The 53144-nt window shown below is 47.6% G+C and overlaps 2 protein-coding genes and 1 long non-coding RNA gene across 5 annotated transcripts; 1 reads left to right on the top strand and 2 right to left on the bottom strand.

Moving 5' to 3' along the window:
* Positions 1-20765: 20765 nt before the first annotated feature.
* Positions 20766-32063, bottom strand: pax1b (paired box 1b). Its single transcript, XM_040125930.1, has 6 exons — positions 31919-32063; positions 31547-31663; positions 28155-28754; positions 25501-25640; positions 23810-24068; positions 20766-21327 (listed from the first exon to the last, which is right to left on the bottom strand). Exons 1-6 carry the CDS (start codon positions 32061-32063, stop codon positions 21161-21163), a joined length of 1428 nt encoding a protein of 475 aa, XP_039981864.1. The 3' UTR covers positions 20766-21160.
* A 4577-nt stretch (positions 32064-36640) lies between these two features.
* Positions 36641-39381, top strand: nkx2.2b (NK2 homeobox 2b). The gene is made up of 3 exons (XM_040125929.1): positions 36641-36649; positions 37650-38052; positions 38834-39381. Exons 1-3 carry the CDS (start codon positions 36641-36643, stop codon positions 39379-39381), a joined length of 960 nt encoding a protein of 319 aa, XP_039981863.1.
* A 7047-nt stretch (positions 39382-46428) lies between these two features.
* Positions 46429-51105, bottom strand: LOC120789134. 3 transcript variants are annotated; one of them, XR_005707338.1, is made up of 5 exons: positions 51062-51105; positions 50804-50936; positions 49756-50031; positions 46816-46903; positions 46429-46699 (listed from the first exon to the last, which is right to left on the bottom strand). It is a non-coding gene; the product is annotated as an uncharacterized LOC120789134 (long non-coding RNA). The 3 variants fall into 3 exon arrangements; XR_005707337.1 differs by lacking the exon at positions 51062-51105 and having other exon boundaries at positions 50804-51016; XR_005707339.1 differs by lacking the exon at positions 51062-51105 and having other exon boundaries at positions 49756-49832; positions 50804-51016.
* Between the last annotated feature and the right edge of the window lie 2039 nt (positions 51106-53144).

Genomic DNA, 53144 nt, shown 5'->3' with positions numbered 1-53144 from the left:
ACTGCCTCCATTCGACTCCCAGTTGCATCGTTTTGGCCGAATGTGAAGAAAGACCGGCGCTTGGCCCTCACAAGATGTTTTGGCAGCTTCTTACGCAGGTGCTTTTGCAAAATGTGGTGCGAGCGTGAAGGTCGTGGAGCAGAGTTACATGATTTGTATCAATGTGTTTTTTTTTTTTTTAATTGCTGTAAATTATGCGTCTGAGAGAGAGAATCTGTCGTTGGATGAGTTTAAATTGTAGTTCCAGACTAAAGGCTCCTTCTTCATGTATTTTAAATTTGATCTCAGAAGAATATTCGGTGTCGGAACTAACAGGGTTCATATGGGGATCGCTGGAATACTTGCTGGGAAGGTGAGGAGGAGGTTACGAGAGCACACGGCTTTTCACACGGTTCGTTTTCCGCTGTGATTCCCTCAAACACCGTTTAAAGTCCCGTCTCTGTGGCTCGGCAAAGACGGATTCCCCTCACCACCACTACGTGGAGGTGAGGGTTTTTCGCACTAGATGGCAGCACTCTGCAGGTAATCCTCACACTGTGGGACTGGACAGACACTGAACGCCTCCCACTTCTGCCCCTGAAATAAAACTGAACGTCCATCGTGTTGTTTACACAAACTGTCGCCTCACCGTTTCCCCCCTGATGTGTCTGTTCCTGCAGACTAATGTTTCCACGTCCAGTACTTTCAATTACTGTGTATTTCTGTGTATAAATATACCCTTTACCACTTTCTCCCAGAGACTGTTAGAAAATACTGTAAGCAAATAGCCAGATGGGCCATCGGGCCAAAAACCTCAACTCTGTCCACAAAAAAAATCCCATAATTTTAGGAGGAAGTTGTCGTGAAATTATGGCCCCGCTACCTTTTCCTCTAGCGCCACCCCCCAGATAAACTTGACACCTTCAGCCCCACCACTGATGTAAACAGCTGAAGCGTCGCTGCGTTGCTTGTTTTGTCCAACAGTTTGCAGTGCTGGCTGAAAGGACCGCGTACGTATACAGCACGCTGTAAGATTGGACCCGTCCTGTGGGATTATTTCAGCCCTGTATTGTTTCTGCAGCGGAGGAGAAGAAAAAGAGGCCGATCCACGTCTCCATTATTCCACCATGATATCACGAAGTCAGTTCCACCCATGTGTGTTATTGCTTCTGCCTGTTGTGTATACTGAAGCAGCCCAACCAGCGACTGGCCATCTTTGAACTCGCCGACAGCCTCTGAGGCCTGTAGCCGCACGCCCGCCCTCCGACGTCAAACGCTGGCCAACCGGGCCGCGGTGACTGTACAGGGAGAGGACCGCAGACAAAACAGACGGGTGAGGACTCCCACCCCTTCAGATCTGTTACTGTCTGTTTCTGACCCCCCCCACCCTCCCCTCTCTGGATCTGGACCCAGCACACCCAGAGGACTGCAACTGCTAATGCAACCAGCTCAGGGCGAGTTTGGCAGCTTTCTTATTTTCACAGCCTCTCCATCTGCTCTGGCTGCTGGGAACACTGTCACCATCAGCCTCAGACCTTAGACCGGCATGTTCAGAACACAATGCAGGGGCTCAATGTACAGCAGGGCGGGTTTAAACCGTCAACACCAACGCCAGGCAGCAGAAAAAGCCGTGGATGGGAACAGATGGGAAGGAGAGAAATGTACGAGCAACAACATCTGTAATGTTTCTCTGTTGATCTCATGTAGTTGAGGGTACAAACGACAGTTATTTTCTCATCAATCCATCTGCGCAGGATCTGAGATGAATCCATTAATCTTTTCTTATATAAAATGTCAGACGAGATTCAAACAGCTCATCGGAATTTTCCAAGAGCTCACGGTGGCATCATCTAACTAGTGCTGTGTCGTTTGCGAACAAATCTTTTGGTTTGAACGAACTGAACCGAATCACCTCCTGAAACCACCCGTGCTCAGTCGGTACCGTTGAGCTCTCAAGTCAGTTGCCGGCGAACGTGCAGGGATACACCCACTGAGCGGGGGATTCGAGTCCTTCGTTCACAGGAGGAATGGGGTGTGTTCAAGACGGCAAATACACAGCTGATTTGGGTCGCTAGCATTTAGCTGCAATGACTCAATAGCATTGGTTATGGACTACAATCCTGATCTATGAGATTATCTAGACACACACACACACACACACACACACAGCTAAAATATACGTGGTGTACATACAGTAGTAGGGTGGGGCTTCGTTTTATCAGCTTTCAGTTTGCAAACGGTGACTTCATCCAGCTAAATCCTCTGCTTCACCGGCGACTGTTATCAGTCCAGCAGCGAACGAGCTGAACTGACTGTTCGGCCACGTTTCAGCTCAGTGAGTGGGACTGCGCAGTGGGAGGCTCTGGTCAGGCTCTGAACGAATCTTTTTAGTGAACCGATTCTAATGGGTCAGTTCACTGAAAAGAACGGTTTTGCCCATCACTACATCTAATGTCTCTTTTTTTGTGCAGAAAGTAAATAATTTCATCTGTGTTTCTGTATACAGTTAATATTCGCAGAAAAAAAGACGCCAAGATTGAATATAAATCAAAGATCAGGCATGTTAAGGACGAATTTTTGTTGAACTGCCATTATTATGGAAGGAAAACATAACCAATTATATCAAGTGTTATTTGATACACACTTCTGAAACCAGTATTATGCTTTTGTGCATTTTAGAACATTTTACTGATTAAAGACAAACTGTTTTCATGTCATATTTGTGAATCGAATCTTTGCTGTCTGGTCAAAAAGTGCAGGAGCGTTGACTGCGTGCAGCTTCCGCGCGTTCACACTGATCAGAAAGCATCAGATCTGAGTCACTCAGGAGGGGAATGAAATCTAAATTTGGGCGCTTTTAGCTGCAGGATGCAGCTTTTCGTCCTGAGCACGGAAACCGTTTTCTTCCCTCGTGAATTCGGGCTCACGTCACGAGGTTGAGAATGTCAGAAAATCCTCGGTGGGACTATTTCTTCGCGTGGTTGGATATTTTCCATGAGCGATGGCGTGATTATCTTGGCTATTTTCACATGCCAGCCCCCCGTCCAACACACCAGAGCATCCCTGAGCTGCAGTAACTCATCTGGGGGGAGATTTATGACTCTCTGCTGTCGGTCCGCAAGGCAGAGTTTTTTGGGATTTGACCAATTTGCTGTAACTTCAGTTGTTTATAAGAAGAAAGTCCTTGTTTGATTCAGGCTTTGAATTTTAACCCCGTTTTCACCTCTTTCCAGCAAATATTTGTCAAGCTGCTGTAGTTGGAGCGCGCTTGCATTCGTACACACACACACACACACACACACACACTGTCCTACTCCTGCTTCGCAAATGTAACACGTCAGATATGAGTGACCTGTGGAAACAGTGTTAACTGGCCTCCGCGGACCCTTTTGGCACCGGCACGGTGGGTGGTCCAGCCACGATTTTCCATTACACGTCTCTTCACGACGACCCGCAACGTCTTTGACGAATGAAGAAAGATACCTGCAGATTAATTTGACTCGGGGGCTGATGGAAAAGTTTAATCCGAAGCTGCGGTTGTTTTTCACACACACTCACCGTCGCAAAACACAACTTTTGTAACTGAATGTAAATCAAAAGCCAAGCTGTGGCAAAGGTTTTTCACTTTTTAGGGAAAATGTAACTGTGATCGTACCAATCGGAACTAAACATATTTCGATGTGTTTGCGAGTGTCACAGATATTTGGGTTTTGAAAACACTGCTTGATCCCTCAGAATATTTCCGTTTTTTCCACGGTGATCAGGTTTCAGAGTGGTTGGTCGTTCCGGGCCTTAGGTCGTCTTAGTTTGACAGTGAACACAACCATTCTTAGAAAAACCTAAGGGTCTATTCATCTTTCTTGATTTGGTGGGCACCTTCAGACGTCTGCCTCGGACAAAACTTGAGTAAATGATGAGCAAATAGATGGAGTTTTGTTTTTGAAACAGCAATGTCATCCTGTCCGTAGTGGAGTCGGATCAGACGGCGCTTGTGTGTGTGTTTGATTTAAATCGATTCATTTATTCGTCGTTATTTGGTCATTTAAACCGAAGGACTTGTTGTAGCTGATGAGAGACATGAGAGCTACGACAGAAACCTTACATTGGACCCCGAGGAGCACGTGCAGATGTTTCTCTGCCGGGCTGTAGCCTCACATTGATGGTCGTCCAACAGGACCTGAAAACAGCATTAGTTTTTTCTTAACCTCTTGTTTTGTTGGAAGACCTGCAGATGTTTGGCTCTTGATGCTACGGGCAAAGACGTTGAAGTTGGTTGACTACGCTGCGACTTTTAGCTCTTTACAGCTCTCGTTCCAAGCGAGTTTTTCTCACCCTTGACTCTCGCTGTACGTTTGATTCCTGGTTACAGTACATACGTTAGACAGCCACGACATCCAGACCCCGGGTCCGGTGTCTAGGTACAGTCCTGCTGATTTGTGAGATCAACGGCGCCGTATTTCTGGGCTTCACTTGCCTTTTTAAAACCAGTGACATGAAACCGCGTATCAGAGCGTCACCGTCCTCATCTGCTGTTGATCAGCCGTCTCTTTTTATGTCCAACTGGAGGTTTTACTGCTGCTCTCCACCCTGCAGAGCCTTGAGGATTCAGGTTCACCCGGACGCGGGTCATAAACAGGTTCCAACTGTATTTACGAAGATGTAATGTGGGCGAAATGATCAAATGCAGACATATTTAAAAGAACAGAGGAGAATTAAAAAATGTAAATCAAAAAAAAAAAAAAATTTTACCAGAGCTGTCTTTCGTAATACCAAACATTTGAAACTGAGATGACTTTCAATGACTAAGATGTATCATTAGTGCAAGATTGTACAGTTCTCTTTAGTAGCATTCGTGGTCATGTTTAGATTAAATGTGGATTACGTCATAAAAACATAAAAAACGTCGAAGGTTATTGCATTTTTTGAGCAATTCAATCATTTATTGTATAAAATTGGTCGATTCTATTGTGGTTGTTTGTAAACGGTCAGTTAATCTTCGGTAGATTACAGTTCTACGTAGCAGTTGAAGAGTGGGCCATGCTTCTGAGGAGTAATTTAATAATGGAAAATACTGTATTCTATGAAATTACACAAGTTAGTTCGTCCATTCGCAGACTGTTAAGCCCCGTGAAGCCATAAAGACACCTCTTCAATTAGGATATTCTTTGAATTGCATTTGCAAATTGAATTTGCACTTGCTAACTGTCGATGGAAGGCAGTTTTCTATCAGCAGGCATCACCAACGTTAGTGCCGGTGGAGAAGAAAGAGTGAAATAGGCGACGCGCACTGCAGCCGGTCTCGCATGAATCTGTTTTATATCTGCTAATGACTGCCACTGTGCTGCTTAGCTGCAGGTGAGGAATTTTTATTGTTTTTCCAGACTTTAGATCAAGGTGACAATACATTACCGGCCAAGGAAAAGCCGGAGAGGTTCTCCCAGTGTGGTTACAAAATAACAGTGATTACCTGAGATTTACTGTACTATCAACAGCACAGAGGGAGTACCAATAAGCTGTATTATTGTTTATGGACTTTCAGCTGAATCATATTATGGTAGGAGATTTTTACAAATTTCCGTCGTGATAATTTAATGATTCCAAACCAGCTGAAATTATAAAGAGAACCAGAGACCATCTCGTGATGAGATCATCAGCGGCCGCGCTGACGTTCCGAGGCCATGAATATTCAGCACCCGTGGGTCGGACCGCACCCGTTTCGATCCCCACTACGCACCGTTAAAGTTTTTAGGACTGCGGGTTGCGCGGTCGTGACGCTATCGCGGTGAAAAAAATCTGTTCACGGACAGACGGACGTATGAACACCTGCGAAAGTTCCTTTTACACCAGGACCGCGTTTTGCCACGATGACCCAGACGCGCGCAGACTCACAAGGTGAAAACAACAGCAGCCACCCTGTAGCGGCTGGTAATCAGCAACAGTTGTTAGATAATATAGTGGAACAGTGGAAAACAAAGAACTGCTTCGAACATTGGTCATTTTGTTTGTGACTTTACACACGCGCCGTATTGTGATGTTTCAAAGTTATGAAATACCCCTCATTAATATCAGGGCTGCAACTACTGATTATATTCTCGATCGATCGATTATTTATTGTGTTTATGAAACATCAGAAAATAACGAAAAACGCCTGGAATTTTCTCACAGCCCAAGGTCGTCTTCGGATGTCTCGTCTTGTTCCGACCACCAGACCAAAACCCTTGATTTGTACCAAACCTGCAAAAACACCAGCAGAAAAGATTCATTTGTTCATCTTTGACCAGCACCGGTTGCAAAGCAGCGCGGGGTCATGGGGCAGGGCGCAGCTTTGGCCTGTCAGCGCATTCAAGGACAGATTCCCGGCAGATTACTTTGTTACTCGAATGGCATGTTTCTTCCCCAAAGTTTGACAAAAAAAAAAATTCTCTGAACAGGGTCCACTTACAGGAAATGTTCTGGAGCTTCTCGGCCACATCTCCTGGCCTTCTGGGGGATGGAGTGCGTTCAGTTGTCAGCGGGATGGCTCAGGCGTCATCTCACGACCTTTACATGAGATTCTGGTCAAGATTTCAGTCACAGTTGTGCTGAACAGATGGTCGTATATGAACTAAACAACGGATCCACCTGCTGAGCAAATTCAGCAAAGAAGGCCGCATGACACCAGGAAAATTTCCAGTGAGTGGATGTGTTTTTTTTTGTCGCACTACTATTTCCAGTGAAACCAGTGAAACCAGTGAAAGCTCCTCCATCCTAAAGGTCAATTTTGTAATTTCCATGCCTGCAAGGACCTGCTTTGAGACGCATGACATAGCTGTCGTCATCCGCCCTGGTCCTCGAGGGTTCGCGTGGACCCCTTAAATCCGTGTGCAGCCTGAAATTTTTTGACCGTGCGAACCGTACGCATAAGCAAGTGCGCCAGACACCAAAACGGATTTTCCTTGTTTTGAAGAGCGGTTGTGCGAGGAGATCTGGCATCATCCGCGTTTGCGATTCTTCTTTTGAACGATACAAAGACGGCAAAATGGCGTCGAACTCGCGCAAATGCTCGGGAGAGATGAAAATGCTTCTTCTTCTTCTTCTTCTTCTTCTTCTACTTCTTTATTTTTAAAGCGGTTGGCAAACAACGTTGTGGTGCATTACCACCACCCACTGGAACGGAGTGTGGATCGGGAAATGCGAACGGCGGATCCTCAGTTGTAGCGTGAATGGAACCGTGCGCGCGGAAAAGTACGTCCAAGTCTCTGTAGCATTTTAACCTCTGCCCAGTGTTTTGTCATTTGGTAAAGCTTTCAGTCTGGCTGAGCTCAGTTTATTCCTGCCTGACATCATTTCATCTAGAACCAGGCCTGAAGACGACAATGTTAACGTGGAGACGATATTCTCATAGTAATGGGGGCTGTATATTCAGTAGGGAGCGTGTGAATGTGTCCAAAAACATTCAGACAGTCACTATTCAGCGCTTACGACGAGGGGAAATACCTTTACACTACTCAGCTCACTCCACTCGTCCAGCAGCTGTGTAGATTTACCTGTTTTTCCCGTCCATGCGGCCCACGATGGAAGATAAATCTCAGTTGTGGGACATCGACTGAAGAGTCATTTTTATGTGGCACTGTGGGATAATTTCCAAACACAACAGTCAAACGCCGCATGGTGAATTTTCAACTCTTTCAGACACAGACTCCGTCTATTCCGTTGCCATCCCATCCATCACGATGAAGTAGCGTTAAGTTATAGTGAGACTGTGACTATTAGGACAGATGTAGGACATACGCAGTGGTAATGTACTCAGCTAACATCTACGCTCAACTAAAGCTCCGAGTGTAGTATCTGCCAAAACATCACCACTTTTTTGTCCCTGTCTTGCTTGATTTAAAGCCTCCACTCAGCCACGCAGGTGCCTTCCCTTCTTGCCCGATTCGAGCTCCTCACAGGACAAAGGAGTGTGGACAGACTGTAAATAACTGAAACCTGCACCGCTCTCCCGTTGTTGACGTTGGCGCACCTGTTAAACTTTTGGTCATCTCAGGGATTTTCCTGAGATACTGGACACACATCAACTCTCAAGGCCTCCAAAGATGGGAGAAAAAACACGTTTCTGGTTTACACCGATCACAGCCCATGTCCAACATTAAGACCGTAACCTGTGAGGAGGAGGGGGAAAAAAATTTTGCTCCACCACACCTGGTCACAAGCCAGAAAGGTTGGGAACCGCCGCTGGTCCCAGGTGAACTCAGCTCAGGTTGAATTAGTGAATGAAACACCTTGAGCCAATACACACGTTGCCATCGAGGTAACGATGGAGGCCAAGAAAGAAAAGGTAAAAGGATTTGACCTTTCAATAACTTGGAGTTATTTGGATGCTGTTGCCGCTCTGATGACAAATTGTAATTAATTGTGATTATTGATGAATAATGGGACTTTTGACCTAATTTTTTGTAATTTTCTAATCCTTTTATAAACCTTTGATATCTTCTTTTCCTAAAGGCGTGTGTGTGCGCGTTGAGGGTGTTCATGTAACAGTTGAGCTAATGGTCTGTTGTCCTCTGCTACGCTTGCCCTTATACCCGATGCACGGAGTTTTCCTGTTTTTAGTCAAGATATTGAAAGACTCAAAAATGCTTTTTGACGTATCTTTAACATCTTGAACGCCATGCACATTCACGTAGTGGTTCTTTAGACCTCGACCGAAAAAATGCCCCGTTACCGTCTTCTAACGCCCATCGTGCCTCAGCGGCAGCGAGCTAAATCGATCCAACATCACGCAATCATTGCTGCTCACCCATTTTACCTTTTGCTCCGTCTCCTTTACTCAGCTCCAGTCTTCATGTTAACCCCTCGCAAACCCACCGAGTGAAACAGCTACTTCACTTTGCCGTTGTTCCCAAACAAACTTTGGGAGAAGGCTTTGATTTTTTTTACTGCAGCAGACAAATCAAGCGTTTGTCTCTGTGGTAAGTTATTCAGAAAAACTAGTGACCCGCTGCTCCGTGACCCCGTCTTCCTCTGCTGGGAGCTTTCAAATGACTGACACGCAGTGGAGAAGACACCGAGCTTTGACCTGTGTGGTCCACAGACGAGACGTGCGAGCGTGGATGTGGGTGAAAGGTTGGGTTGGGTTGGGTCAGCCCCCCCCCGGCACTTTCACATTTTGAATTTCGAACAGCTTCCTTCAGAAAAAAACCTCACAGTTAGCGGGCAGGTTTGTGCTCTGTAATTGTTAGTGTAATGTTGACATACGATATAAAGCCTCGAACGAGATGAGCTCATAGCAATTATTCAGCAGTTGGATATTAACCAAGCCCTATTATCATACGTCTACATCCTCTCTGTGTAGGGCTGCTGATTTGGAAGCTCTGGTACCTCAGGTTATTCACTTATATCACTAGTTCAACATTTTAAAAGTCAAGATGGGTTAAAGAAAATTTAAATATTATATATATATATATATATATATATATATATATATATATATATATATATATATATATATATATATATATATATATATATATATATGTAAAAAATATGTATTAAAAAAAATGTTAAAATCGCAAGTAAACCCTGAAATATCATGGAAATATTGAGCTTGAAGGTTCGATCTTGACCTAGACCTTGAGTTGACCTTGTCTTAACTCAAGGTCCACTTTCTGAATATCTCCCAGAGCTTTCAGCCATAAGTTGTTCATCATCTGTTGTCACGGACATCATGTGACCCTAGTACGGTACTTCTGATGCACGATTACAGGTGGTCGTATATCGACGGGGGGGGGTACACAACTCTCTGTGCAGTCTGTCTCATCCATCCACTGATGAAGGCCACAAAATGTGGTTGAAAGCAGGGGACCTTGAGTGAAGAATCTTTTGTGAAATCATGCAGGACATATATCCGTGTCTCCAAACCCCCCCAAGAGTTACTCACACCACCTTTAAACTCAGCAGTCACTTGGCTGTTCCTTCCTCCGCAAGCGTCGAGTCGCTGCAGCTCTTCACCGGACCCGCACTGGGATAGGCGTTGTTTCATCTCATAGGCTATACGTACAGACCTTTCAGTCCCGTCGAGGCGGCAGGAAGTGCCACATCCGTAATCCGCCTCCCTGAGGCCGCACAACTTTCGCTGACCGGAGCGGCAGCTCAAGCCTCGTTCGCTGTGGCCAGTTTCATTGTGAACTGTCGTCTGGGACCAGCATTAAATAAAACACATTTGCCGTCAGCACCAGCAGCCACGGGTTTGGCCAAATTGAATGTGGACCGGGGAATAAAATGTTGAGGATTTTAGAACTCAAAGAACAACAAAGCACTGATATCTCCACATCGAATGTACCGGTAAGCTGTGCATGTAAAGAAGACGTCAGACTTTAAAGTGTAACCACGGGAAATTACAGGATACGCTCTGCTGCACACTTTTCTTTGCCGTTCAACCGTTGACTGTGAACATGCTCTCGGTGACGAGGATTTCTTACGCCTATGGAAAAGCTGGCAACACCTGAACTTCAAAATGTTTTTGATTTCAACTGAATTAAAGCGCAGAGTTTCAGAAACACTAAAAGTGAACTAATAGGTAAATGTGTAAAAGTAAACCCACAGACTTTAAGTAATACTTCAACAAAAAAAAGTCATAGTCATCGCAAAGCTAGGAGTATAAGTAGTAAGTTACTTCCAGGCCTTTACACGGTGTCCTGACCAGCTGCAACATGCCTGGTGAGAACCGGAGCACGGCGGCAGCTCAGCACGCTTCACTGGGCCTTTAAAGAGGAAACCTGTGCAGGTGAAAACAGTGTCAAGCCTCTATTTTTGTTGAAACTACTGAAAATCTGGGATAAAAAACAAAACCACTGCGCTGCCAATTCTGTGGGGGGTTTTCTTTGTTTTGTTTTTTTTTTAAATATAATTTTCTATTTATTTCTAAATTTGACTACAGGTGAGATGATGAAGGCTTTAAGGACCACAGGTAACAGTCTAACATGTCAGCAGGGCGATGCCTTCAGGTACCAGGGTAAAGGTCCGTAAGCTCTACTTTACTGTGAAACCCGAGACCTTCACTTGGCCAGAAGAGCCGCCCGCTCAACTATTTTAAAAGCCTGTCGATGTTAATCCTCGGGCCGAATATTGTGGGAGTTTCTCTTAATGTGTCTAGGCCCAGGTCATCCCTTTAGATCGGAAGGGAGGATTAACAGATCAGCAGCACAGGTAAAAGATCTGGGGATAAGCAGAGACGGCCAACAACCAGCAGCCAAGGGTCGTCTGTAGGCTTTTACAGCCTCGGGCTTATGTTCTTAGTTCTGGGTATCCTAAGAGTTATGAGAGTATTTTACTCACCGATTGCTCTGGCTGAGATCTGTGGATGGTCTTTGGTTTCCTCCCCGTTGGACGCCTGCAACACAAGGGGTACCAGAACGAACAGCCAGACAGGTCGTAAAACAACCAGTCTTACGCTGAAGAGAAAACAAAAGGCAAGCATGAACATTTTCCTCTGCATCATGTAGCCCACAACAGGTCTGCCACAGTAAGCAAATTTCCATCCCAATGCAACGAAAGCGTCGCAGAGGGAAATGTGAAATTTCGGTTTGTGTTGGGCAACAGTCTCCCCGTCGCTCCACACTAATCCGATCACATCGGGTTCAAGTCGCGTGCTCCGTGTACGTCATCGTTCGTTCACTGGTCCGTCGCACTTTGTGGAATTTTGTTTCCGTCAGTACACCGTTTCCACTCATGACGTCAAATACATGAACATGTTTTTTCTAACCTCTAGGAGAGTTTTATTAATTTTTAACCTTTGCAGTTTAAAAATTCACAATGCAACGAGTACTGAGTGACCTTGTTTGCAGTTTGAGGTGTCACTTTTACAGACGTCTCGTTAGTGTTAATTTTGTCGGCTATTTTTTTTAACTTAGTCTTAGTCCTGTGTCCAATGTCCTTGCTAGTTTTTATGATGTACAGTCAATCTCTTCCTGTTTTTTTTTTTTTTTTCAGTACTGTGATTGACCACAAATGTGGCTGATGCCTGGGGCTTGAGACGAACTTCTTCATACAAAGAGTGGTGTGGAGTCATGGTGAAAAGCCTGCTAACGTAGAGAGGGGAGAGACGCGGTGAATCACACAAACGAGGACAACGGTGCACACTTTTAGACGGCCCCCCCTCTCGGACGTTCAGGGTGTACAGAAAATGCGACAGAGGTAGCTGTGTGAAGCATAACAACACTGAGCTTCAGAGAGGAAGTTTCTGCGTGAAGTGGGTGTGCTCATCGGATTGTTAGTTTTGGACAAAGCCCCTCCAAGTTTTGAGGTCAGAATCCCTCGTCCCTTAATACGTCCTTGTTGCGCAGTGTTTCCATGTTTTCAAAGCCTCACGGGAGCTGTAGCCGTTGAACGCTAACAAAGCTATGATTGTTTTGTCTTTGCTAACGCAACAATTACAGCAGTAGATAAGGCCCATTTTGCTTCGACAGAAACAAGAGCAGAAAATACAAGTATCGCGTTTTATTACTTCATAAAGTCTGACAAAAGAAAACCCACCATGAGAAAACACGCAGTCGTGACGGTCGTGGCTTTTGCCGCCTGCCGCAGAAACACATTTTTCTCACTTTGAGTGAGTGGATCTTATTTGCATTTTAAAAACGTCACGCTCAATTTACCAAAATTCCCTGACACCGGGCAGACTGGCCAGCCTGATGGGAGATCTGCATCAAGCTACTCAGGTGGCACTATTAGCAGCCGGCATCGGACGCAACACAAAACGTTCACAGCGACGCGAGGACGAGCCGACAGGCGGAAAGTGTTTGACAGAAAAACCTGGGTGGCACCGGCTAAAGATTTTACGGGAGCGACTATAGTCAAAGGCGAAGTAGCGGCAGGGTGCTTGGCAACATGGAAGACAGTCAAATAGTTGAGATGGCATCTGCGTTTGCCTGCACAACATAGACCTGCTCCCTCCTCCCTCCCAGCTTTGGTACGTCCGCCTGTCAGCGCCCCGGCACTACGAGCGGCTGTTCACCAGAGATGCTATCTGACGGATCTGTGGGAACCATCTCCGATCCGACACAGAGCAAGACGTATTTGTCTCATTGTCTTTGATGTACAGAGCAGCTAAACCGCGGTTATCAGACGATCATTGTGTGTCTGTTTACGCGTCTGCATGAACACCGAAGGAAGGAATGCTTAGTGGGTTTCTCTACCTTGTCACGTTATCTGCATTCTGCGGCTCTTTACTTGGACGGTCCCACAACAGAAATGCAATAGAAATGATCTTCAAAACGATACCTAGTGGTTTTTGAAGGGGATTTGCATTTGTCATGACAAAGAAGCTAAATGTCATTCAAAATCGCTGATTGATCGGAGGAACCAGTGTGACGTGTTGGGTCTTTGTTGCTATGTCCATTTCGTCTTTCATCTTCTCCACAGGTGGCGAGGGAGATGGCCTCATCAGTTTTACTTCCACAGAGATGCCGTCCAGATTACGTCTTTTAATCAACATAACGAACAAAGACTTTTAGGGAACTGCAGAGTCTCAAAAATACTGAATGTAGAGAATCTGCAAACGGCTTGTGTTTCATTTGTTTTTCCTACAATATCCACTTGTGTCATCTAAGGCGTGATAAAATATTTATGCTTCTGTTTAAGCAATAGAAGGCACTTGGTTAGGGAAAGACTGTGGTCTTGGTTAAAGGATAAAAAAGACTTGTTATTTTTTGGAATATTTAACCAAAACCGCAAATCTTTTCCTATAACCGAAGCGTTAAAGTAGCCCAATCCTAACCGCACGCAGGACGCACAACACAAACCCCAGGCTCCGGTGTCCAAGTCCCAGACTTTGGGAGACCACCTCCCGCCCTGACCACCTCTGTGCGATTTCTGTATGCCACAAAAAGCGTGTTCTTCTGGGACTGGAAAAATCCTTTCCAGTGAAAATAGTGTAGAAAGAAAACAAGACCGGGTCAGAAGCTAGTATGTGGCTGGACCAGCCCCTTTATCTGTTCGCGTCTCTCCTGCTCTCTGTGCTCACATACGCAGCAATCGAACAGGATGAAGCCGTTCTCATTTACATGTTTTTCCGCTTCTGTTGTCAGACAATGGAACAAGTATGAAGTAGTGACTGACACGCGGCCCATCAAGACTTCACGGTGTAACTTCAGCAAAGCAGTCACGCGGCATTCGACTTCGTCAGTCATTCACTCAGTCATGGACATTTGCGTTGCATCCAGCAAAAAAGTATTTGGCAACACATTTTGGTCGGTGGTGGAAGAAGCGTTCAAAATTCCCTTATTAAGTAAAAGCACCAACACTGTAAAAAATACTACTTTATAAGTAAAAGTCCTGCATTCGAAATCCTAGTAAAAGTACAGAAATATTGCCGGACAAATGTAGTTAAAGTATCAAAAGTAAAAGCTTTCGATATGACCTCTGTGACATATATGTTGTTAGAAATGGCATTATTAGACTGTTGATGCCTCAAGATACGGTTGTAGCTGCTCCAGGTGTACAGAGTCCTACCTACTTTGTATACAGGTAGTTTAGTCCAATGTAGTCCCCAGCCCAGGGCTCAGGCCCCTCCAAAGGGTCACCAGATAAATCTGAGGGGTCGTGAGGTGATTAATACCGGAGGAAAGAAAGAAAAAACAAAGTTCTGATACACAAATTTATACCATATCTTTTTTTTTTTTTAACTTTTCTCTAATATTTGCTTTCTTGTGAAATACCGTATCATTTTACCTTTCAGGGCTTCAAACTGTTATTTAAATGAAACCATGTGAGAAGTTCGAGGGGAGCAGAGGGGAAATGCCTCTTTGGCGGAACCGCTAACAACTCATAGACATCCGATACATGACGAGGAGCCCTAGCGAGACACTTCTTTTTTTCTAAGGGCTCAAAAAGCAAAAAAAAGATTCGGCACCACTGGTTTTAATCTTTACCAGGGCATTGTATTTGATACGGTTCTGTGTGAAATCTTAATCTGAGAAGTAACTAGTAACCGCCAGCTGTCAAATTAATGAGGTGTGTAAGTATAAAGTGACATAAAATACTCAAGTAAGCTACAGATACCTCAAAATTACAATCAGTATTTAAGTAAATGTGCTCAGGTACTTTCCACTGCTGCATTTCATAGTATATAAACAGCATTTATGAATGGATGGATTATCTTCTCACATCACTTACAGAAAAATAAGAAAACAAAAAAAACAAAAAACAAATCAAGGAAAATCGTGTTTTAAAAGTGCAACTCACACCAGAGTAAAAGCTGTTCTGCGAATGAGAAAACTGCCATTACCTCACAGGAAAAAAAAGAGGATTCTCCGACAAGCTAGGTCATCGAGATTTCCAACTGATGTTGACAGGGTTGCAACACAAAGCAGAATTGTTATTTTGCAGTAATTAGCCAGGGACGCGCTTGGTGCGCGGCTACGGTACACTGGCAAAGGCAGCAGCCAAGTTTTCAGACAAAACCACACAGTGTTCAGTCACGAATCTCAGTGAGGTGTTAAGAACACAAGATTCAACCGTAATTAATGGCTTTGGAGATAACATCAGCGATCGTGAGCGATAGGCCGCACTCAGGCACGCACCGACGCCATCGCTCCGAAGTGACAGGGCGCCTGAAGTCTCTCTTCTGGGCGTGAAACTTTGGATTTTTGTCCCCCCTCGGAGAACAGAGGACGTGTTGAGCTTGACTTCACGTCAACTACAGCTGATTCCAACGGAGACTAATTTTCACAGTGGAGAAAAAAAACTAAAAGGTCCATTAAAACTTAACAAACCGCTGCTGCAGCACGATACACTTCACTCAGCTGTTTCATCTGTAAGCTCAAGGAAGTTCCAAACACTCGTATTTTTTTACCGAAGTACGGCTGGACACACTGTTTCTGTCTCAGTCTTCTGTACTGCTAAATAAACAGACTAAATTTTGGCCTTTTTGGTTTATTGAACGGGGACAGTGCACATTAATGAACATAGATGTAAATATGCCAGACTCAGCAAAAAGACTTTTTTTTTATCTATAGTCCCCAGACAGGTTGCAGGTAGCAGGTAGCCAAGTCACCCTAACTAACAACAGATGCAAACAGTGTATCGCTGCCTCAAAATGAGCTGAATCATCGATAGCATCGGTATTAATAATGGAGTTTATTTTGGTGTAACTGCCAGCGACGGTGCATCTGCAGCCGCCACTTTGTTGACAGGTCTGCAGTTCTCGTCACCCAGATTGAGATTGCTGTGGAAATCGGCCGTCGCCCCTCTCACACTCGGCAGGCGTTAGGACGAGGCTAAGTTTGAACTTAAAAACCCGGCCTCTTAGCTGATAATGGACAGAAGGCGGTTCAGCCCTGCCGGTGTCAGCCGGCAGTGTTAGCCTGGTCGGCTCAGGCCGGATCACGGATGTTAGCTTTGTGGTGCGTTAGCGGCTATTCCTTTAGACTGGCCCAACTTTGGCTTTCGCCTTGTTCAGCAGACGCTGAACTTTTGGTGGCCTCTGTCGTGCTGATCTTCCGTTAGCTTCACGCCGCATTGGCCTAGCTGCGACTGGCTGGTTCGCCGACATCGCTGCTTATGATGCAGCGTAACGGGCAAGAACGAGAATATTTCTTCATTACAACTCGCCGGTGTTCACGCACAGCAGGTCCTCCAACCTGAGCGGCCGCGTTGATCGTTTGTCCCGACCCTCGGATACGACCCGTAGGGAGCGTACCAGCGGCAGGCCCGACACACCGCCATCGTCACGGCAACAACAATAAACCTGCGGCTAGGGTTATGCAAAGGCCGGGGTTTGGTTAGGTTTGGGCACAAAAGCTACTTGGGTAAGTGCAGGAAGGGACCTTGGTTTGGGTTAAAATGTACAGTCATGATAAAAGACACGACGACGACTACGGGTTTGAAACGGGGAAACAAAAAGCTGTCGGCACGGTGTGCACATGTACAGTTTCTATATAATGTCTGCAGTAATACTGATAATGTATGCACTACCTCTAAGAAAAAAACCCATTTTTCCACTTTTTATTGAAATTTAAGCAGTTCAAGTTAAGGTGAATAACCATAAATAGCATAAAGGGGAAAAGAATGGTGTAAACTTCATATAAAACAGGGCTTTTTCAGGGATCATGTGGACCGAGGTTAGCGCTAACTTTCCTCCAGCGGTTGAAGTAAACGAAGCCTTGAAAACCGAAGCAACCGGTCCCTGCAGGTGCCCCGACGTTTTTGCCGAGGACTTAACAAACCCTCCGTCTGCACAGGCTGTGCCACCACACCCAGTGAAGCAATACTTGGACGACATTGCACTGCAGGAAGCAGTGCGGCATATTTCTATCAGAATCTGTGAGCAAAGAGGCGAGTAACAGAGGAAGACCGGCGCAGTCTCCAGACCTGGACCCCATGGAGCCGGTTTTGATGAACTGGCACGAGGGGTTCGAACCAAACCGACCTGCAAGTGCGACACATCCGTGGGAATTTCTGCAACAGTGTTGGGAAGAACCCCCCTTGAGCAATATTTGATTTCCCCCGTAGAAAGAACGTCACACGTGTGTCTGGCGGCTGGATGAATCGAAATGCAGATTTAATTCAGTCCCATGATTAGTTTTTTTTTTTTAAATCTCCAGTTGTTTATTCGTTTATTCGAGTACACTGAGACTTTAAACCACGTAAATTACAATCAAAAATTGAAAAATGGAGGCGTTCTAAGAATAGTTCATCTTCCCAGTTGTTTTTTTTTAAGGTACTGTCATAAATTTATTGCTGCTGAATTCCCATTTAAGGGACTATTTAGGGACTTTCTTCAAAGCTGCGTGATCAAAACTTTGTCTCAAATGTTGACAAGAAAGTTGAAGAAGTTTGTTATATAAAGTAGTAAGTGGAACCGCGAGTGCATGAACCACCTCTGCTGTAATTACAGCTGATTCAGGGCGCCGGTTCTGGGATTTCGGCAGCTCCCCTGTGGTTTCACGCTCAGTCGACTTTCTTCTCCGCGGCGCCGCCTGGTCGGTGTGTGGGAGCGATGAGGTAACACGAAGCGCAACACGTTTAACCTGGCAGCGATAAACCGGAGTGTGAGAAAAACAACCCGGCGGGAGGGGCGAGGCACTCCATACTACGGAACGCCGTCGCCAACCAGCAGCCACCAAAACCCATAAGCCCAGGAAAGGTTTGGTACGTTTCACGGTGGCGGTGGTCAGAGCTGTCATAGACCCATTTTATCAGCCCTGATCACAAGCAAGGTGCTTATTTTATCCTGGTGTTCGTTGCTCTGTCGGCCAGTTTGTCAATCAGACAGATGATCTTATCTGCTTTCACTGTGGGAAGCAGAACTCGGAGTTAAGTCCGCGAGCCTTAATATGAAGCCAGAGAGGCTCACGCGTGCCTGCTCTTAAAGAGAGTTTCCGAACACTGTTTCGATCACTCGGGTCCCGTGGCTGTGTCACGGATACGGCAAAACGCGAGCCCTAGTCCCGCTGTTCCAGTGCCACCGCGATGCAGGAATATCCTGTGCGACATCTGCCCGAAAACTAAACTACAAGTAACTACAGCAGTGGAAGACCAGGCGTCAGTTTTTTCAGATGCGGCCTTCCTTGTTACCTTTTCTAACCAAGCGGCACTGAGGTTCTTTTTCGGACTTTCCGTTTGATCAGGTTTGAATTCGTGAAGGCGGAGAGCTTCTCCTTTCGTCTGCTCAGCCACAATGGCTGCTGCTCCCCAGGCTGAACACCCAGTTCTTCCATTATTTGTTTGTTTTTTTTTTCTTCCTCCAAACAAACAGGAAACATTAAATGCGGTAAAAAGCCACCGTGCAGCGAGTAGAAAAGTTTTTATGATTCGGAAAGACGTCAAGCCGCTGCTCCATTATTACAGTCCGATAATGAGGAAAAGAACAGGCATTCAATTATATGAAAATGCTGTGAGTTGCCTCTTTAATGGATAGTTTTATTGCAGCTTTCTCATTTTTGTAGTTTTGGCCACCTTCATTAGCAGCTATAACATCTTACACACTCCTGTTAATTGTTTCTTGCCCCTGTCAAACTTCTTTCTTTTAGCAAAGTCGTCGTTTTCCCAGATCTCAGGAATTTACCCTGGCGACTACACGTTCATCATCACGGATAGGAACGAGGGCAGAGCCTACGGACATTTTGATCCAGAGATCAAGGCAGTGACTCCGGGCTGGTGTTTGTCCGACAGAAAGCCGCCGACTCACTGAGCAGCGCGAGGCCGATGACAGAAATAGAGAGCGAGGACTTAACTCGCCTCCCGAACGACTCAGATGCTTCCTAAAGGGGCGGTTTTTAAACAATGGCCCGGTGTTTGCTCCGTCAGTCAGCGTCCCGGCGGGACTCGGACGGTCCGGGTATTAATGGACGGCGTCTGTTTACTTTGAGCTGTTTGCCGAGGGCTCATCTTATGCCTTTTTAACCCGCGGGGAAGCCGCAGCTCACCTACAGGGGCGACAGCTAATGAGTCTGAAACTGGAGACGGTTTTCTTCGGGTTCGGTCGGTTTCTGCTGAATCTCCCGCTGTAGTGCAAACATCCTCTACGGGCAACCGGATCGCGGATGTTCCTCACTGTCGCGTTGTGGGTCGCCCCCGGGAATTAACTGAAAATGTTACGCTCGGGAAGAAGCGCAGGCGAATGTGTCACGTCAAACACATTTCACTCTTATCACACGCAACATTTCAGAAATTGTGAATTCACACACGGGAGCATGTGGTTTTTCCTACGCTGCATTCAGGAAGGATTTAGACTCCTTCGCTTTTTTCACATTTCGTCATCGATCTTCACTCAGTAAACCCATGGCGACTGAATTTGAGAGATTACTGCAAATTTTTTTAAAAAGGAAAAACTGAAATATCCCGTTGACATAAGTACCCGGGGCCTTTGCTCAGTATTTAGTTGACGCCCCTTTGGCGGCGATTCCAGCCTCGAGTCTTCTCGGGTGTGACCCGACGAGCTCTGCGCTCCCGGACTTGGGGATTTATCTGCCATTCCTCTCCGCAGATCCTCTCAAGCTCTGTCAGGTTGGATGGGGGCCGTCGGTGGACGGCCATTTTCGGGTCTCCATACCCGTTTCTCGAACCTCGCGTTGGCGAAAAGACTCCGAGAAATCGCTTTAGAGGCGCCGGTGGTGCTCGTTTTTTCCCCCCCTTATCTGTGAGCTTAGCCTCTATGCTAAGCTAACAGCTGTGAGCGGGCTATCAATCTTCTCACGTCGCTCTCGGCGGGACTGAGCACAGGCTACTTCCCAGAACGTTGAACTGTTAGTTTAAGATTAGGGAAAGTTGTTGTGGTCTCAGTTTGAAGGTCATTACCATGGACACGGAGCTGTTTTAAATCTACATAAAATATACTTTAAAGTATCAAACACCTTGTTATATCATCGTCTACGTCGCTGTAAAATGTATTGCATGTCGTTTTAATTGGGGATTTTTCGAACCTTTATTTATCCGCGGAAGTTTCGAGTTTCCGATGTGTTTGCGCTGAGCAGCTCCACTAGGAAGGTTGTTTTTTTTGGGGGGCGGGGGCCTTGCTCAGGAGCACCTCAGCTGCGGCAGTGAGGGCAGGGCAGGCACTGCTCTCTCACTCTTCCACACTCAGATTCATCCTGCTGGGTCCAGGGATCGAACCGGCGGCAGCCTTCTAGTCACAGTCCGGTTAAGTTCAAGGAGCCTCTTGTTGCACCTCGTCATATTGTATTAAATACTGTAGATCTATAAAAAAAAGTGTGTGTAAATGTGTATGACGTCATGGACACACACAGGATCCCCTAAAAATATATTTTTATTATTACCGTTATTATTATATATTAACATCTGTTGCCCTTCTCTGCTCCGCTCTGACATCTGGAAAACTTTTCCTCCCAATTTTCTTTCATCGTCACCGAGATATATTTTCTGTTTCGTTATTAAGTCTTTATTAAAGCACATTTATAGAAAAATATACGTAGAGCTCTGCCAATATATTTTACAAGACGGTACACTTCCAATGCAATTTAAACTTTCCTCTTCGTGGCACAAATATGGAAACAGATGGAGCTCCAGAGTGGGTTCGCTGAAACAACCGAGACGGCTTGAAACAAATGATTTCAGTTCAGGGGAGAAAAAAAAAAAAAAAAACAGACTTTGTTATTTTAAGTCTTCCTTAAGGGAAAAAAATGACTGGTGATGTACATTTCTGGGTTCATTTTGTGTGTTTTTCTGTCACCTCCTCTTCGCTAAATCAATTCCTGGAATGAGTCCAGTTCAGAGAGGGGGGTTTTTTTTCTTCAGGTGCACGGTTCCAGTAGAGGCAGAAGCGGAGGTTAGTTTGCCGCGAGTCTTCTAAAACCAGACAGACCGACGTCGTCCGAGTTTCCCCCTCGGCGTCGTCACGAGGCCGAAGATAGTCTGTGAGCAGCGTGAGGATGTTTGCTCGGAGGAGTCTGAGGCTTCCGGTCCTCTGCAGAAAAAAAACAAAAACAAACAGGAAAGAATAAATGATCCGCCATCGCCATCAGGATTATCAGCATCATCAAAACGAACCTCGTCACACAACATGTGTCCGACGCAACATCCACCGAACGTTTTCAGCTCACCTGCCTTCATCAGGGCGGCACTCTCCGGTTGTCTCCCGCTTCTTTACACACAAACCCCCAGTTATTCATCTGACTTATAAACTACTGCAAGCACCAAAAATACCAGCGTCCTTCCGGAAAAGGTTCGAGCGGAATTCAGTATTTCCTCCGACGGACAAAAAATACACACAAGAAAAAACTGTAATATGTATTAAAATATACATTTAGATAATAAATATCACTAAAAACAAGATGCACAACGTTTCAGCAAATGTTTCGAAAAAAAATCTTTGGTCAAATCTTTTCCAGCTCTTAGGCACTTTTTCCATTCTCTCTAATTCTAATTCTTTTTAGATCAGTATACACTCAGTTGTCAGTTTATTAGGAACACCTCGCTAAAACTAAGGCAGTCTAATACGACAGTCCTGCAATAAATCCTCCTTCATGAAGGTTATGACTTTTAAGTTTTGGTCGAAACTGTTCGAGAGGTTTTGATTGAACTTTTTCTGATCATTCTGGAGGCTGCAGTTTGTGCTGCTGTTGAACTGTGTTGCATTACACAAAGAGGTGTGTCTGTGGCTTGGCCTACCCCTCTTTGATTTGAATGCAGTGGACAACAACAATAAGGGCACCTGTCAACATAACGCAGGGCAGTTCAACAGCACCACAGACCACTTCCTCCAAAATGTCCACGCAGTTGAGTCGACGCCTGTTGAACAGAGCTCCGACCAAAGCTTGAACGTTATCACCTTCATGAAGGAGGATGTGTTGCGGGACTGTCGTATTAGACTCTGTCCAGGTGTACCTAATAAACTGACAACTGAGCTTTTCTAGTCTGCGTCTCTCTTCTAAAGCAACAAAGTCCCTCTACATTTCTACTTGTGGCTCAAAGGCAATCGAGACGAGCGACGGCGACAACTGTAAGTAGGCCACCAAAGTGACGATCCCTCCGTCTCCCCACATGTCCTGCTGCTGCGCGCGCTAAGCGACAGTCCAACCCGCCCCCTCGGTCGGAAAAAGGACTGAGCACAGCAAGTCTAAGTTTACAAAAGAAAAAAAACCTGTTGCGCCAACCCCCGCCCTCAGGAATCTGATCCAGGACCAGTGCCGGACAGGTCATCGTTACGAGGCACAAATACAAACATAAATAAAGTAGGCCAGTCATTTTTACGGTTTTCATAGAATATGAAAGAGCAGCAAAAACACAAGGTCGCAACCGAAACATCCGTCGTCGTTTTGCTTTATTACCGTTCACATTTTTGAATTTTTACACTTTTTGTTGCCTATTTTGCCGTTATTTTATCTCAGGGGAGACCGTTACTTGTCTTTTAGCTGAAGCAGACCGGCGACCACTGGTCGCAGGCTGCGCAACCTCTGCGAGTGATGAGCGGGTCGAACAGCGATGTTGTCTTCCCGGACAAATATCGTCGGAACATTTTTCTGGAAAGAAACCGGGAAGAACGAAAAACCGTCAAGTGTATGGAAATTTAGAAAAAGCAAAGATGGAGAAACGTCGGAAACGAGTAGACGTCACGTGTCTCTTTTTACTTAGTTCCCGTCTCGTTGATAAACCCGTGACCCTGCGGGGAACCACTGACGTAGGGATGTTATAGGGAATAAGTCGCATCCCTCTATAATTTCTGGCGTTTATGTCATGGTTGATGTCCAGTTTACGCTTGAATCACTAAAGTCACTGCTCGCAGGCTTCTAATCCTCCTCGTCGGCAGCCGGATCACCCGGACATTCATCCGGTTTGTCTGCTATTATTACCCCTCACACCAGGTAGACACATGCTTGTGCAAAGTACCAACTAGAGACAAAATTTGATTGTTTTTTCTTTCTTTTCTTTTCTTTCTCCTGTGTAATTTGGGACCATTTTAATCTCAACACGACCAACCCTGTCTCCGAAAAACACACACTTTAGTGGTTGTTGAGTAGAGGAACGCTGCATTTAGCAGAAAGTAAAGCCCCCTCAGATGTGTTTTTATAGTTTAAAAACACAGGATAGAGGCAGTGCAGCTTTTCAGGGGACAGTTTCCCACAAAGTCAACTTCCTCTTCAGTCTCCGTCCCCCAAAAAGACTAAAATACAAGTGGGAATGTCAGCAGTGGGCCGGGAGACACATTTGCAGGCCGGAGGGTGAAGGAATACCAGTTTCTGTATACGCTGAGTCAGAGAGATGGCGCTGACTTTCACGGACACGGTTAGGGTCTATGAGGTCTTTATCGTTACGTAAACAGAATATCTGGATCAGATCTTCCAACCCTGGTGGCACACAGACCCAGGCTCACGGCTCGCGTTGGAATCGGTCTTACCTTCCCTTTGAGAAAGCTTGAAAGATGTCATGATGTGAAAATCCGCAGCCTCCAGTGGTGCCGCAGAGCCGGGATGAGACAGGCCGGGAGTCAGACTGGGAGTTAGACTGGGAGTTAGGCAGGGGGTCTGACCGGAGGACTGAGGCTGCCAGTGGTGCCCAGTGTTCATGTAGTTGGCCCCTGGACCCCCGTACGCACCGTACTGGTTTGGTGGAGAGTAGGCACAAGCCGAGACGTAACCAGAGAGACTGGATGAGGACTGAGGAAAAGAGAGCAAAATAAATCAGATAAAATGAGGAAACATACGTTAATGAAGATGAAATGTATCCGTCTAGATCAACTCGCTCTAAACAGAACCTCTGAAAAACAGAGGATTAGGTTCGGTTAAGATTCATGGCGAGTATATCTAAAAGCCCTGAGTTGGGCCTGCTGGTGGGGCTAAAGGTCGGGGGGGGGGTCCACCAAGACCGGCAGGATTCATCCTCTGGGGATCATGAATGGAAATGTGGCCGGCAGCTGTGCGGGATACGTTGCTCTGAACCAAAGTGTGGGACAGACCGACCCAAACAACACACGTAGTTTTCCTTTCTTGCTTCTTCGTTGTGAGGACCAGACAGAAAAAAAAAAGTCTTGCCTTGCAGCAGCTTCCTCACTTTCCAAAAGCGAATCTTAGGTCAACGTTAACCTCCGTGTCCTGAGCTACGCTCTCGAATCCAAACAATGTCCCCGCGTTCCAAAATGGCCATCCCCTTTCCACTAACCTCCTCATTCTCCAAGAGCTTCCTCACTTTACAAAACATTTCCAGACTTTCCAAAGATCACCCCCCCCCCCCCCCCCACTTTGCAACAGTGTCCAGAAATGTCCTCGTTTTCCAAACATGTCCTTGAATCCCAAAAAAAAAGTCCACATTTCTAAGATTGTCCTCACTTTACAAAATTTCCTGGCCCTCTAAAAGTGTTTGCAAAAAGTCCTTACTTTCCACAACCGTTCTTGTTTCCACAGGCGCCCTGGCGTTCCAATACTGTCCAAGAATGTCCTCGCTTTAAAAAAAATGTCTTGTTCTCAAAAATTCCCTAAATTCTTCTAAAAGGTTTGGACAGCGTCTCGTCGACATAACACCTTTGCCTAGACCCTTATTTTGATATTATTTCAACATCAACCTCCGTGTCTTAACCTACGATCATCCCTGGTTCCAAAATTGTCCTCGCTCTCCACAAATGTCCCCATCATCCTAAAAATAACTGTCAAAAAAAAAAAAAAAAAAAAAGGTCCACATTTCTAAAAAAAGTACCTGCTTTACAAAAATGTTGACACTTTACGAAATGTCTTCATTTTCCATAAATTGGAAAAAGAAAGTCCACATTTCCAGAGATGTTCTTTTGCCCCAAATTGTCCACATTTTCCACAAATTTCAGACTCAAAAATCCACAAAACTTTGCGGATTTCAAACACTACGCTGCCAAGTTGGCTTTTAGATTCCAGCCTCCCTCTTTAATTCAAACTATTTGGTGACGGACCTGTTCATTTCTTCTCAAAGTCTGTTTTTATTCCCCGTTTTTACTTATGTCAAATTAAAAATCCTTAAAATGCGTCGAGTCATCTGTCTCTGCACCAGTTGGGTTTTTATTTTCAGACACTGGGTAAAGAAAATCCACTGACTCCATTAGAGGCGGTGTCGTGTTTTATTTACCTGCTGTGGGTATTTGAAGTCCGGCTGGTTGTTGATTTTCTCCGCTCCGTTTATTCCAGAGGGGAACGGCCTGCTGCTCATACCGGTCATACCGGTCCAGTCCTCCACTTTGGCCGAGTGTCCATTGGAGCCGGACAGAGCTGAAAAGACACGGCCGTTACTGAATCCACCTGATTTTAATCAATAAGTCATTCGACACTACTGGTGTGTGGGGAAACTCTGGCAGGAGGAATTTTTTTTAACCCACCATACGAGTCCACGTCAAGAGACCAGTTAAAAGTGCCGTCATGTTCACTCCTGAAATATCCTTTTTTATTTTTTTAAATATTATTTTTAAAAAGGTAAAAACTTACCGGTCTACTTTTTAAAATCAAAATCAGTAACAGCGAAGAAAAAATAATGTGAATTTACCCCAGAAGATGGTGAAGATAGAAAAGATGGAAAAGAAAAATGGCAGCTTTGGCTTCTTTGGTTGGGAAAAGTGATTTTATCAAATGGAAACGTGCGAAAACCAAACTGCTACAGGAATTTTTGAATATTCTGAATATGGAAAAGCTGATTGACAACGTAGTCGACTCGAAACATTCATGTCAATTCTCTGGATCTGGTTTTGTAGGTTTTTCTTTCCCTAAAAATACAAGTTTGTAAGAGAGGTTTTTGAAGCCGTAATGATAAAAGCTAAATATTCATATCTAGTTCAACTACAGAGAAAATACGTTCACTTCATAATTATACTAATATTTTCTGAGACATGTACACTTCAAAAAATTTATAATTTTTCCTTCTGTCTCTTTCTTTCTTTTTTGTATTTGATGTTTGCACATTTTCTGTTTCAGTTTTTTTTTTCTGTGTTATAATAAATAAACTAAAAAAAGAAGATAGGAATAGAAAATAATAATAATAATTCGCCTGTTGCCAGGTTTTCTCACTGGAGTTTAGTCAGTGTAAAGTCAGACCTCAGGACTTTAGCACAAAATGGCTTGATAGAAACAACATGTTTTATTTCCCCCACGACTTCATTCTAAAACAGATGTTTCTTAAAAAGATTTTGGATTCTCTCGAACATCTGCTCAGTCGCAGCAGTGAAAGTTGTGCGTGTCGAGGAAGAAGCTGCGACTCCCCTCAACAAGCAAAAGAAGAGAGAAAACAAAAATCCCGGCGAACCCGGTTCTCTCTCCAACCAGAGGCTAAGATCCGGCTCGGTGTCAGAGCTGCCGATGGACCCCGTTGATCTGACCTCAGCTCCTCTCAGCTTCTCCATGAATCGGATTCAAAATTAGAAACACCTTCTCGTTTTGGTTTTACATTTCATTTTAGGCTACTCTGCATTTTTCCCTGATAAAATTCAAACTGAACCAAATGAATCACTGACTCGACCGACTGATGATTCCTTTGTTTGTTTGTTTTTCCCCCGGCGAGGAAGAACAACTGCAGGTAAATGCGCTCTGTTTGGAGTAAGGCTGGACCACCACGTCCAGACAGGGTGACGTTCTGATTTCTTTGGGAAGTACCACGAGCGAGTTCTCAAACCGCAAAAACCAAACCTCGGCGTGTTTACATTCACTCTGTGTCCGGACACCCCGAAGCTTTCCGGCGCCTTCACGAGAAAGCGCCCGGTACAAAAGCTCAACCCCTCGGAGGCTTTCACACTTTTTTATCCTCAACGTTCGCAAAACTCACATCCTGCTTTTTCTGTATCTGTGTGGTAAAGTCCCTCCGGTCAATAATGTTTAAAAGAAACAAAAAACAAATGAAGTTCTTTAGGCGGGATCCAGCTGGTTTTGCACAGCCGGACAAAGCCAGAGATGGCGGGATCCAGCAGGGTTTTCAGGGTTGAAACGAGTCAGCGCTGGTACGGTACAGAGGAGATTCTGGATCGGGTTCAGGCTTCACCGTCCGCCCTAAAGCAAACTCATCTGCAGCCTGGGCGACTCGGGATCAGACCAGAATCACGGTGGGGTCTAGCGGAAGACTTCGAGACCTGGTTAAATCTTTACCCCGGGATCCCACATCGGGACAACACGGGGTTCTATAAGCAGGCCGGTTTGTCCGTGAAGCCCCGGTCAAGAAACCAGAGACCATTCAAAATGCTCCGGAAAAGGCAGAGAAATGAACAAAAATTAGAAACAAGAAATACCTCAATTTAAAAAAATGACCTGCATTGTCAACGATGGGTTTTGCACTTGACTGGTTTCTGGTTTCAACCCCAGAGAACCAGTGAAATAGATCATTATATTAGAGCAGATTTGTATTTACTAGTGAAATGACTTTATGAATCTAGTTTGGGTTGGTTTTTTTTTTAAAGCAACTTCAGGGGGTTTCGCTTTGTCTCACTTTCTCTCACTTTCTCTCACTTTCTCTCAGTTTGTCTCAGTTTGTCTCAGTTTGTCTCACTTTGTCTCACTTTGTCTCACTTTCAGGTTGATCCCAGGGTTAAATGTGAGCTTCTCTGGCCCCGGAACATGAAGAGGAAACGACCGGTTCCCTGTTGGCAGAGTTCATTCCTGAATCTAATTCATTTGTATTTGATCGATCAATCATTAATTGGTCGATCGAACGGTGAATTTCTCCTCCACTTGGACGAGGCGGTAACATTTCTACATTTCTACATTTCTACATTTCTAGCAGGCGTTTTTAAAAGCGACTCCACCAACCTGCCGGGTCCACGAAGGCCCGGATGCCCAGGATGTTGGGCCAGTTCCGCCGCAGGCCCACGTGTGCGGAGGGGCCGCTGCCCGTCCTGGTCCCGGTGGTCCCGGTCATCGCGGGCCCGTTGTAGTGGGAGTACGGGTAGACATGTCCGTACTGGAGCGGACCCGGAGCCGGACTGTCCCTCTCAGACTGACTCGGCTGCGACAGAGTCCCGATCTTATTCCTGAGGATGCGGCTGATGGAGCTGACGGACGGCACGTTGTACTTGTCGCAGACCCCGTCCGACAGCAGCCGGTCCCGGATCTCCCAGGCGAAGATGCCCGGGTCCCCCTGCTTGTAGTCCCGGATGCTCTTGACCACGGCGGGGGTGGTGACCCGGGGCTTGCTGCCGCCGATGGCTCCGGGCAGGATGGAGCCGGTCTCGTTGTAGCGGGCCAGGATCTTGGACACGCAGCCGTGGGAGACCCGCAGCTGGCGGCTGATGTCGCAGGGCCGCATACCGAGCTGCGCCAGCTCCACGATCCGCAGCCGCACCGGGTTCGGCAGCGGCCGGCCGTTCACGAACACCCCGCCGAGCTGGTTCACCTCCCCGTAGCTCTGCTCTGCAAGAAACAGGGCGGATACACCGGGTTCAGGGCCCGCAGGTCCAGGTCCGGCCGTTTACCCCCGACCCTAGTTCAGCTAAGACCGAGACCGAGAACGTTCGGCACGAAGACGGGAAACGTTCAGCGGCCGCAGCTTCTCCGACCTGGACCAAGTGTCACCGCTTTAACTCGATGGAGGACTCAGACTGTTACACAACCGGTCTACAGGGTGAAGGGGGACCCGGACTCAGCGGCGCTCAAACGTTTGGCCGGACCGGATCGTTAAAAAAAAACAAAAACAACTAACCCCGGGGACTAGAACCGGGGCTCGGGGCTCGGGCCTCGTGGGCGTAAACGCGTCGCCGGTCCTGTCAGGTCGCGTTCGCGGGGGGTTCGATCGCTTCCTCCGGCCACAACATTTCGGCCGCGTTCGTCCGGAGTTTTTCCTCCGGTAACGACGGAAAACACCGAGCTGCTGCTACAGACGTTCCCCGTGGAAACGAAACCTGGGCAGCAGGAGACGGAGCCAACGACAACCACTCTAAGAATCATAATCATAGTCATAATAACGACAATAACAATTATTAATAGTAATAATATTGTCATAACAATTATTATTATTATTATAACAATAACAATAATTTTAATAATGATTATTATTGTTATTATAATAATTATTTTTATAACAAAAATAATTATTATTGTTATAATAACTATTATTGTTGTTGTCGTTATAATAATAATAATAATAATAATAATAATGATGATGATGATGATGATGATGATGATGATGATGATGATAACGACAGTTTTATTATTCCTGTTTGGTTTGGTCACAGTTTGCTTGTTACTTTCTGAAACGTCGGAGCCATTAAATGAGGAAATAAATCTAAATCCAGATCTAAATGTTTTCTGCTCATCTCACGCGAGGCGAAGATGGAGAAACATTGGAAACAAGCAGCCGGTGAGAAGTTTTTCCTGGAAAATCTGAGCTGAAATTATGATTTAGAAAATGAGACTGAAATTCTGGAGCAGCCGATGTGTTTGTTAAGGTCCCGGTTCTTTTTCTTGTTTTTCTTTTTCTTGTTGAACATTCAGACATTTAAAAAGACTTTAAGTGAAACAGCAAATACAGTTTCAGGAATTAAAATCGGCCCTGCGCATCATCCTCTCTCCCCAGATGCACTGGACAGAAAAAACCCATCAACCGGTTTCCTACATTATTGTCAGATTGGGCAGGATTCGGATCTCAGGTCCAGTTCAACAGGACTTCCATTACGTTACATTTCACAAAATCTGACTAACGGGAGAATGAACTCCAGGCTTCTCTCCATGAAGCTGATATTTCTGAAAAGGAAAAAGCTTTTTAAGACATGAATTAATCTGAAGAAAGAGTGAAAGATGTTGCAGTGGTTTTCCCCCCGTTTACTGTCTTGTCTTGTCTTAAAGGACCCAGAACTCGTCCAGACCAGCAAAGCAACGTCTCCCAGAGGAAATCGTCTCTCATACAGAGCGACTTTCCCTCTGAATTCACTCCCTCTGCGTCTCCCTTCAGCTGTTCTGTATAAAAAGTTCAGTGTTTGTCGTCTCACCCATCGGCTGCCGTCCTCTGCGTCTCACCGCTCCACCATCCACCGCTGGGTCTGCAGCCTGAAGCCCTGAGCCGTGTCCTCCTCCTCCTCCTCCTCCTCCTCCTCCTCCTCCTCAGTGTCCTCTGGCTGGAAATCATGTCATCACTTCCTGTGTGCAGAGCAGGAGCATCACTCTTGGCGCCCGGAAGAACGAGGGGTTCCTGAAGGGCTCTTTGGTGCGTTTAAAGCTGCGCTTGCCCTCCCTCTGGAGGTCAACATGTTCGCACAGAGCACAGTCTTGGTGGACGGACTAAACCCGGTCCCTTGCGGTTCCGTAAGGCTACGCTTGGCGGATGCAGCCCCCCGTCAGCTGCTACGTCCGCAGCTGCTTCAGGGACGCACGGAGAGATCCGGGAGCAGCGTCCACTGATCTCTGGAAGGGCAGAAATTACAGGTTTGAAGAGAAATACGCTCGGGGTGTCAGCTCCGGCACCTGAACACCACCTGTCGAGACTGAGACGTAGTCGGGGAGAAGGGCGGGAAAGTTGGGACAGAAAGCAGGAAGTGAAGGACGAGGGGTCAGAGAGACGGAGCGACATCTGCTGGAGTTGCTTCGTGTCTCCTTGTGGTTGTTCCCTGTCACTGTGCATTTTGTCTCTTTGTGGATGTTTAGCGTCTCTTTGCTGTCACCTTTTGTCTCTTTTTGTCTCTTTGCTGTCACCTTTTGTCTCTTTCTGGTCGCGTTGCGTCTCTTAGTTCATCTTGCGTCTCCGTGAGGGTTTTGTGTTTCTTCACATTCACTTTCTTCTGGTGCTTTCGTCACTTTTAACCGAGCTCTGCCACCTTCTAATGAGAAATATTAGTAGTTTCAGTCGGAGCCACAGGCCCCGGGAGAGGGGAGGGGCGCCTCGACCAACCTCGGCCCATGCACCAGGTTGACAGCGGAGGTCCAGGAACGCGAGGACACACCCAGGCTAAGCGACGGATGTAGTCAGAAACAGGTGCGACTGATTGATCCATCAGCCTATCTCGACCTCGTCGTGTGGAGGTAAAACAGCGAGTGGACTCCTGAAGTGTGGGCCACCGCCCGCATTGCACAGGAGCCCGGCGACAGGAAGTGCACCGGGCCAAAGCTGCAGCCGAGGCGGTTCTGGGAACCGTGACGGACGTTTGTGGTTTACTTTCATTTCCTCCTCTGAAGAAGTCTGACAAACCCCGGAAGACGTGCCTACGACCTGCCCGGTCGTCGGGACCGCTCCCGTCTCTCGGCCCCCTGGACGGCCGGAGAACGATCGAGGAGGACGTTCACACCCGGCACCGGGGGCTCATCGTCCGCGTCTCGTGGCGACGGGAAACCTGCGGGGGAATAAAAACTGGTGAGTCGCTGGAATAAGCGCCGCGTGGTAGTTCCACGTGGAGCCTGGACAGGGACTTTGCCCGTCGCCCATCGAGGGAAACGCCACGACCCAGAAACTCGGGTATCGGGAAACGCCAGTCGCTTTCCAGGAACCAGGTGACCCGCTGACGTTGGGGCCTGTTGGCGTTTCAGTCAGACTAACGCCAACATACGGGTCTTTCCTCTCTTCTTCTTCTTCTTTTTCTAGGAATAACTCTGCACTTCTGCCGCCTGCTTCTGGTGAATCAGCTTTCGTGGGGATCCCGACCCAAAGGAGATCCCTCGAAAACCAGCCCCCTTTTCGGTCTCTGGGGTCACACGGAGACAGGCGGGTCGGGACTTGTTTCCTCGACCCAACATCTACTGAAACTATCCACTGGCGCCCTCTCATCCGGAGACCTCCCGGCTCATTCTTAGCGCAGCGGTGCCTCCTGCTGGACGGTTCCGCGCATTACAGTTTCCCCCCTGGCCGGAAACTTTTGGATGCGGAGGAAACACGTCGGTCGATTTACGGGCCGGTCACTTCTCCACAGCTCCCCGGTATTTGGCACCGATCGGGTCATTCAAGGCGGTTCGGTCCGTGAACTTCCGGTCGGCCGATTCCAGTCAACGTCTCATTTGCCGAGCGTGCGCTCAGGTCACCTGATCACGTGAAGAGGGAAAGTTGGTCGACAGGTGAGCAAACGATCCGACAACCGGAGAATAAAGTTTCCGATCATAAATCACGGATGGATAAAACGTTTATCTGGGAGCAAGTGGATCAGAAATTCCTCAGGAAAACTTTTTCTAAAAAAAACAAACAAACAAACAAAAAAATCAACCTTTTCTGTGTTTTTACATGTGGTTTTTTATTTTATTTATAATTTTCATGAAATGTTCAGTAAAATTAGAGAATAATGGACCTGCTAAATTTTATAATTCATTATAGAAAAGAAAAGAAAACACTCATTTTAATCGGAGAAGTGACAGAATGTGAAATTGTCATTTTTGGGTGATTGCACACACAATTTCCTGCCAACATTTTCAAAATAAAATAAGAACCAAGGCATCATAAGTAGTCTGGTTATGATCCACAATAAAACTCGAAGCCGCCTCCAGTTTTTATTTTATTTTTTTTTTGGTAGAAAATCCAAACCAACAAAACAGAAAAATCTGATTTCCGCACATATTTTGTTCTGTTCGGACATTTTCTTCGACTTCTCTCTCACAATGTCTTTACACTGTTTGTTTATGGTTTTCGGCCTCAGAGAGAAGTTGTAAAAATCCACACCCACACGACCTGCTGCTGGAGCCGTGTGTTGTTGCCGTTTTTAAAATCCGCGTTGAGCCGCAGTTCCCCGCTCAGACAGCAGGGGGCAGTCTGAGCTCAGGGTTGAGCAGGGGGTCAGGTGGGCCGACAGGTGGACGGAGCCGAGTCTGGTTAAAGCTGCCATTTTCTCAGATTAAAGGGTGGTGATCTGCGGGGACCGAGATCCGGTTCAGCGCTTTTAGGACACCTCGGTTTCCGGGGGACCCCGATTTGGTCCTCGGCCGCGTCACCGGACGGGGAGACCCCCCTTTTTAATCCACCGAGCAGTCCCGGGAGGTGCGTCTCCACCTCTCTGTCCACCCGTTCTTTTCGGCCTGGAGTGTGGGAGCTGGTGCCGGTCCACGGGTGCGATGACTGAGACACAGTGGGGGGGGGGGGCCCTGAAAAGGAAACTCTGAGGAGGGGAAACAGAGCCCAGAGAACAGGTTTTGAAGGGGGTTTCACTCCGGAGGCTGTGACTGTGCCCACGGTGAGAACAGGAAAATGCATTTCTTCGATGAAATTTATATAAAACAGACTATAAATCTGAAAAGGAGGAAGCTGCTCGGCCAAAGCAACTTCAAGACTTCAGCAGAGACCGGATCCTGAAGGACACAAAACCAAAACCACTTGTTTCTGACCGGAATAAAACGGAGTCTTTGCAACTGAATCTGGGTCCCGTCGATAACACTTTCATTTGATTTAACTTTTTTATTTGATCTTTTACATTTTTTATGCCATTTTTATTTTAGTCTGCTTTCGGTTAAATGTGTTATTTTCTTTTTTGTTATATTACATTTTCATTTCTTTTATTAATTTTCTCTTAGTAGTTTCCTTTAATTTTCATTTTCTCTTAATTTATTTTTGGTATCCTAGTTTTTGTATATTCTATTTTCTTTCTATTTATTTTCAATTTATTTTATCTTATTTCATTAAAATCTTTGTTTTCATATTTAAATTAAATCAAATTAATATGTTTTTATTCTAATTTATTACATTTTGTAAATCCATAATGTTATTAGGTTGGTTCTGTGTTTCAAGACAAATTTATTAAGTTAATTAAGTAAAATTATTTTCAAGTTTTATTCCGTTAATTTTGTTTAAATCGTGTAGATGTCGACCAGTGGAAATGGGCTAAACTGCTTTGTGTGTGTGTGTGTGTGTGTGTGGTCATGAATATAGAAGACAGTCTATTGAAGTCTGAATACCATGACAACTCCCAGTAGCCTCACATGTATTCCCAGCAGAGTGTGTGTGTGTGTGTGTGTGTGTGTGTCAGTCGGGTCATTATAAAGTGTTCAGGGGGAATAAATGGGATAAATGTGGAGGCTGCACGTCTTTGTGGCCGTCGGCTAGTCGTGTGTTTGTTTGCAGAGTTCGACCACCCAGCAGGATCCAACACACACACACACACGCACACACACACACACACAGAGAGAGAGAGAAAGAGCGAGCTCAACTCATTGTCACACACATCACACAGACACACAGCAAACTGGAAACCAAAACTCAACCAGACATAGAAACCCTGCCTCCTAGAGATGGACCAAAAAAACAACAAAAATCCAAAGGGAGTCTGGTTGGGGAGCGACTGGTTTTTTGCACTGATTTTATGTCCATTCTGCTACAACTAAGATTATTAAGAACACGAGACAAGACACATGGAAGATGGAACATTCACAAATAACCATTATTTTCTTTATCCACTATTTGTCTTAGGGCTGCAACTAATGATTATTTTATCATCGATGAATCTGCTGCTTCCTTTTCTTGATTAATCAATTAATCTTTTGGTGTAAAAACACCAGGAAACGGTGAAGAATGTCCCTCGCTGTTTCTTCATCACATGTACGACAATTGTGCTTGTGGTTGAGCGATTAATTGATTAGAAGAACTGAACTTTGTTCCCGATTAATCGATTAATGGACTAGTTGCTGCGGCTCTAAACTTATTTCATCGATAAAATGTGGAAAACAACGACCAGCTGTCACCTTTGGTCCCTTCACCGTGTTTGTTAGGTTTGATCGACCGCAGACAAAACCTCCGAGAGAAAACCGGCAAATCTCCGCCCTGAAGCGACTGGGACCAGAGTTTTTCGCTCGTTTAGCGAGTCTCAGATTAGCCGTCGATCAACTGTCGGTGACTGGTTGAGTGGAGAATGTGTAGAGAACTGCCTGTAACAAGCTCAGCGCCGAAACAAACCCTTCGAGCCCGAGAGCAAAACACGGTCCTCCACTCCGCCTCCTCCGTGGCCCGGGTTTGGTTTGGCCGCTTTCTGGGAGAAGGTATCGGTCTCGTGTGACTCAGGGTGTGGTTAGCTTAGCTTAGCATAAAGACTGGAAACCGGTGCAAACCGCTAGCCCGGTTCTCTCCACACACACACCTAGCAGCACCACTAAAACTCACTGACCACCGTGTTTCATCCGGTTTGTTTCATCCAACGCACGACCCGGAAATGTAAAGACAACAGCCGGGGCCACAGGAGGAGCCGCCTGCCGGAGCTATTCCCGGAGGGAGCAGTGACTGGGTGCAGCTCCCTGAGGCCTCGTCCTCACGTCCGGGGTCGCCAGGTTCGGTGCCGCGGTGACTGTGCCAGAGACCAAAACCCAAACCTGCAGCTGCAGAACAACAGAGCTGCACAGAGGAGCCGCTGGAAAACTCCATCTAGGCGCTTTAAGAGCTGCATCCCTGCTCTCAGCTGCTAAATGTTGCTCCGTCCTGCTCATTTGTTCCAACGAATCACCTGAGCCATGTCGTGCCAAGCACAGCAGGGCCGGTCTTGGGGATGGACCCTAGGTACCCGGGTCCCCGAAAATCCTGGAATTACAAGTGGGTTTTTTTCTTTCTTCTGCAATTTGACATTATTAGCATCGTAAGTAAATTATCACTGTTAGCTGAGCTGATACTTTGACCGTTTTTGAACCTAAAACGACGTTAGAGCCTCGTCCCCTCTGAGAGACACCGACGGCTCAGTCCAGTCCTGCAGTGGCCTAGCAGACCCGGTAGCAGTGCGGATGCTGAGGACGAGGACTTTGGGTGGACCTCGAATGGGGGGGGGCAGATTTATGCTCCACGCCGCTGCACCTGTGAACCTACACTACAGCCGGAGACGCTGCACAGAACGACACTGTTCTGCTCGTGCACGGATTAAAACAAACAAAACGACCCGCACGTTAACCGGTGAGCTTCGGGGCTGCCAGTGTGGACCGAGCCGGGCTGGCCGCCCCCCCCTGATCCCGTCCCGGACTCGCCGCCTCTCCCTGCTACTTACCTACCAGGGACCTTGCAGGTAGACGCCGTTACGTGCAGACAAGCAATGCAGATGCAACAGATGTGTGCGGGGCGTCCGGCTGAAGTTCATTTTGCAGCCCCCAGTCAAAAAAAAAAAAAAAAAAAAAAGGCAATCTGTGTACGTGTGTGTGTGTGTGTGTGTTTACACGGTCATACACACACACACACTCACAAAACACCAGACACACAGATGAAACCATCTCGGTGTCCATCTTAAAACAAGACGTTTCCCCCCCAAACGTCGTGAAATGAAAAGGCCGGAGTTTGTTCGGTTTGCGGCTCAACCGGCCTCTCGAATCAGAGATAATATGGCAGCGAAACGGCAGCGCGACACCAGGACGCGACGAATTGCGGAGGGATGACAGTGGTTAGAGAGATTACCGGGCTGACGCACTCGGAGTCAGTCCATCAGCCGGAGCGAAAACACTGCGCCTCCTCATCCTCAGTTAATCCCCACAACAAACACGGAAACGCGCCGAGACGCCGTTTGAGCCACGACAATCACCTTAAATGTAGTGATTTCTCAAGGCAGTTTGGACCTGCTAGAAAAATAAAAATAAAATAAAAAAAAAAGTCAGTTTTTTGTGTGACTGCAGATGGTTGCGTTCAACATTTCAGCGTTTTGAAACCTTTAATTACACGAGGGACCTGGACTCTCCTGCATTTGTTGGGCCGGAGACTCGGAGGCCGCATCCTCTGGAGTTTTCCCCCCGTTGTCATTCGTTTTAATGTGAACCTCTGGGGGGGGCCCACTGGTCTTTCTTCCTCACGAGCTTAACTGTGTATTTGACCCTAAAACCGCATCTGCAAACGAGGCCGTTTGTTCCGGGGTTCGGTTCTCCGTAACGAGCCCTTCACGGTTCCTCCGGCCGCAGGTGTCTCGTCCGGTCTATTGCGAGCGGAGTGTTTCTGTTTTCAACGAGCAGGTCTCATCCGACGTGTGTCGCGCGGGACCAATAAATACTATTGATGCCGATAAACGTGTCGAGTCTCGGTGAGTTTTTCCTTCTCGGGTTTTTTTTTTTTAGAAACTCCGGAGGCTCCGGTTCTTCGGTAAACACGCGGTCAGGAGGCGGATCAGTGGCCGATGGATGGAAATGACTCTTTCCTTTTTTTTTTTCTCCTGAGCCTCCATCATTACACATTCATCTCCTCCCTGAACATCTTTTTTTTTCTTCTTCTTCTTCTTCACACCCTCGTCCACTTGATTCCCGGGACCCGCCTGCGTCCCTTTTAACGCCTCTCTCTCTCTCACACACACACGCACACGCGCAGGTCGTTAAAAAGGGACGGAGGACACACACTCTTAATGTCTTCCCCTCATGTATTTTTCATGCTGTTGAACCCTCTCCGGTCGGCCCGCGCAGCTCCGGGCTCCCGCTCCATTTAACGGCATTCATGGACGCGGACCCTCCACTGTCCGCTCCTCTCTAACGGGCTGCAGCCGGCGCTTCGTCGCCGACACAAACCTGGAACTTTTCCTGCCTCTACCCTCGTCCCCACCCCGCCCCACCCCGACCCCCGCCACCCCGGCGCTCATGTCCTTTGGCACCAGCACAAAAACGGGATTCTCCGTGCGGGACATCCTGGATCTCCCCGACACGACGGGGGGACGCGGCGGCTCCGGGACCGAGGGGGCGGAGGAGGACGACGCCGAGGAGGCATCCGCGGAGGGCTCCGGCTCGGGAAACCCGCAGGAGTTGGAGCTTTGCGGCCGGGATCTGTGTGAGCGCGGCGTCGGGAGCCTCGGCAGGTGGAGCCGCGGACCCGGTAACCTGCACTTCTCATGTGGGGAGATTTGGGGGGTTTGCTTTTTTCTTTAAACGTAAAAATGTAAAACTTATTACGCTCATTCATTTGATCTCATTTCTGGCTCCGACTACGTTGAATCCGACGCTCTCCTGCTCGTGCGTAATTGAGCACGAGCAGGCGATCGCTACAAAACTCTGTTAATCCGCCAAACCGTCGACGTCGACTTCAGACGTCCGGTAAAGGCCTCTTCAGTTTCATCAGTGAGGTCGTGAAAATGACCCCCGATCATCCGGACGGTCTTCACTTCTGCCCGGACAGCCTCGCAACCCCCGCGCCCCCCTGCGCGTAACTGGATGCCGTCTCCCCGTCTCCCTCGCGGTGCGACGATTTACGCGGTGCTCTCCCCCTTCTGCGAATTAAACAATCGCCTCGTGGTTGACGTTAACCGGTAAACTCGGTCGCACGGTTCCAAACGGCTGCTGATGTTTCGCTTCTGTCCTGTCTGAAGGACGAGAGCCGGGGGGGGAGCTGTCCAACCATCCGGACGCGCGTCGAACCTAAAAACGGTCTTTTTGCGAAGGGAGTTCCGCATGGCGCGGAGCTGGTTTTCTGGGGCGTAAGGGAAACATCTGGGCTGGGATTGTTTGTTGTAGCTTTAAAAAAATGTAAAAGTAAATTGAAGTCTGTGGAAAAGATTCTTGTGAAAGAAATGACTTGTGGTGGAAGTTTCTTTGAGCTCCACAGTCTGTTTCTGTGGCGTTCAGAGAGTAATCAGATTACTTGTCATCTCGCCCTGCAGTACACGGCCTCTCCTTAAAGTCCCGCACCGAGCCGAAATTCCCCGGGCTCTCCGCGGACAAGACCCCGGATGCAGAGCGGGACCCAGCGGGCGGAGAGGCGCAGAAGGGCCGCGGCAGGAAGCGGCGGGTGCTGTTCTCCAAGGCGCAGACCTTCGAGCTGGAGCGCCGCTTCCGGCAGCAGCGCTACCTGTCCGCCCCGGAGAGGGAGCACCTGGCCGGGATGATCCGCCTCACCCCGAACCAGGTCAAGATCTGGTTCCAGAACCACCGCTACAAGATGAAGCGCGCCCGGGCCGAGCGCAGCCTGGAGGCGCTGCAGCTGCTGCCGGCTCGCCGGGTCGCCATCCCGGTCCTGGTGCGGGACGGGAAGCCCTGCGACCGGATCCTAGCGCAGGACCTGGAGGCGCCCTTCAGGTCCGGCCTGACCCTGCCTCTGTGTGCCTACTCCCCTCTGCTGCACCCCGCCTACGGACCGGAGCACCCCGGGCTGCCCCAGCATCACCCGGGGGTGCAGCAGCTGGCGCACATGTACCACTGGAGCTGGTGAAGCCGGACCAAGACTCAAAAGTACTAAAAGGGTCCAGGCTATAAGCTGGTGTTGGGCCTTAGACAAAAAAACGAAAAAAAAAACCCCAAAACAAAAACGATTAGTGACACTGTTCAAAGACCGAGAAAATTCTGCCTTTTTCTGAATGGAGTTTGGCACATTTCACGTGTGTCCCTTTCCCTTTAAAACTGTCGATTCTCTGATTTAGTTTTCAGCCTCTTCTGGTTCACAAGACCAGTTTTCAGACCATTTACTCGTTTAAAGGCGAATTCCCCTAAAAAAAAAAAAGGGAATGTTTTTCTCTCATATGGAAAATCTGCTGATTTTCATTTTCATCCTTCTCCAGAAAAACACACGCTCTTCCCGCGCTGCTTGTCGTCGAACACCCGGACAGAGGGACTGGAGTCGAACTGTTCGTAAAACCGGTGCAACCGAAAGTCCGGTTCGCTCCATCTGTGACTGGGAACTCTGTGATTTTTCTACTTGTTGCCGTTTTCGTTGTGTGTCGCTGCGGAAGAGTCGCCTTCTCCCGCCGCAGGACGTTTTTGCCCGTGTTTTCTAAATCTATTTATAATGTGGACGTGAGCTGTTTTGTAATAAGCTGGATATTTATGACGGTGAATAAAGGTCGGAGCAGGTGTGAGCGGTTTCATTTCGTCCCGCAGCGAAGCGGCTCAGAGCCGCGGTCGCCCTGACGCGAACACGCGTTTCTTCGCGCGACATTTGGGGGGGGGTTTGTTTTAAATCAATAATTTACATTTTGTGAATGGTTTCGTGCATGTTGGGGGCGTTTTCTGGCTTCATTATCCAGCCTGTAGATGGACTTGGACAATATTCACTGATGTTATAGTCGCTATAAACTTTAAAGCCAACTTGGGGGGGGGGGGGTCAGGTAAAATAGCTGGATATTTTTAACATTTTGCAGGTCCCATAAAATCCTCAAAAAGAAACAATCTGAGAGGGGGGGGGGGTAACCCGTGGCCATGGGAGCAGGGGGCCACGAGGTAAATATTGCCCCCGTTTTAAAAGGGAACCACGGGGTCCTACACTCGTGTGGGATCGTGAGAACAGACACTAAAGGCTCGATGTAGAAAGTGACTTGATCAGACATTTAAAAAGGTGAAGTCCTTCGTTGTTCCGCCTGAAATTAATCTCACATGGTGTATTTTTTTTTTTTTGGGGGGGGGTCAATCTTAAAAGTTCGATATCTGGGGGAAGAGTTCGCGGAGAGGACTGACACCACATCTCCCCATCGAAAGGGGAAATGTGGGTTTGATCTTCTCATCTAAAGCTCTGCAAAAAAATAAAAATAAAAAAGTTGCTCCTTTCAGCTGACGGTCTCTGGGTTCCCGCGGTGGCTCCGTGCGCAGGAACCCCAAGCTACGACTTCCGGGGGGGATTCGACGTCATTACCGAGGTCTCAGTCAGGCGGCGGGACACTATAAGGTCGGGGTTCCCCCCGTGGCAGTTCCGCGTGCCAAGGTTCTCCGTAACGGGCTCTCGCGCTGCTGCCGGATCAGGGTCGGGTTTTGAATGAGCTCGGTGAACGTGTCCGAGCACAGAACCGATCCCTTGTTCTCCGGTGAGCGGCGGCGGCGGCAGGATCGATAAATATCCCATCGCCTGAGCGGGACTTTTGAAAAGTGCAACGTGTCTGATGCTCATTAACAGCATCGGCCGGGTGCAGGTGCGGAGCCGGTTTCACCTTGGAGACTCAAGTCTGCCGGTCAGTTTGTGGTTTTCAGTGTCGTCAGGCTGAACATCGGAGTTCCCTTTTACACGCCACTGAACGTCTCAGCAGCAGGACACGACTTCACTGGGCACAGGAAGAACCAGCCATTCACTGTGTTGAGACAAGGAAAGGAAAGAAAGACCCCCCCCCAACACACATACACACACACACACACCCAGTGTGTGTGCGTGTGTGTGTGCGCGCCTTTGGGGCGGGTCGGGGTGGGAGGGGAAGAGTGTAAGTGTGTGTGTGTTGGTGTCGGAGGTCACAGCTCATCTCAGAGGGATGATGTCGGGCTGGGGGGGTGTGGGGGGGCAGAGCTTCGGGACAGTTATAATGTGTCACCTGCTGCTATAAAAGAGGTGAAGAGGAAGAAAAGGAGGAGGAGGAGGAGGAGGAAGACGACGCAGGGATGAAAAAACCCACACACGAGCTTTGGAGTTTAAAGGACCAGTCTGGTGGTTTTTGTTTTTTCCTTGTTTCAGCCCATTTAACATTTTATCAATTAAAGGACAAGTCCGGAGATTTTCTCTATTTTTCTTACCGTCAGCAAACCCCATGAAAAGACACCAAAAAAAACCAGTCTCCCACTAACAAGTGCTGTGTGTGTGTGTGTGTGCGCGCGTGTGAGAGCGAGCGTCTCTAAACTCAACCCGCGGGCAAAGCCAATGACAGTCTACCTTTAGGTGTAAATACACAGCATGTTCCAGAAAACCGTCCCCGGTGCATCGAGACCAGACTCCACGGGAGCGGAGCGGCCCTGTCGAGACCGCGGCGCGTGGAGGAGAGTTCGGACAACGAGCTGCAGTTCGGAGTTTTGGTATTTGATGATTTGACTGATTTAGTCAAGCTCTTCTCTTTTTTAAATCCCGTCTGGAAATATCTTCATTCGGGGAAACGAGCGCCATCAGCCTGGTTTTGCGTCCTGACACGACCCGGGTCCCGCTTCAGTGTCCTGCCACTTGTCCCTTCGGTCCCTCGCAGTGACTCCGTCCCTCCGTTACTTGGCCCGGTTTGTTTATCAAACACACAAAAACCAACACGTCGTGGTCTCAGACCTTTTTCCGTTATTTCTGAGACGTCGCTGTAACTTGACCCGACGCCGGGAACTGAGGTCAGACTCCACGCGGCCGGCAGGGGGCAGCAGAGGCTCGGCTAAAAGCGCGGCTCCGCCAGGACACACACACACACACACACACACACACACCCAGGCCCCGCTCCCCGAAAGGCCTGAAAACCCGGACCGAGTTTAATGTCTTAAACTGTGAAGTCGCGATTTTCCCGCAACATGACACAAAAAAGTGTTGCCGGCATTAACGGGGCGCGCGGCCTCATTAAATCACGTGGTGCGATGTCGTGACCCCCCCCCCCCCCCCACTGGCAAGCGAACGGCCTCCGTGGACACACACTGACCTGCAGCAGGTGGTTTCTGGGTGCGGGACTCGGGGCCGTCACAAGTGGGGGTCTTCCCCCCCGTGCACCAGCTCAGTGCACCGGGGCTGGTCGGGTCGGGGGGGGGGGTCTTCTGCCACCACCGTAGCCACATGTCGCTCCCTGCTGGCCTGGAGTGCAAATGACACACACACACACACACACACACACACACACACACACACACACACACACACACACAGCTTGACTGAAGAAGGCGAAAGAGCCAGGTGACGGTGGGAAAAGGTCCGGGGGTAAACCGTCGCATGGCCGACGGCGGAATCCAGCTGCGGGGTCCAGCTGTGGGGCAGAGCCATGGTTAACGGAGGCGACTAACGCTTGTGCCCCCCCCCCCACTGGGACAGGTCAGGATGTCTGCTGTGAAAAAGGGCCCGTTGGCCTCCGTGGGTCAACGCCGAGCTGCCCCCCCCACCACAGGGCCTGGTGCCCTGAGTCAAAACCGACTTTGTGGTGGATGCGGAACAGAAATAGTCAGCGGATGCAGTGAAGAACAGCCACAGACATTATTTCATCCCGTATGAATGTCGCACTTATGGTGAAGTCAGACTCTGTAACAATAATAATAAAGCAAGCAAATGAAAACAGCACGGCAGCCGTCACCGTTTGAAAGTCTGACCTCTGCTGTAGCCCTGAGGAAATGAACAGACGCTGGTTCGATTAGAATCAGTCTCGTTTTACTTTAAAATGCCACGACCATGAGAACTCAGACGTATTCACGTGTTTCGGCTCTTTGCTGTTTGAGGTTTCGAGGCTGAAGTTCCGAGTGCAGCGCTTTGTCTTGAGAATTTCGCAGACCGAAGCTCTGCTATGAAAACTTCAATCCTGAAATCCTCTTTTTTTTTTTTGGAAACACCACCTGTTGGAGCACCAATTTGCTGTTTTGCAGACTGAAAGTGTTTGTTTTTCATTTCTCCCAATGCATGAGGACAGAAGAGAAAAGGGTCACGTACGTCCGTCAGTCAGTCAGTCAGAAGCAGCGAGGCTGATCAGACTAAAAGGGGGTTTGTGGTTTCCCAGTGGTGGAAGAACCACTCAGATCCTTCACTTCAGTAAAAAAAAAAACAACTTGAAAATACTCCATTACAAGTAAAAGTCCTGCAGAATCAAAATACTACTTAAGTACAAAAGTATCATCAGCTAAATGTACTTAGAGTATCCTAGGTAAAAGTACTCAACATGCAAAAACCTGAGGCCAATGTAAAGGGTCACCAGGAAAACCTGAGGGGTCACGAGAGGATTTATGGGAGAGGAGAGAAGAAAAAACAAAGTCTCGATTTACTTTTTGGACTTTTCTCCAATTTTTTTATTTCTGTGTGTGAAACATGGGGCCAGTTGATTAAATGAAAGCATTAGAGGTTCGGGGTTGATGTCTTATTTTTTGTAAGGGGTCAATCTTTCCGCCGTGTGACAAACGTAAGCTCGTCACGGCTTTGAACCGGAAGTTGAGTTTTGTTCTCTCAAGTAACTGCATTGGAGTAAAAACCACAATGTTTCCATCTGAACCAAAGTAGAGTAGAAGTGTAAACTAGCAGAAAAGGGAAGTGATCGAGTACAAGTACCTCAAAAAAAATCTACTATTTAGATTATTATAATAAAGTTTTGCAACACAGATTAAAATTATTTAATATTTAATCTCTTCAGTCGATGTTGAGCTCACTTATAATTCATTAATAAAAATGAGACCAACCTCATGATGGCGCTGTGGAGCTCCAGTGTGTCTCAGCATCACTTAAACACTCAGCAGAGAGCTCCGCACGCAGGCGCACACACACACACACGCACACACACACACACACACACACTCACGCACTGAGCTGCAGACGTACGAGTGTTTCCCATGTTTCTTAATGTGTCTTTAGCAGCCAAGTGGCGCAGTGACGGCGCCTTGACCTCCGTCGACCTGCAGGCAAACACGCTGAATGATTTCTGAAGACCACTTCTGGACGCGTGACCTCTGACCTTTTCCCTGCGCACTGTAACCAGGTCAAGATGGAGGCTTTCTCCACCCCCCCCCCCCCCCACAGGTACAGGCTGAAATGTGTGACCACGATGTAACCTTGATGAAAAAAAAAAAAAAAAAAAAAAAAGAAGAAAGAAAAAAGAAAAATAGAGAAAGAAAGAAAAATATAAAATATCACAGGAAGCAACATAAAAAAAAAAAGGTTGATTGTGAATGAAGTGTTTTATTTTGAGTGTCTCATGTTTCGCTGGTTTGAATCTGAAAAAATGTGACATGTAGGTTTTTTTTTTTTAATGACACACACACACACTCTCTCTCACACGCACACACTCTCTCTCACACGCACACACACACACACGTTATGTTGTATAAAGAACAACCAACCGATCTTTCGGGATTCGGGGCAACAAGTTCAATAACTTGCGAACAAAATGTTTCTGGATGCATTTTTTTTAAAAATGTCAAGCTTTGAGGTTCAGGGGCTCTGCTCCCCAAAAACACGGGTATATTTACGTTCAATGATTTTCTCACCACAACACACTGTGTGTGCAGTATATTTAGGGTTGAATACACATTATCTCCAGAACCCTTAGTGAATGTCTTCAACCCTGCGTCGTTTACACCAGCTCCCAGTCTCCTCCGTGTTTTACTGTTGGTCAGCGTTTGCTGAAACTGCTGAAACATTTCGGAGGCTGCAGGACCGTAGTCTTCCACCGCATTCATTCCAGCTAGGTGTACCTAATAAACTGCTAACCGAGTATATGATAAAGCCAGCGGTGGTAGCAGCAGAGACACTTCTTTCACCTCTTTTCTTTTACTGAGGTTAGCACGCTAACCAGCTGGCCCGTCTCTTCGCTCTCCGATAGCGCGTCGCTGCGGCGTCCGGTCCGTCCTCGGTCCAACGTGAGAGGATGAAGAGGCAGCGCTGTCCGGAGGACGCGGTCTAACCCCTCGTCTTGTAAACGCAACGGCGGCTGGAGCTCCTGGCGACCACCACCACCACCACCAGCTCCCAGCAGGAGACCTCGTTTAGCGTTAGAGAAAACTTACATAAGGGCCCCTTTAAAGCTAAGCTCCGTCCCAGAATACTCAAATGAGTTTCTCAGACTGTTTCAAGTTGTCAGGCTTTCGTGACAGTTAGTTCTCTAAAACCCGAGCAGGCGGGAGACGCCGAGAGCTGGTTGTCGGGCTCAGGGTTTAGAGTGCGAGGATACGGCTATTTCCCGGAGGCAGCGCGTACCAGTGTGAACGTGCGAAAACACTGGCAGAAAGTATCAGTTCGTTCCTTCTGGGCCGGTGCTAATTTATTTGATGCACCTTAATCTTATTTTGTTCTATCACGCCTTGGTAACCGCATATCATGAAAATTTAATTGTGATAATTGCGCCAACAGATCGTAGGGATTTTACAGTAACCTGCGTGTTCTCTCCTAACACCACAACTAGCCCTCCGCAGTAGCCTCAGGGTACGTCTAAGAAAGCCTAAGGGTACGTCTGAAGATTCCTTCATGTTCGGGGTTCGATCTGAAACGCCTCGGCCGCGATCCAGCTGACTGGACTTACGGGGCTTGTTGCTCTGACAACAGCTCCGGACGGACTTTTGATTCAGCCGAAAAATGAGACCTCGGTTGAAGACCCGGGACCACGTGCAGGCCGCTCCTCTCCGTCTACATCTGCCTCGGCTTCGAACGGTGCTGCTCCCGGTTCTAAACTGCCGGGGCTGGATTACGAAAAGCATTAGTCAGTGTGTTCAACTTCAGCTTTACTGACAAATATTTAACAACTTAAGTCTTTTTATGGGATTTTTTTTTTGACAGCAAGAAAAAACACAGAATAACACGAGCTTTGTCCTTTTTATTCCAGCTTCTAGTATCTCCTTAGAAAGAAAGACAGAACTGGGACACCGCTTGTTTTAGTTCCCAGGAGTTGTGGCCACCAGAGGGTGCGTCACATCAGTCCCCCCCTCCCCTCAGTGTGGACTTGTAGGTTGGTGGATTGTTCTACGTTTCAGGAGCCAGGTGGTCTGGGCGTCTCCTCCTCCCCCCTCCCGGTTGGAGAGGACTGGCTTTTTCAAGAGGCGTTCAGGGGCCCCAGCTGCTTGGCCTAATGCTCCTCCAGAGAGCCAAGGATTAAACTGAGGGGAGACGGACACAGAGACGTGCGGAGGACCAGAGTCTGCAGAAGGGGGAAATGAAAGGAAACGACGAGGCAGGAAATGTAAAAGGGAGGGGAGAGGGGAAAAAAAAAAAAAGATGCATACAAATAGAGGGTGTAGTAAGTGTCTCCCCCACCTCCTACCCCACCTTCAGCTTCGGTCAGAGACATGAGTCAACGCCACACTTGGTTTGGCTCAGAGCACCACTGTCACCATGCGAGAACCTGGACTCAAGAAAAGGAGAGAAACATTTTTGGGTTGGAAATTTCAGAGCTGCAGTGAAAAAGAGAATCGTCCCCGTTTCCCCGTAAAGTTTCTGGGGATTAAAAACACAGGAGCAGAGACACTAAAGCGTCTGAGTCAGCGCGTTGTAGTGACGCCCCACACAAAGGAGCGGGAAAGCTGGCTGGCACCGGAAAACTTTGAAGGGGAAGTTGGGGAAAAAAAAGAAAAAGAGGCCAGACTTCAAGCAAAAAAGGTGCAGTCGTCCTGCTCACTAGAGGCACCAAATGTGGATTCATCCGCCGCTGAAAATAGTCCCCAACCAGTGCACTGTGTCCTCCTGTTTGTTTGATTAAAAACTTCAGCGAGCAGCTGTTTTAGTTTGAAGTTAATGAGTCTTTAAAAAAAAAAAAAAAAGAAACTATATGTTTGTGAGCTGTTGTAGAGATTTACGTCTCCAGTAGGAACCAGTGGACTAGCACTGCCGGACTTGGTCCTAAAATGTGGAACATCTTGTCCCTTTAATGCCACAAGTGACGGCAGCATCTCCTGAGCACTTCGCTATTTACACGTGACCGGGCCAATGCCACTGGACGCCTTTGCTAAGTAACTGTGACCGGTATATTTTGGAGTCTCCTGCAGCGGGGTCTGCTTTCTCTCCCGTGCTCCGCCTTCTTTATTTCTACGCTTTCAGCGGAGACGGTAACGCGTCTCAGCCGGGCCCGGTTTTTCAGAATTATTTTCGGGACATTTTAGGCCACTCAGAGACGTCACGGTTTGCCGCGAGAGAGCGCTGACGTGCGGCTAAAAGCTAACACGGTCAAACGCAACAGCCCTACGATGCAATCTGCCTTGGTGAAGGTCAGAATTACAGGATTATAAGGTGACGTACGGTGCTTTCAGAAACTCTTCAGACCCCTTCACTTGTTCTCACGTCTTGTTACGTTGCAGCTTTACGCTAAAATTGTTTTAATTCAATTTTTCCACTTGTCAGGCTTCACTCGATTTCCCATAATGACAAAGCCAGAAGAGAATTTTAGAAATTTTTGCAAATTTATTAAAAAGCAAAAACTGAAATATCACGTTGACATTAGCATTCAGAGCCTTCGCTGCGATTTTTAGCTCAGGTGCCTCCCGTTTCTACGCCTTGGCTGGAGTCCGCCGGCGGTGAACTCAGGTGGTTTGGAAAGGCACACACCTGTCTGTATAAAGGTCTCACAGCTGACAGCGCACATCAGAGGTGGAAGGGTTTACCTGCAGAGCTCAGGGGCGGGATTGTGTTGAGGCACCAGATCCGGGGAAGGCTACGAAAAAAAAGAAAAAAATTCTGCTGCATTGGAGGTTCCCAAGAGAAGAGTCGCCTCCACGATTCTTCAATGGAAGAAGTTCGGAACGACCAGGACTCTGGAGCCGGCCTGCCCGGGGGGGAGAAGGGGAGAAGGGACCGAGGGACCCGACGGTCACCTCCTGAGCTCCAGAGATCCCGTGTGGAGAAGGGAGAAACTTCCAGAGGGAAGCCCTCCACCCGATCCTGGCAGAGTGTCCAGACGGAGGCCTCTCCCCTCGGTTAAGAGACGGGCGAAAGCCGCTTGGCGCTCGTGGAATGTCTGCCCAATGTCGCAACCCTGGGCACATCTCTATAAAATAAAACACTTTTATACTGACAGGTGTTTCGGATATGTCGTCCCCCTGATTTTGCCAGTCTCACTGTTACAAACACATCTCAGTGTAACTACAACCCAACAGCACCACAAGCTGCGGCCTCCACCTCGAGCCATCGCCTCTAAAACAGTTTCAGTAGGAACTGAACATTGAAAGAGGAGGATTTATTGCAGGACCCTCGTATTAGACGGCCTTCGTGTTAGCGAGCTGTTCCTAATAAACTGACAACTGAGTGTATATGCAGGGTGGTTTTTAACGAAGAAAAGCGTTTTGATGTCATTTGGGTTGAAACTGGCTCATTGTTTGGTTTGGGCTGAAGAAAAACAAAAACGAAAAACCCAGTTACTTCAGTGTCATTCAGCCTGACGTGTGTCGGTGGACCTGCCTCCAGCAGGGAATATTTCAGACTTGAGGTGAGATAACGGAGCCTAAGGAAATGGCCTGATGTACGGTAGATTTGGGAAGAATTATCTGCGCTGTCACTCCTTTGCACTTCTCAAGCAAACCCAGGAAACCTTGGGACGACGTGCCCGCAGGCCAACATTGCTCGTGGAAATCGTTTTCGTTCGGCCGATGCTTGGTGCAAATGCAGAATTAGAAGAAAACCCGTTTTTCTAAAAACACAACATTTCCAGTACAATAAAGTGAAAGGGAGGACAACAAGCGTCAGAGCTCTCGGGCTGCGACACATCAGGTCGAACTCAAAGATTTAGGTTTAATTCTGGAGCACAAGTTTAGATGCACAGTTTTATCACAGGAAGCGTCGCTCAGACCCTCGAAATCCAGTTTACAGATGTACTGTGTGTGTCAACAGTAATGTCGACTCACACTGTGATATCGTAGTAAAACTGTAAAATCCTCTGGGCAGATGTGTCAACGTTTCTAACCAGAAAACCCTGACAGATCTAACAGAAGTGAAACAGCTCATATTCAGCTCATGGCTGCTGCTTCTTTTTTCTTCTTCTCCGTCCTGATTTACCTGCAAATTAACTCAAACACTTTGAAAGGTTTGATAAAGTCTCTCTCTTCTCAGTCAGAAAAACTGAGGTCAAGGACGCCGCTGCTTCCTCAGAAAAACAGACGTGAAAAAAAAAAAGATTTCCTTCTCTGACTTGCAGGACGATTTTATATTATAATATATATAAATATATATTTAAAAAAAAAAAAACCTGGAAGAAGGGAGTTCACTCACCTTCAGAGCCTGGCGACATTCATCTTTACAGAGCCGAGTGAAGCAGCTTCAGATGGATGTAAATCTGGAGATGGAGCCTTTGAAAGGGAAGAAAGACGTGAATGTGTCCCTGCAAACACAGAAAAGATTTCTCCTCTTTGTGCGCGAGGCCGCTTCCAATTTACGGCCGCTCGCTCTCATATTTCATGGTGTTTCACATTTCTCCAAATCAAACCAGACTGCAGGAGAGAAAGCGAGGGGACTGGAGGTCCGGGCTCTTGGTGGTTTGGTCCGTGGCTTTCAGGGAAAGAGAAAGAAATTTTAATGTTGGTGTAATTGGCTGCTGAAGAGCTCAATGGGGAGTTCAGATGCAAATGATGTACCTTTGGAAACCACATCTCAGTGACCAACACTACATGAATAAAAACACAGTTATTTGAAATTTAACAGGATGCAAATCAACTGTTTTCAGTCACAAAAGCCTAAAATGCTGTTTGAAGGGATTCTCCAGCCCCATCTTGAAAAGTTGAGGGGAAGAAATGCCACTGGCTTTATTTCTTCCTCGGCCCCAGCTTATTAAAAACCCCATATTCAGAATAAATAAACGAGTAAAAACCGGTACCGGGGAGATAAAGACAGCTGTCAGTCACAGAAGATGCCCAGGTCGGAAATATGACGGGAGTGTGGGAGGGTAAAGCCGGTGAAGGGGAGTCAAGAAAAAGTAAAACATCGTGTTGATGCACTGAACCCACTCTGAGTCCGGAACATTATTACACACAACACGGACACGGCAACCGGTCGCTGGAGTAGAGCTCCGCATCATGAGCTCCCCGGTGTGGAAACCCCGGGAAACAGAGAACCGGTTGCAGCACCTTTGACCCCAAGCAAAAAAAAAAAAAACTGGTAGAGGGAGGTCAGAGGCGCGATGTCCGTGGCACAACACCTTCCGATGTGGTAACGTTACCGCGCATCTGACCCGAGGGGAATCGAACTCAGGCCGCGGGTTGGAGCCCGTCAGCGCCTTCCTGCGACCCCCGCACTCCAAGAACAACCGGTGACCGCGACTTACTTTAAACCATCGGGGCCGGTTAAAGCCGCCGTGGTGTGAACGAAGCAGCCGATTCCTCACCGAAGGACACTCGCCGCGGGCAGGTAGACAAGGGCTGCCCCTAAATCCCAGCGGGGCCGTCGCGGCACTCGCCCTGCGGACGAAAACACAAAAACAAAAAAGGGAAAAACACACGAGTGAGAGAGCGAGGGGCCGCGTGGACCGCCGTGCGGGGGCCCGTGGCCCTCTCTGGAAAGGGCAGCAGCGGAGGTACTTTACCGAGCCTGCGGGCACCGCGGCATCCAGCCCCTGTTATGTTCAGGGGTCGGAAACGCCGACGGGGTAATGACACTCACCTGAGACCCGTCGGAAACCGCCACACACACACACACACACACACACACACACACACACACACACACACACACACACACACAAACACACACAAACACACACACACACTATGCGACTATCGCGATGTTATCACAGTTTCGGAAAAGTCACCAAAAAGTGGCATAGATCCATTAGGAGAGCAGACACTTCCGGGCGCCCGGGGCAACGTGTGGCACCTGTAATATCATAGCGGTTTTATAGGACGTGGGTTTCCGGCGCCTTTTGAACGAATCCACCTTAAAAACTCAATAAACTAACAAATATAAAAAGTCCCGCGGAAAACTTTGGAGGGAAAGTCGGTGCCCACAGGAATATTAGAGTAACATCAGAGGAGATCTTTTCATAAAAAGCTCTTTCTGCTCTAATTACTCACAACAAACTGCTGTTGATACAGCTGTTACAGGAGCTACCAACATCTGTAAACACCCCCAGGCCACTCCAGCCCTCCGCAGCAAGTGTCTCCCGCTCGCTCTGGATCCCGGAGGGGGGTTACCTGTCCTCCCGCCTGCAGCAGCACGAAGCCCCGGCCCGGTCCCGGTCCCTCCTGGAGATGGACGGTTCACCGGAGAGCGACGGGGGAAGGCTCGTTTTTAATCGAGCCGGCGGGAAAAGTGACTAGGAGGACGCCAAGTGACGCGACGCTGCAGGTCAGCAGGTGATTGGCTGCTCGGCCTGTTTCCAGTCAGCGGGGACGACGGAACTGAGACTGAGCTGAGCTGAACTGAACTGAGCTGAGCTGAACCTGCAGGTCTGAAGGTGGAACCTGCAGGAAACACACACAACTGTTGACTGAAAAGTTAGAGAACAGTTTAAATTTCTCTCTTAAATAACGTAGGAGGGAAAAAAGTCACAAAACTAACGAGCAAAGTCAAAACGGTGACGTGAAGCAGTTTGTCCTTTAGTAGAATTTCGATCTTAAGTGAATTTAAGCTTCAGTTAGAATTAGAGCCATAAGGAGTCATGTGAATTAATTAGTAGTAAAGTGGGTTTAAGTAAAGAATTCAAACGGGAAGAAATGAGGAGCAACACGCAGCAATAAAAACAGGCCGGAGGAACGTTAACTGCTGCGTTTGGGTGATTTTCATGGCTCTCAGAAATGATTCACTCCTCATTCAACCGGCGGGACAGCGGCGCGGTTTAAAAACGGGAATTCGCCGTAAAAGTCCCAACTAAGAAGAAGAAGAGGAGGGAAAATGAGAACAACAGAAAAGTCCAAATTCAAATGTGCAAGATTCAACTTCAAATAAACTACGGAGAAATGTGTTTTCAGCACGAATCCTCTTGTTATTACTGGAACTTTACAATCTGCAAAAGAGCAAAAAAAACGGCGAGTGGATCAGCTCAGTTTCACGGCCGGTAAACGAGTTTAAATCAGTCTGATTTCAGGCAGGTCACCCTGACACCGTCAACACGAGGATGCTGGATTTATCGAAAACGACCCTGACCCTCTGCCCGAACTCTCCCCCAACACACTTAACGCGGCTCTGCGTCTGTGCAGCCGCCGCCAACACCGGAGACGCAACGGTGCTCGAGCAGTGGCCGTTGCGGGCGGGAAACGAAACTGTGGCTGAACCCGGTCGAGACGGCAGGTCAGCGTCCGGTCGCCGCCCTGCGCCCAGGCTGCCGCTTAGATCGCTCCGGGCGCAATCGGAAACGAAACCGAGACGACGGAGCGGCGCGCACACGACGCGCACGGGAGGAGGAGAAGCCGCGTCAAAAGTCGGAGCGGGAAGTGCAGTCCTGGAACCGGGACCAGCGGGGGACCTAAGCAGGACGCAGGACCGAAGCTGGAGATCGTCGGAGTGTGAATAAATGCTGGTCTACGTCGACCTATAAATCCCCAGACACGGGCACAGCCGGTGACCCGCTGTGGGGGTTTCAGCTCGGTCGAGACCCGATAGACGTGCTCATAATACGAGTTACCGGTTTTTAACCACCTGAGCAAATGTGTACATGGGCCGGTGTGGCG

Source organism: Xiphias gladius, chromosome 4, assembly GCF_016859285.1.
Source record: "Xiphias gladius isolate SHS-SW01 ecotype Sanya breed wild chromosome 4, ASM1685928v1, whole genome shotgun sequence".
NCBI lineage: Eukaryota > Metazoa > Chordata > Actinopteri > Istiophoriformes > Xiphiidae > Xiphias > Xiphias gladius.
Note: the sequence above shows the minus strand (reverse complement) of the source record. Positions and strands in the feature narration are given on the sequence as shown.

Excerpts from the sequence above, each read along its gene's own strand:
- pax1b (XM_040125930.1), bottom strand. The coding sequence starts at position 32,063 with ATGTTGGGTCGAGGAAACAAGTCCCGACCCGCCTGTCTCCGTGTGACC. Across the intron at positions 24,069-25,500 it reads ACTTCAAATACCCACAGCAG|TCCTCATCCAGTCTCTCTGG; the intron begins GTAAATAAAACA and ends TCTTTTCCTCAG. Across the intron at positions 21,328-23,809 it reads CAAGCTTTCTCAAAGGGAAG|ACTATCTTCGGCCTCGTGAC; the intron begins GTAAGACCGATT and ends CGCTGCTCACAG.
- nkx2.2b (XM_040125929.1), top strand. Across the intron at positions 38,053-38,833 it reads CAGGTGGAGCCGCGGACCCG|TACACGGCCTCTCCTTAAAG; the intron begins GTAACCTGCACT and ends CTCGCCCTGCAG.